Source organism: Eschrichtius robustus, chromosome 10 (assembly GCF_028021215.1).
Source record: "Eschrichtius robustus isolate mEscRob2 chromosome 10, mEscRob2.pri, whole genome shotgun sequence".
Classification (NCBI taxonomy): Eukaryota; Metazoa; Chordata; class Mammalia; order Artiodactyla; family Eschrichtiidae; genus Eschrichtius; species Eschrichtius robustus.
In genome coordinates, this window is record NC_090833.1 from 96,642,004 (window position 1) to 96,714,092 (window position 72,089).

The window sequence follows — 72,089 nt, forward strand, 5'->3', positions numbered from 1 at the left end:
GGATCATTAACTTACTGAGCTCACTGGGCAGGATGTCAGGTAGTCTCATGCCACCACTGTTTGATTGTTTCGGGGCGTGTCTCGTACTTCTGTTGAATGGTTTGGTTGCTAAGCAAGCCCGCTTGGTTTTGTGGTTAAGCAAACCTGCTTTCTTGAATAATCATTAACTTACAGGGGTCTCCCATCTTTCTTTCTACTTACAATCCCCTAGTGGGATTAGCTATTTAATCACCTACTTTGTCCCTTTACTCTGTCCCTATCATCATAAAAGAGTTTAAACCTAAGGGGTAACTTCCTGCAACTGCATGTCCTGATATTATCAGCCAGTTCTCAGGTGAAACAATCTGCCTTCCACAGTGGGGAAAGCAGCAGCTTTGCAGCCTTCCCCACATTTCTCCCTCCACCTGTTTCCTTTGTTAAAAACACTAGGTTTCTTTCTTTCTCCATCCTCATCCCTCAGTTGTCCTTGTTAATATCAAGTTCACAGATATTGTTTTCTCATTTTCCCTAGTCATCCCCAACAATAAGTATTTACTCTTTTGAGGCCAGAAAAGTCTTAGTTCTACATATTTTCTAGATTCCAAAATACCATCAAATAGAAGGGACAGCATAGAATAAATAAGTTTTCAGTAAAAATTTAAAAAAATGAACATTACCACTTTGAAATGTAAGTATTATTTGAAAGGTGAATCCTGTTTTCTGAAATACTAAGTGATGAATTTGTACTTTATCATCAAGAAAATACAGTATTTTCTTTTACCCACAAATAAGTAGACAAGAGTCTATGATATTAGGTATATTTTCTCTCCAGCACCTTCAAAGCGGAGAAGAGGCTATAAAAAGAATCTTAAATTATAAATCTTAGAAATCAAAGAGAGAAGATCATAGCCATATATTCTGAGGTTGAGACTTGCCTGTTTTCTTCTTCCCCTCTGTAGAATAAAAAATGTTACCTGCCATTTCAGTCAAGAATGAATGTTGTCCACCATCAAGCCACCAGCCACTGCAGCTCCCCTCTGACAATGCCCCCTGAGGGGAATTCAGATTAGAGAAAAACAAGATACTGGCCCTAGATAGCTAAGATGCATGTCAAAGGAATAATTTCAATGAGTCCAGACTCTTGCATCTTTGCACACATAGAAAAGCACTAAAATCATTAACTTGAGATGTCTGTTTTTCTCTGATTAGCTTTAATCTTTTGATGTTTGACTACATTTTTTTTTTCAGTAAAAACTCGTATATATCCTGGCTCCTTCCTTAACTCTGGGGAATATTTCCTCAGAGCTATCTGAGAGTCTGTCTCCTGGGCTATAGACCTCAGTAAGGTGCCCAAGTAAAACATAACTCAAAACTTTTAGGTTTTGTGTTTTTCTTCAATCGATACCTCTGAAGATGTGAGTGCAATTTTTTTCTTTGATTTCTAAGTCAACTAGAAAATTAGTGCATTTTTAAAAAAGTGCTAAAGAAAATTCAATGATCAGAGCATTAGGCTAAATATTTTTTACACAGGTTCCAGTGACTTCAAACCTCTGGTGTTGTATTCTTTACATTAGGTTCATACCTGCGCATGCTGTGATCACCTGTGGTGCACATTAAGGCCATTGTATAAACCACTGCTGCACTTTCTGTATTTAAATTGCACAGCCCTCCCCCACCCAAGGTGCTTAAGTTGGGCAGATGGGCACAGGAGAAGTAGGAGCTGTGCTTTTGATCTCTCTGTGCTTTTGGTCTCTTTGCCCTGTAAGCAGGTGCTGATGACCGCCTCCACCTCCCCCCCCCCCCCCCCCCCCGTCTACTGCTTCCCATCACTTTCCTTCCTTTTCTCCATCCCAGTCTCCTCCTATTTCTCTTTCAATATTCTCTTATCCTCCTTGACTAATTTCTCTTTTTTTTGCAAAATGTGCTAAACACTTCACCAACTACAAGAAGGAAAATACCTTTCCTTTGTCATTCAGTAATCCGAGCTCCATTCAAAATTCTTCTAAATATACATGTCTCATATTACTGATAAAATCATGATCCCACTTCATCTCTCTTATCTCCATTCTGTTTAATAAATTAGCTAATTTCATCTAAATCTATGTATGGGTTTTGATGAGTAAGATGCAGCAGAGACATGGGCAGGCTCCATGGTGTTCTTTAATACTGAGCATCATTTGTTTTATGAGGTCATTAATAATAACTGTGGAGCCCACATCATTCACTTAGCACCATCTTCTAGCTTTGTGGGTTCTCCAAGGAGGAAACTAGAAGAATCACAGTGAAGAAAGGGCCAATCTTCAGTTCTCTCGCTGATGAGAGGCAAAACTAAGCCATCCATGGTCGAGGGGGTCCAGGGCTGTGGGCTTGGCCATTTGCTTAGCTGAATTCAGAACATCTTTAGATGTTATGAGAGCCAGTGACCCAGACCAGATGAGAATATCCAACTTGTGTGTGTGTGTACACCAGTTGTCCCACCCTCAGTTCAGCACCTGTACCTCTCAACACTGCTGAGCAGCATAATTAGAATTCATCCCTAATGTAGCTTCATGGATGCCCAACACAAAACCATAGGATTAAGTAGTACATTTCTCTATGCTTCTCTCCCTGTCTATCTCTACCCAAACACATACACATGCACATACACGTGTGTATACACACACACAACGCTTTCTCCAAAAATTTTTTGCTAATTATTTTTGAGTGCTGGTTCGAAAAGGCAAATTCATATTTCCATATTTTAAAAAATTTGACTTCACTATTAATTATTTACTGGAGAAGAGACCCATTAAGATCTATTGATTCCAAGTATTGTATAGAAATATATATATAGAGAGAAAATTAAATCTTGTCATCTACCCATTTAACCAAAGCATCTTCATGAGGAACATTAAAATAAATAGTTATGCAGGTATATTACATAAAATATAGGCAAGAAATACACTTACTCCAGAAAATATTTAACATTAGTGTCTTACAGGCAAGGTACAGATTATCTGAAAAAATGTACATGTACTCAGAGTTTTATAATGGCCTTTTAAGATGTGGTCAGAATTGACAAAGACTGTATGATACAGCTGACTTTTCATCTAGTTTACTTTTTTTTTTCTCACGAAAGAAGTTGTTTCCTTAAAACAAAACTGCATAAAATTCTCACTGAATAAATTGATCAAGGTAAATAAATCAAAATCAAATTTACTTCTATTTGATGAAAACAGAAGCAACTGTGTTGAAGATAAAATAATTTTCTTCAATTATATATTTATCCCTAAAGCTATGACATTTTTTCTAGAGTCACAATCAGTGAAAAATTTTACCTAATGCTTAGGATCATAATGATTTTTTATTTTAAATAGTGGGTAATAATATTATAGCTTTTATAATTAACCAACACTTAACAAGCAAGGCTGTTAACTCATCAACTTCAGTACAATGATATTTGCTATTATAGGAGACTGACCAATGAAAACAATTAAATGATGTCAACATGTCAAGTGAATGTAAGGCTGGGCAGCATTTGTAAAATCTTGAACTTTTATTTATAACTCTTAAATAGCTGTTCAGGAGTCTGAGAGTCTGAAAGTCAGTCCATTGATCTGAGAGGAAGAACTCAGTCAGGTGAATAACAACTACCTATACTGCAAGGTTTTTGTAACATCTTGATTTTTTGCATGAATGCATTTTTCTATTATTTTCTCCAGTCTCCATCTCTGACAAAGTTCTGAAAACTACATTTAACATTTTTCATTTCCAAGGATGACTACACTTAATTCTTACCGAAGATGGTCTTTTCTTACATTGACTCTCTCTTTAGAATTTGATAGGAGAGGTGGGCAGCTTCTAGGACGGCCTCCCATGATTCTGCCTCCTGGTCTTCTGGCCCTGTGTAATCCCCTCCCCTTCCATGTAGGCTGTACAAAGAGAAAAATGGCAAAAGTGATGAAGTGGCATTTCTGAGTTTAGTTAACCCAAACCTGTGAGCAACATTTCCTGGAATGGGCATCCCTGCAGGGTGAATTAACCTGTACTCCTGGAGGCATGTGTTGTCACCAGTTCCTGAGGCTCTGGGAGTTCTGCAGTGCATATTGAGTTGTTCTCAGCTTTCCTCTCTGCCTGTGTATGATTGGTTTCTTTGAGTTTGCTTTCTAGCTTGTGTTGTTGTTTTCTTCTCTATTTTACTATAGTTTCACAAGTACATGTCTTTCTTAAAATCCACTTACCATCCTTCTAGAAAGATGTGGTGAGGGATTAGAGGTAAACATTACATTCCACTGAATAGAACTCGAAGCCCTTGATATTTTTTTCTCCTTTATTCCACCTGATGTATAGACTGAGGAACTCAGACCTATTCCTAGTAGAAACACAAGATCCAAAATACAAGCCTTACTCACTGGGACTCTACCAGGAAAGCAAAATGTCAAAGTAATATATTTCTATATTTCTCATAGAATGTTATAACATTTCTTATGTCTAAGTTATCTGCTAAGTTCTGCATTCAGAATATGCTACTTCTGACCTTATCCATACGTTTTTAGTGTCTCACATGATTCTTTATTCAGCTGAGTCCCTTTAAGACAATGTAGTCTCTTGAATTTGCAATTCAGGTAAAATATGAGTTTTACTTTTACTTCACAAAACTTTCATTTCTGCTACACAGTTTCAGTTTAAAGAAGAAATTCTGTAAGCTTCATAGTTTATTAAATATTAACTAAACAGAATAGTTTTTTATCTTATTTAAATCCATTAAGTCTCAAAAATGGGCATACTGATATTCATCGGAAATGTTTGCACAAATTTTGCTTTGGTATTAATTCTAGTATTTTGTAAATATATTTCAAATGTAGGAGAAGCAGGAAAAGTAAAAATAGTATGTTTTTTGTGCTCTGTGGGTACGAATGTGACACTGAGACATAGCAGGAAAAAGAGCGTCCACCTGTATATTTTACAAATATTTGACTACCTTCCATTCTACAGCATATATTACATCATTTAAAGCTATGGCATGTATAAGTGCATATTATCTCTCACAGTTATCATGTAACAGTAATCATGGTACATGTCTTCCCACTCGGGATCAAAAATCATTCTTTAGGCAGATTGTAAATTTTTAAGAAAGTTTTTATCTAAAGGAAGGAAGCTCATTTGCCTGGCCTCCTCTGACCGTATCTCTTTTCAATAGTTCCTTTTTCCTACCCATTTTTTCCCTCTCATCTGGGAATTTAGATAAGTTGATGTGGCATATTACTTTGGGGTACATACTGGCTGGTCAGCACAGCTGGACACATAAGGACACATGACTGCTCTGAAGCTCTCTTTGCCAGTAGACACAGGGATCCACAGTACTCCCCTGTGTACTTAATTACAATGAAGATGATGCATTCTCTGTACTTCTTCAAAGAGAATGAAACCCCAGCAAAGTTTCCAACATGGGAGATCTTATCCTTATGGGAACAACATCAAATTCCTGTACAGACCTATGAATGGCCTCCTTCTTCCCTAAAAGTGCCTCATCATAGCCCAGACCAGGCCTATTTTCAGCCCTGATTTTTTCTGGCTGTCTCTGAACACTTTGACACTTTCAGACACTCTCTTCCCCCTGGTGTTTGGAAACCCCTCTCCCTGGCTCCCTCTTTCGTTGACTCTCTTCAGTCAGGGAAAGTCTCCTGGATGTTCAGTCTCCAGGATGGCATGAATCAAATAAGAGCAAGATACAGTTGTAATATCACTCTTAATATTTGTATTTTTTTAAATGTGTTTTTAATTTTAAAGCTTTTCCCCCCCCATCTTATTTCTTTCTGGATTGAAGATCTGAGTATTCATTTTCATAAGAAAATGTACAATAGACATATTAGCCTGATTTTGCTTATATGTTTATTAATTTTTTATACCTGCTTAATTTCAAAAGAGATCTATGGTGACTTTACAATAAGAGGCACAAATATAACTGAGCCAATGAAAACTGTTTGAAATCATAAAAGTCCATTAATAAGAAAGGAGAAGATAGATGTATAATTGATATGCCTAGAAAGGAGAGAAATGGAATCATATTAAATGTTCAAGTAAAGCTACAAAAGGCAGAAAAAAAGTGTAAGAAAAAAAACAGGAGCAAAGAACAAGGGCAACAAATAGAAAACAGTAACAAATATGGTAGATATTTATCCAACGATTTTCATAGTCACTTTGAACATCAATGGTCTAAATATACCAATTAAAAGGCACAGACTGTCAGAGTGGATCAAAAAACCACACCCAACTATATGACGTCTACAAAAACCCCACTTTAAATATAAAGGTACATATAAATTAAAAGCAAAGAGTTAAAGAAGGATATACCATATTAACACTAATCAAAAAAAAGCAGGAGTAGCTATATTAATTGCAGAGTGGCTTCAGAACAAAAAAAATCATCAGGGATCTAGAAAGTCATTACATAATGGTAAAGTGTGCTTCATGGCATCAACATATGTGAAGCAAAATCTGATAGAACCACAAGGAGAAATAGATAAATCCACTATCACACATGGAAACTTTAACACTCACTATTAGAAATGGACATATTCAGCAAGCAAAAAATCAGTAAAGACATAGTTGAACTAATAACACCATCAAGCAACATGATATAATGGACATCTATAGACTACTTCATTCAATGACAGCAGAACACACATTCTTCTCAAGCTCATAGGTAACATTGACCAAGATAGACCACATTTTGGGCCATGAAACACACTTTAACATGTTTTAAAAAGTAGAAATCATACAATGACTGCTCTCAGACCACAGTGGATTTAAACTAAAAATCAATAACAGAAATATAGCCAGAATAGTCCCAAATTTGTGGAAATTAAACAACATACTTCTAAATAACACAGGCATTACATAAGAAATCTCAAGAGAAATTAAAAACTATCATGAACAAAATGAAAACATCAAAATCTGTGGGATGTAGCAAAAGCAGTGCTTCAATGGAAATTTATAGCATTGAATGTGTATATCATAAAAGAAGACAGATCTAAAATCAATAACTATGGTTCTACCTTAGGAAACCAGAAAAAGAAGAATAAGTTAAATCTAAAGTCAGTAGGAGAAAAGATAGTGAAAATTAGAGTAGAAATCAATGAAAATGAAAACTGGAAATTAATAGAGAAAGCCAACAAAACAAAAAGCTGGTTCTTTGAAAAGATGAATAAAATCTATAAGCTTTTACCTAGGTTAACTAAGAAAAAGTAATATAGTCAAAGTTCTAAAAAGAAGATGTAAATGATTATGTCTATATATTCAGAATCTCCACTATTAACTATCAAAATACTATAAGTTTTAAGAATTATGCATTTTCATTCCAGTTTATTTTAGTTTAATAAATGGTGGTTTATTATTGGGGACAAAAAAAGAGTGAAGTCCATTTTACCAGAAACTAAGATTAGGTTATAAATAGTATACTTAAGAATAAAATGTTGTTCAGAACATTTTTTCTAAAGTAAAAAAAGATTACTATGTGACACTATCTCTCTTTCTCTGATACAAAGTTATAGATATCTTTAAAAATTTTCAGAACACTTAAAGCATTTTGTGCTTAATCAATGGCATAGAATTGTGTTCATATATCTCATAATTGTCCAACTTCCTGTACGTAAGCCCGTTGTGTTGTCATCATTTATCATATTTGTTCTTCTGTGTTCTTTTTTCCGATATGCTCTCTCTAGATGAATTTCGAGGTTGTGAACATTTTATGAAGTAAAATGATCTTAGAAAGCATTGTATTTTACAGCATGATGATTTATTATGCATAAAAACTGGATTTACTTATAACTAAATATTCAACCAGAAAGAAATTAGTACTTTGTGAGGTTTTCCTTAAACTATATGTCACTAATTTCCTAATTTGGGTAATTCTTGAATGAATGATTTATGGTTCCTTCAGTGTGTCAAGTTAAAATGTTTTACTATTTTGTTTTTCTTTGAATGGCAGTCAAGTTTATTTATCACCCTCACACACGCAAACATATAGAGTTGTGTTTTCTCTTTTGCTTTCTGCATCTCTCTCTCTAGCTTTCATTTCCCAAAGCTTTGCTTTAACTTCTTTGCCTGAAAACATATAGTTGCTGATGCTGATATTATCATTATCTTCATCATATCTTGATTTAGCTTCTGAGCATTGGGAATTTTGTGTACTATGAATATCTGTTAAATTCATCATAATGACTAATAAGAAATCTGTTTTAATAAGTAACTCTGAGATTAACTTTTTAAGATAAAAAATTTATTCAAATAGTTATCTTTGTCTTCTAGATTCCAAATAAATCTTATGATTCTTTCAATACAGTGAGCATAAGTATCAAATAGACTCTCAGGCTCTCTCCCATTGGAGATTCTCATTCGGAAGGCTGGAGCTGAGACCCAGGAATCCTCACTTGAGTTGACAATTACAATAATGCAGGAGACCTTCAAGATGGTGGAGGAGTGAGATGCGGAGATCACCTTCCTCCCCACAAATACATCAAAATTACATCTACATGTGGAACAGCTCCTATAGAACACCTGCTGAATGCTGGCAGAAGACCTCAGACTTCCCAAAAGGCAAGAAAATCCGCACGTACCTGGGTAGGGCAAAAGAAAAAAGAAAAAACAGAGACAAAAGAATAGGCATGAGACCTGCACCTCTGGGAGGGAGCTGTGAAGGAAGAAAAGTTTCCACACACTAGGAAGCCCCTTCACTAGTGGGGTTGGGGTGGGGCAGGGGAAAGCTTCGGAGCCACAGAGGAGAGCACAGCAACAGTGGTGCAGAGGGCAAAGTGGAGAGCTTCCTGCACAGAGGATCAGACCCCAGGGAGAGGACTGGGGTTGGCTAAATGAAGACAGCCTGAAGGGGGCTAGTGTGCCACAGCTAGCCGGGAGGGAGTCTGGGAAAAAGTCTGGACCTGCCAGAGAGGCAAGAGACCATAGTTTCGGGGTGCACAGGGAGAAGGGCTTCCTGCTCCATGTGCCCACAGATGGGAGAGCACCACCTAAGCAAGCTCCAGAGATGAGCATGAGACGCAGCTATCATCTTGGACCCCAGAGGTGGGCATGGATCGATAAAACTGCCACCACTGCCACCAGGAGTCCAGTGTGCAAATGCGAGTCACTACTCACACACCCCCGGGTGTGCAGCAGCATGTGCAGCACGTCACTGCCAGGGTCCCATGATCCACGGACAACTTCCCCTGGAGAACACACAGCACACCTCAGGCTCTTACAACGTCATGCTGGCCTCTGCTGCTGCAGGCTGGCCCCACGTTCCAAGTACGACTACCGTACCCCTCCCTCTCCCAAGCCTGAGTGAGCAAGACAGCCATAATCAGCCGCTGCTTTAACCCTCTTCTGTCTGGGTGGGGAAGAGAAGCTTGAGGGTGGCCTACACGCAGAGGCAGGGCCAAAACCAAAGTTGAACCCCAGGAGCTGTGCGAACAAAGAAGAGAAAGGGAAATTTCTCTGCGCAGACGCAGGAGCAGCGGATTATATCCCCACGATCAACTTGATAAAGCCTGCATCAGGCTATTTATTCAGGAATACCTGAATAGACAACGAATGTTCCCAAAATTGAGGCAGTGGACTTTGGGAGTGACTGTAGACTTGGGGTTTGCTTTCTGTGTCTGATTTTTTTTTGAATTTTATTTTATTATTTTATAGAGCAGGTTCTTATTAGTCATCAGTTTTATACACATCAGTGTATACATGTCAATCCCAATCACCCAATTCATCACACCACCACCACCACCACCCTGCCGGTTTCCCCCCTTGGTGTCCATACGTTTGTTCTCTACATCTGTGTCTCAATTTCTGCCCTGCAAACTGGTTCATCTGTACCATTTTTCTAGGTTCCACATATATGCCTTAATATATGATATTTGTTTCTCTCTTTCTGACTTACTTCACTCTGTATGACAGTCTCTAGATCCATCCACGTCTCAACAAATGACCCAATTTCGTTCCTTTTTACGGCTGAGTAATATTCCATTGTATATATGTACGACATCTCCTTTATCCATTTGTCTGTCGACGGGCATTTAGGTTGCTTCCATGATCCGGATATTGTAAATAGTGCTGCAATGAACATTGGGGTGCATGTGTCTTTTTCAATTATGGTTTTCTCTGGGTATATGCTTAGTAGTGGAATTGCTGGGTCATATGGTAATTCTATTCTTAGTTCTTAAAGGAACCTCCATACTGTTCTCCATAGTGGCTGTATCAATTTACATTCCCAGCAACAGTACAAGAGGGTTCCCTTTTCTCCACACCCTCTCCAGCATTTGTTGCTTGTAGATTTTCTGATGATGCCCATTCTAACAGGAGTGAGGTGATACCTCATTGTAGTTTTGATTTGCATTTCTCTAAGGATTAGTGATGTTGAGCAACTTTTCATGTGCTTCTTGCTCATCTGTATGTCTTCTCTGGAGTAATGTCTATTTAGGTCTTCTGCCCATTTTTGGATTGGGTTGTTTGTTTTTTTACTATTGAGCTGCATGAGCTCTTTCTATATTTTGGAGATTAATCCTTTGTCCGTTGATTCATTTGCAAATATTTTCTCCAATTCTGAGGGCTGTCTTTTCGTCTTGTTTATGGTTTCCTTTGCTGTGCAAAAGCTTTGAAGCTTCATTAGGTCCCATTTGTTTATTTTTGTTTTTATTTCCATTACTCTAGGCGGTGGATCAAAAAAGATCTTGCTGTGATTTATGTCAAAGAGTGTTCTTCCTATGTTTTCCTCTAAGAGTTTTATAGTGTCCAGTCTTATATTTAGGTCTCTAATCCATTTTGAGTTTATTTTTGTGTATGGTGTTATGGAGTACTCTAATTTCATTCTTTTACATGTAGCTGTCCAGTTTTTCCAGCACCACTTATTGAAGAGACTGCTTTTCTCCATTGTATATTCTTGCCTCCTTTGTCATAGATTAGTTGACCATAGGTGCGTGGGTTAATCTCTGGGCTTTCTATCTTGTTCCATTGATCTATGTTTCTGTTTTTGTGCCAGTACAATATTGCCTTGATTACTGTAGCATTATAGTATAGTCTGAAGTCAGGGAGTCTGATTCCTCCAGCTCCATTTTTTTCCCTCAAGACTGCTTTGGCTATTTGTGGTCTTTTGTGTCTCCATACAAATTTTAAGATTTTTTGTTCTAGTTCCGTAAAAAATGCCATTGGTAATTTGATAGGGATTGCACTGAATCTGTAGATTGCTTTGGGTAGTATAGTCATTTTCACAATATTGATTCCTCCAATCCAAGAACATGGTATATCTCTCCATCTGTTGGTATCATCTTTAATTTCTTTCATCAGTGTCTTATAGTTTTTCAGGTCTTTTTCTCCTTAGGTAGGTTTATTCCTAGGTATTTTATTTGTTTTGTTGCAATGGTAAATGGGAGTGTTTCCTTAATTTCTCTTTCAGATTTTTCATCATTAGTGTATAGGAATGCAAGAGATTTCTGGGCATTAATTTTGTATCCTGCTACTTTACCAAATTCATTGATTAGCTCTAGTAGTTTTCTGGTAGCATCTTTAGGATTCTCTATGTATAGTATCATGACATCTGCAAACAGTGACAGCTTTACTTCTTCTTTTCCGATTTGGATTCCTTTTATTTCTTTTTTTTCTCGATTGCTGTGGCTAAAACTTCCAAAACTATGTTGAATAATAATGGTGAGAGTGGACAGCCTTGTTTTGTTCCTGATCTTAGAGGAAATGGTTTCAGTTTTTCACCATTGAGAATGATGTTTGCTGTGGGTTTGTCATATATGGCCTTTATTATGTTGAGGTAAGTTCCCTCTATGCCTACTTTTTGGAGGATTCTTATCATAAATGGGTGTTGAATTTTGTCAAAAGCTGTTTCTACATCTATTGAGAATATATGGTTTTTATCCTTCAATTTTTTAATATGGTGTATCACATTGATTGACTTGCGTGTGTTGAAGAATCCTTGCATTCCTGGGATAAACCCCACTTGATCATGGTGTATGATCCTTTTAATGTGCTGTTGGATTCTGTTTGCTAGTATTTTGCTGAGGATTTTTGCATCTATGTTCATCAGTAATATTGGCCTGTAGTTTTGTTTCTTTGTGACATCTTTTTCTGGTTTTGGCATCAGGTGATGGTGGCCTCGTAGAATGAGATTGGGAGTGTTCCTCCCTCTGCTATATTTTGGAAGGGTTTGAGAAGGATAAGTGTTAGCTCTTCTCTAAATGTTTAATAGAATTTGCCTGTGAAGCCATCTGATTCTGGTCTTTTGTTTGTTGGAAGATTTTTAATCTTACACCACGATCAACTGGACAGCTACATGTAAAAAATGAAATTAGAACACTCCCTAACACCATACACAAAAATAAACTCAAAATGGATTAGAGACCTAAATGTAAGACTAGACACTATAAAACTCTTAGAGGAAAAAATAGGAAGAACACTCTTTGACATAAATCACAGCAAGATATTTTTTGATCCACCTCCTAGAGTAATGGAAATAAAAACAAAAATAAACAAATGGGACCTAATGAAACTTAAAAGTTTTTGCACAGCAAAGGAAACCATAAACAAGATGAAAAGACAACCCTCAGAATGGGGAAAATATTTGCAAATGAAGCAACTGACAAAGGATTAATCTCCAAAATATACAAGCAGCTCATGCAGCTCAATATCAAAATAACAAACAACCCATTCCAAAAATGGGTGGAAGACCTAAACAGACATTTCTCCAAAGAAGATGTACATATTACCAACAAACACATGAAAGGATGCTCAAGATCACTAATCATTAGATAAATGCAAGTCAAAACTACAATGAGGTATCACCTTACACCAGTGAGAATGGCCATCACCAAAAAATCTACAAACAATAAATGCTGGAGAGGGTATGGAGAAAAGGGTACCCTCTTGTACTTTTCGTGGGAATGTGAATTGATACAGCCACTATGGAGAACAGTATGGCGATTCCTTAAAAAACTAAAAGTAGAACTACCATATGACCCAGCAATCCCACTACTGGGCATATACCCTGAGAAAACCATAATTCAAAAAGAGTCATGTACCCCAATGTTCATTACAGCACTATTTACAATAGCCGGGACATTGAAGCAACCTAGGTGTCCATCAACAGATGAATGGACAAAGAAGATGTGGCACATATATACAATGGAATATTACTCAGCCATAAAAAGAAACAAAATTGAGTTATTTGTAGTGAGGTGGATGGACCTAGAGCCTGTCATACAGAGTGAAGTAAGTCAGAAAGAGAAAAACAAATACCGTATGCTAACACATATATATATAGAATGTAAAAAAAACAAAAAAAAGTTCTGATGAACCTAGGAGCAGGACAGGAATAACGATGCAGACCTAGAGAATCGACCTGAAGACACAGCGTGGGGGGAATGGTAAGCTGGGACAATGTGAGAGAGTAGCACTGAAATATATACACTACCAAATGTAAAAGAGAAAAATAGATAGCTAGTGGGAAGCAGCTGCATAGCACAGGGAGATTAGCTCGGTGCTTTGTGACCACCCAGAGGGGTGGGATAGGGAGGGTGGGAGGGAGGCGCCAGAGGGAGGGGATATGGGGATATATGTATACATATAGCTGATTCACTTTGTTATACGGCAGAAACTAACACAATATTGTAAAGTAATTATACTCCAATAAAGATGTTAAAAAGAAAATCATGCAGATTCCACAGAAGGAAAACTCTGGAGGCACATGCAAGTTTGTCATCTCTTACAGAATAGGCTCACCCCTTCCTGTTAGATGACAGATGGAAGCAGACACTGTATCAGCAGGGTCCCTTTGAAGCTGGGCTGCAATTTGGGCAAGAAAGCTCCTCTGACCACTTCAAGATTGCTCTCCGCCACCCCTTCCTTGATTGAGGCCCTGGGGGTAAGGCTCAATTCACAGCCTGTGGTGCTCCCTGAGGCTCTGGCTGGCCCTGTGCCCTAAGCCTTATCTCATTAATGTGGCTGGACTGCCAAAAGCTTCCCCAAAGGCCTTTGCTTGGGTTTTAGCTCCTGTCCATACAGCTTCTAATTGAACTTTGGCTTGGATTTCCCTAGTTGATTTATTAGTCAAACATTTACTAAGTTCAGCTACTTTGGGGCCTTTTTTCATATTATTTATAAGCCCTTGGTTAACTCTAATTTTCTAAAACTTACATGAAAAGTTTGTCCATGTCTTGTCACCTCTGCATAAAGTTGTCATTCTACTTGAATCATGCAAGAGAGCTGTCTAATAACCATCTGGCTATTTACTGTCAGCCCTCATCCCTCAGCATCTGTTAAGTAGGAGATTCACTTGTACACATGTCATTCCAGAGCTCACTATCCTAAGGGAAGAGGCATTAGGAACGGGAGGAGTTTGGTTAAGTTGATGAAAGATGGACCCCATTACGCTGCCATCTGTGTCACAGGGCTTGTTGCAATTCTTCTGAGCTCATCTGTTGATTTACAGACATTAATATTGTTTGACAACTGCCTAGTGTCAGAAATAAATCACTGGCTCATTTTTTTACCTAAATGTCATTGATTCAACCATGCAAACATATTTGTACATCTCTCATGTGTTTAAAAAGTGACCATTTTAACTGAACATCTGCTTAGAAAATATTGGACAACATAGAATCAATGGCTATAAAAATAACTCTTGTATTGATAGCTTTAATAAACTTTTTCACTGAAACCACTTTGATGACTTATTCCCCATAGTTGGCCTTAGAGCCCTGCAGGTACACAGATGAGATGTGAGCTGCCAAAGTACACAGTAGCAGTCAACAGTAATCCAGGTTATCACAGGCACCTCTTTTCAAACCATGTGATTACCTAAATATTTGCAGCTGAGATCATACTGTTAGAAATGACTCACTGAACAGCTGTCACTTCACTTCTGAAAGGGCAGTTTCCAATAGAGGAATCTTTAAAAGGTCATTTGTGACAAGAGAAAAACTAGATAGAATATATTAAACTTTGATAGAGACCCAGATAACACCAATGTAGTTTTGCATTGTTCAAATTCCTTAAGCACCACTTAAAGTATCAAAGAATCATCTGCTAAATCAACCCAACACTTAGGTGCATATCTTGGTGGTTATCAGTTTCTTATCTGCTAGTATAGAAATTTAGGTAAATTGTCACATTCAGTGCTTAATGTGAACCATTAAGTCTCTTCTCAGTCACTTCTTAGATCTCATGTTCATTTATTGTGTTTCACCCACTGCTACCATTCCAGAGTAAACTGTAGTTACTTTATCTCTAATCCTACTAACTGGATTCCTCATACCAACTGAACTCTTTTATTTTCTTCAGACTGAAGCCAGAGTTCTCTTTTCATAACACAAATCTAATAATTTTATCTGCCTCTTATGTGTGCACACACACACATTATTAAATCTCATTACTTGTTTCTCATTGATCTTGGGATAAGCACCAACATCTTTCCACAGTCTCTAAGGTCCTGGATGACCAGGACCATACCTGGATCTCCAACCTCATCCGGTGCTTTCCCTCCATCCTTCCCTCCCACAGCCACAGCCTTTTCCCCAATTGTTCATGCCTTCTTCACCATGAAGCTTTGTGGATGGTGTTTCCCCTGAAGAATCTATCAACCCCACAGTTAATGCTCACTCCTCCGGACCATCTCAAGCATCATTTCCTTTGGTGTCACTTTGGCAGCACATATACTAAAATTGGAACCATATAGAGAAGATTAACATGGCCCCTGGGCAAGGATAACATGCAAATCCGTGAAGCGTTCCATATTTTTCTCACAGACTTAGAGACGAGTTTATGGTTACCAGGGGGGAAGGGTGAGAGGGAGGGATAGATTGGGAGTTTGGGATTGACACGTACACACTGCTATATTTACAATAGATAAACAACAGGGACCTATTTTATAGCACAGGGAACTAGGCTCAATACTCTGTAATAACCTAAATGAGAAAATAATTTGAAAAAGAATAGATACATGTATATGTATAACTGAGTCACTTTGCTGTACACCTGAAACTAACACAACATTGTTAAAAAATGATGCTCCAATATAAAATAAAAATTTAAAAAGTATCACTTTCTTTGGGAAGCCCTTCCTGCCTCTACTGTCTAGGTTTGAGTTCCTCTGTAAAATCTCAGAGAACTGAATTTCTTTCCTTCAGACCATTTACTTTAGAATAAAATAGCTTGTTTATTATTGTGTTTAATTATATCTTCTTCACTACACTTTGTCTTCATTAGAAAATAGGCTTATGTGTTTTCCTTCTCTGTAAGGTTTTCCATTTTTATTACAGGGACACTAATAGAGTGGGTGCTCAAAATATATTTGGAAAGAATGAATAAATGTGTCTTAATATAATGATGTGTCTTAATATAATGTTATATATTGTTACTAAAACATTACATTTTTAAATAACTTTCATATTTAGTATGAATCTAGAATTATACATCCAGTCTGATAGTTTTATTTATTTATTTAATTTTGAGCAAAGGTATGCATTTTATTTTTTATTCATTTTTAAACATCTTTATTGGTGTATAATTGCTTTACAATGGTGTGTTAGTTTCTGCTTTACAACAAAGTGAATCAGCTACACGTATACATATATCCCCATGTCTATATCTCCTCCCTCTTGTGTCTCCCTCCCATCCTCCCTATCTCACCCCTCTAGGTGGTCACAAAGCACCGAGTTGATCTCCCTGTGTTATGCAACTGCTTCCCACTAGCTATCTATTTTACGTTTGGTAGTGTATATATGTCCATGCCACTCTCTCACTTCATCCCAGCTTACCCTTCCCCCTCCCCGTGTCTCAAGTCCATTCTCTACGCCTGCGTCTTTATTCCTGTCCTGCCCCTAGGTTCTTCACAACCATTTTTTTTAGATTCCATATATATGTGTTAGCATACAGCATTTGTTTTTCTTTCTGACTTACTTCACTCTGTATGACAGACTCTAGGTCCATCCACCTCACTATAAAAAACTCAATTTCATTTCTTTTTATGGCTGAGTAATATTCCATTGTATATATGTGCCACATCTTCTTATCCATTCATCTGTCGATGGACACTTAGGTTGCTTCCATGTCCTGGCTATTGTAAATAGAGCTGCAATGAACATTGTGGTACATGACTCTTTTTGAATTATGGTTTTCTCAGGGTATATGCCCAGTAGAGGGATTGCTGGGTCATATGGTAGTTCTACTTTTAGTTTTTTAAGGAATCTCCATATTGTTCTCTATAGTGGCTGTATCAATTTACATTCCCACCAACAGTGCAAGAGGGTTCCTTTTCTCCACACCCTCTCCAGCATTTACTGTTTGTAGATTTTTTGATGATGGTCAGTCTGACTGGTGTGAGGTGATACCTCATTGTAGCTTTTGTTTGCATTTCTCTAATGATTAGTGATGCTGAGCATCCTTTCATGTGTCTGTTGGCAATCTGTATATCTTCTTTGGAGAAATGTCTATTTAGGTCTTCTGCCCAGTTTTGGATTGGGTTGTTTTTTTTCAGATTGAGCTGCATGAGCTGCTTGTAAATTTTGGAGATTATTCGTTTGTCAGTTGCTTCATTTGCAAGTATTTTCTCCCATTCTGAGGGTTGTCTTTTTGTCTTGTTTATGGTTTCCTTTGCTGTGCAAAAACTTTTAAGTTTCATTAGGTCCCATTTGTTTATTTTTGTTTTTATTTCCATTTCTCTAGGAGGTGGGTCAAAAAGTTTCTTGCTGTGATTTATGTCGTAGAGTGTTCTGCCTACGTTTTCCTCTAAGAGTTTTATAGTGTCTGGCCTTACATTTAGGTCTTTAATTCATTTTGAGTTTATTTTTGTGTATGGTGTTAGGGAGTTTTCTAATTTCATTCTTTTACATGTAGCTTTCCAGTTTTCCCAGAACCACTTACTGAAGAGGCTGTCTTTTCTCTATTGTATATTCTTTCCTCCTTTATCAAAAATACTAACTGATAGTTTTAAACATGCAAAAACTCAGGGGATATTTTTCCTGTGAATGTTACTTGAGACTCTTGGAGAATAGATGTCTTCTCATCAAGACTTGCCAGCAAAATAAGGCAGAAAGATTGGCAATGAACTTTGTATATATTAATTTTGAGACTAAAACAGATATGGCAACTGGAGCTTGGACATAATAAAAATGTTATATGTCCTGACAACGTAGGATTGATATATTAATGAAAAATCAAGGGGAGAGGTGAAAGAATGTGGAAGAAAGAACAGTTTAATTGATTGCCTCATCTGAACAAGATGACCTGGGTAAGGGCAGAGGCATGTAGTAATTACAAAATTAATTGATAGATTATAAATATTTTCAAATCAGGAAAATGAAATAAAATAATTCCCTTCTCTTCACTATTCTCTACTTCTGGAACCTCACTAACCTTTATTTGGTCTATCTCAATTGGGATTCTCAATCTCTCTTAACTTCTCTTTCATTTACTTTTCTATTTCATAATATTACAGTACCATGTTCAGAGGATAGTTCTCATTCTAGCCCAAATAAATACAATTTCATTTCAGAATAAATTATAAAATTATAAATTATATTGTAAATTGTTACTTCTGCTAATCTTCTGTTCACCTCATATTTTAAGGTTTATCTTTTTTAAAATGTAATTTGCACTTCCAAGATGTCCAATTGACTATTTTCATATTTTTTTCATATTTTCATGTATTAATATAACAGCATTATTTTTTCCTTATTTACTTATTAATTTTGTTTGTATGGTTATTGAAATTAAGGAAGGAAATTGGTTTCATTTATGAGTTAATATGTATGGATCATGGATATAAAGTAATCTATGAAATGAGGAAACAGAAATTCTCAGCCAGAAAGGCCATGCGATCTTATCTCATCTGGGAAATTTCACAACTTTTGAGGAATTCCACAGGATGTGGAGTTGAGTATTTCATTAGATTTTATCAAACTCTCAAGAGAAAAGAGGAGGCCGAAACTAAGAGTGGCATTGTATTACAATTTCCTTATTATTCCAGTTTTTGCTTTTCATGTGGACAGTAGTAACCATGGAGAATCAAATACATATTAAAAATTCACAAAAATGCCAGCCTTGTAGGAAAAATAGCTTATGCTAGGCCTAAAAATAAAAGCCATTCTATTGGTTTTGAACAACCTAAGAGCTACATGTAAGCTCTTCTTGCTCAAACTTGAGGCTCATGAGGTCTGCAAGTGAGGGACATGTATATCATCCACAATAATCTGATTTCTTGCCAGACAGATGAAGACCCTGCCTTGTCAAGCTGCTGTGCATTTAATGCAAGAAGGCTTAAAATTCACACAAGTGAGCTTTAATTCCACATCTCCTGCAAGACATACCTCTCAGATTCCAAATATGATAGTGTCTGAGCATATGACTTGGTGTCAGAAACTGCCAAGCCTATCTTGAATTCAGTAATAAACCTTTCTAAACCAACCAGCATGTCAATCTTTTGGCAGATATTATAATTTTTATCAATGTTGAGAAATGCATTCCCTTGAGGGTCCATTGTCAATGACACATATGGAAAAGATTAAAGCAGTCATCCCCTCCCCCACTGAAGAATAATGCCCAGGCAGATGCAGTCCCACATAGGCCAATGAAGTGAGAGCTCTGCCAAGATATTATATTTATTGTGAATAAGTGTTTTATTTTTTCAAATGAAATAAAGACATTAATTCTTCTGGAATTGTCCTTGAAAAGTAATTTTTAATGGATAAATTTCCAAGTTTATCTGTTGAGTTTCTTCATTACCCATTTAAGAAATAATGATATTGTCCATTAAGTTTCTGTTGACTTGTGGAAAGTGGAAAGGAGGAAACTTAAGCTCATTTGCTCATGTTTTAGGTTTCAGTTTGGTTGAGTGCAGATATTTACTGAAAAAAAAATCCAGAGATAAATGACTCCTGTTATTATATTTCTATTTTGAGCATGTGTGACAGGAAAGCTAAAAAATGAAAGCCATGTATTTTGTGAACCAGTAATGAACAATCGGAATTTGAAATTAAAAACGCAATACATTTATATTAGAACCTCAAAATTGAAATACGTAGATATGAATCTAACAAAATATGTGTACAAGATCTGTACTGGGGAAACTTTAAAGCACTGATGAATGAAAACAAACGACTAAGTAAATGGAGAGATATTCCATGGGTAGGAAAACTCAATACTGTCAAGATATCAGATTTTCCCAGCTTAATCTATGCACTCAACACAATTCTAGTCAAAATTCCAGCAAGTTGTTTTGTATGCATTGGTGTACAGATTCTAAAGTTTATTTGGAGGCCCAGAATAGCTAACACAATACTGAAGGAGGAGAACAGAGTAGGAGAACTGACAATTCCAGATTTAAGGACTTACTATAAAGCTACAGAAATGAAGACAGTGTGATATTGATTTAAACAAAAAAAGATAGATTGATCGATCAAACGATGAAAGAGAATACAGAGCCCAAGATAGATTCACATAAATATAGTCAACTATGTCAATGTAGGTTCATAGGTTGTAGCAAATGTACCACTTAGGGGTAGGCTGTTGATAGTGGGGAAGGCTGTGCATTTGTGAGGATGAGGGTATATAGGAATTCTCTGTACTTTCTGCTCAATTTTCTGCGACCTAAAACTGTTCTAAAAATAGCCTATTTTCAAAAAATGTATACATTTTAATTTCCTTTAATAAGAATGATCACAAAAGAAAATATTAGAAATAGTAATTAATGAACTATAACAATATATTACAATTAAGATGGTTTAAAGCTATGCAACAAAAAAGACAGAATTACAATCATGAATATTTATTTTTCAAATAAAATTATTAGATAAACAAGAAACATTAGGTGGTGCTTAAATAGAAACAAATCATTGAAAAAAATAAGGTATTAAGGTAAATGGTTGTGACTCACTTTACCTGTTGGGTTTTCTCTACCCTCAGATATGTCCTTCCACCACCCTGACTTACACATAATCCACACGTGGAGGGCAGTTGCCCATGGTTCAGCCTCCAGCACAATAACTTGCAGCTGTGAAATCGGTAGCCTGTAGACTCTAACTCTGGAGAAATCACAGGAATTGGTTTCATGGATTTAAGAGAACCTAAAATGGTTTTTCTAATGTATAACCTGAACATGAAAGTATTAATTGGCAAGAATAAAAATTGCCTGGGACACATGAAAAGATGCTCAACATCACTAATTATTAGAGAAATGAAAATCAAAACTTCGATGAGGCACCCCCTCACACCAGTCAGAATGGCCATCATTAAAAAGTCTACAAACAGCAAATTCTGGAGAGGGTGTGGAGAAAAGGGAACCCACCTACACTGTTGGTGGGAATGTAAACTGGTGTAGCCACTATGGAAAAGAGTATGGAGGTTCCTCAAAAAACTAAAAATAGAGTTGTCATATGATCCTGCAATCTCACTCCTGGGTATGTATCCAGGTAAAACTGTAGTTTGAAAAGATACATGCACCTCGATGTTCATTGCAGCACTATTTACAATAGCCAAGACATGGAAGCAACCAAAATGTCCATCGACTTTTGGATGGATGGATAAAGAAGATGTGGTACATATATACAATGGAATACTACTCATCTATTAAAAAGAACGAAATAACGCCATTTGCAGGTATGTGGATGGACCTAGAGATTATCATACTAAGTGAAGTAAGTCAGAACGAGAAAGACAAATACCATATGATATCAGCTATATGTGGAATCTAAAATATGACGCAAATGAACTTATCTATGAAACAGAAACAGATTCTCAGACATAAAGAACAGACTGGTGGCTGCCAAGGGGGAGAGGTGGTGGGGGGGAGATAGATTGGGAGTTTGGGATTGGCAGATGAAAACTATTATATAGAGAATGGTTAAACAACAAGGTCTTACTGTATAGCACAGGGAAGTATATTCAATATCTTGTGATAAACCATAATGGAAAAGAATATGAAAAAGAATGTGTGTGTGTGTATATCTATATCTATATATCTATGTATAACTGAATCACTTTGCTGTACAGCAGAAATTAACACAACATTGTAAATCAATTATACTTCAGTAAAATAAATTTAAAAAAAGAATACAGATGCACACATTTGGAGAGAGTTCCAAGCTAGAGATGTAGTTAAGGGAGTCAACATCATTTCAATAGGTGAAGTCCAAGGACAAATTAGGTTTCTCAGGAATAACCGTGCAATGAGAAGAGGACCAAGATCCAAATCCTTGAATTAAGGTGTATCCATTTAAAGACAGACCATGAAGGAGAAAAGGAGGGGAAGCAGAAAAATAGAGTGAATCTGAAAGAAAAAGGAAAAAGAAACTGACGGAAATGTTTTAAGTCACAATTCTGCAGAAAAAGCAATATTAGGACTAAAATAAGCTAGATGGCTGTGGATTATGAGGATAAAAATTAGATTGGAAAGGAGTGAAGAGTAAGTGAAAGGGAAGTAAGTGGGGACAAGTAGAGACCATTCTTTCATGGAGCAGAGGAGAGATATTTGTAAGAAAATATGGCCAAAAGAGTATTTGCTTATTTTCAGAAGAGTGATAATTAAATAAGTTTAAAATCTCATGGTGAGGAGCTGGTAGAAAGGGAAAAGTTAAAGGTTCCAAAGCAAAGTGGGCTAATTCAAAGGAGGTAAGAGTAGACAGATCTGATTTTTCTGAAGGGATGCCTCAACTGGATTGGAAGGAAAGGCAAACAAGAATGTCTGGGCTGCAGACACATTTTAGGGGCACGATGTATCTCAATCTGAAGGCAATTGTCTCTCAGGACTCCACAAAATTGAATATGCCTTTGTAGAATATCCCCTTGTAGAATATGTTTTCCCATCTTACATCAACCCCAACAAATTTCAATTCCAAGATTCAAAACAAAGAGGAATCTGTCCAGAGCTCTGGCAGATGTCTCCTTAATGCAAAGAGAGCAAATTCTATAATGTGGACAATTTCTGAAAACAAACAGCAGTCAGTCTTTATTACTTGGATAAACATTTGCAAGCAAATCTTTTCAACTAGGTCAATAATGTTACCAAGTGGGCTAATGTGGTATTTTGAGATAGGTCTATTATTTATCTGATTTTTTTCTTGTCTCACAAATGTATTTGCTTACGAACCAGCATTTGTTTCTTAAAGCATTTCTCTGATCCTGTTGAAGTGCAGTTTCCATTTGAAAACACAATATGCTGTACAAACAGCATAATTAGCCTCCCAGGGAAAGAATGAACCTACAAATGGATATGGACAGACCATATATGACAATAGAACTCTACCCATAACTTCTGCAACAATCAGCCAAGGGAAGTCAGAACTTGGTCAATGAATGCCAACTTCTTTATTTTGTGCTCCTGTTTCCAACTCAAGAGCAATCAAAGAAAGCCAAATATGGTCCCCAAACCAATAACATAAGGTGCTCCATTTCTGGCTTGCCCACCTTTAGCTTCCCCAAGCCAACAGCTTCTATGCTTAGCATCCCTGAAGCCTTTCCTTATTTTCACTTATAAAACTTTCCCACTTCCCTCTATGCCTTCGAATCTTTGCTAAACACAAATGACAGTGGTTTATCCCTATAAATAGCTTCTGTTTTTTTCATAACTTGAGTGGTCTTTGTTTATTTTCACACCAGTAACCAACTGTAAAAATGTTGCCACCCCAAGAGTTGGGAGATGAAGGCCAGCGATGGTAGCTCAGAGGTTCAAATTAAAACATAACCGCTCTGCTTCATTAGCAGAGAAAATGTCACCATTGTTCCATTAGGTCACATTTTGCGTCTTTAAATTTGCAAAGGGATTGCCAGAAAATTGCTTGCATTTCTCAAAACTGCTTTACATGGTAACAAACTAGCACTGCCTACATTTAACTGTTTCAAATTCTGACTTAGTGGAATTTATTCAATGTCATATAATATGTAAATAGTATGTTAGGATTTAAAACTTCCTTGTTTTATAATGTAAAGTGTCTAGGGCAATGTTTCTCAAATTTGAATGTGCCTATGAATCACCAGGGGATCTTGTTAGATGCAAATTCAAATAAGCTCCTGAGGTATTGCAGAGCTTTGAGTAGCAAGGATCTAGGGTGTTAAGGTTGCTCATACAGATATCTGCTTTCAAGTAGAAAGTGAATAGATAAGAATGAAAAAATACTAATTAGCACATTTAATTCAATAAATACCCTCACCTGAAACCCAAGAAGAAACTGTGTCCATTTAACATTGTGATGAGTTTGCAAAACTGTAAACTTTGAGAAGACAGTCCCCACAAGACTGCCTTCACTTTAACACCAGCCACAAGTTCAGAGGTAGAGGAAGAAAAGGGCAATACCCAGGGGACTGAAAGCAGAACTGCAGGTCCTAGGAGAAGTGGAGTCTCATACTCCATCCCAGGGAACACTTGGAAGAGCTGACAAGATCTATGAGGCGAATAGCCAGAATTTAGGAGAAACTTTATCAAAGATTCCTCATCCACTCTTGTGTTTCACTTATCTCCTTCTGTATAACAAACCACCCAACACCTAATGGCTTTAAACAACAACATTTATTCAGCAACAGACAACTAAAACAAGGGAGAGTATCTTGTGGTATGGCTTACTGGGGGCCATTAGAACAATAATTCACCCCATCTTGGAAAGAAAGCTCATTAAGTCTGAGGGAATATGCAAGATCTGGACACGGAAGTATCAGCTCTCTGTGGGGACAAGGTGTACAGAAGATCACATGGCCTTCTTTTCCTGAGCTTCCTGTATTCTCATGCTGCCCTGGAGAAAAGAGCCCCCACCTACCCACTCAGCCACTACAAACACATACACACACAAAAGGAAAGAGGAAGAAGAAGGAGGAGGTGGAGGAGGAGGAGGAGGAAGAGGAGAAGAAGGAGGGGGATGGGGAAGGAGAAGGGAAGGGAGTGGGGAGGGGAGGAGAAGGAGGAGAAAGGCTAAGATTGAATTTTTTGACAGACTGGTACCACAGTAGTAGTATAGCACAATGATATGACAGTAGTTGCTGAGATTTTAGATTACCCTGGAATGGGCCAAATAGGATTTCCCAACACTTGGCTTTGATTTCACATGTGTAGGAATATCATTTGCTCTTCTCAGTCATTTTAGTAATATTCTAGTACTGCAACTTTCTTAAATTACTTCAGGAAAAGTATAAGACAACCACCACCATAATGCGGTAGGGGGTGTGGGGGGGGCTAAAGTCTAATGCCTTTCCTGTTCTATGTTAAATCCTTGACCTGCCTTTGCTCATTTAATTCTCTCAGCATTCTGTACAGAATCCTATATTAGCTTTGTTTTTATAAAGATGAAACCAAAGCTTAAAGGGGGTTCTCATGGACATTCTCAGAGTCCATTCTCATGACCATTATATTTCATGGCTTACATAAGTGAATTACAGCAGCACTTTGTCATCACAATAATTTCACTTAGAGAAGCTTTAATGCGCCAATCACAAATCTTACTAGAAGATGAAATCTTGCTCAGAATAAAAACCCTATATAGAAAATTATTTTTAGTATTATACTTATGTCATATATTTCCCACTTGGGACATTTCCCAGTCCTGGTTTACTAATTAAACAATTAAATCATGGACTTCACTCTTCCACTAACTAATAGATTTGAGAGGGTTTGCTTTTGTTGCTGTTTTTGGTTTTGTTTTTATTGTCACTATTGTACCACATTGTGGTAATCTGGAAATTCAAGTGCTTGGTGTTAAAAATCATTATGGGTATAATTATCTTCTAACATGTTTTAATCTATAGAACATCTATATGATTTCTACATATTTGCCTCATTATTGGCTGTCCTGAAGCTAAACATAAGAATAGAAGCCATCAAATCAAGATTCACCTGTAGTACCTATAAATTTGGGTGAACTTTTCTTTTTTGGGGATACTCAAATATCCCTAGGGTTCTGACCTGTCAAGAGGGGATCCTCCTTACTCACTTGTAAGCTGGACCCTGTAAGTCAAGTACCAAGCCAGCTTTCCCAAGAGATCTTTGAAATCATTGGTTCCATAAGGTCAACTTTAGTTCCTTAAAAGTTGCTAGTCATACCTGATTAAGCAAGCATTATTCTCAAATATGACATTCCGGGCAAGGTCTTGATTGCATAATCAACTTTTCCAATTATATCCTGCTAAAAAGGAGGACAACTTCTTACTGAACTTATGCAAATCATTTTACTGCCATGCAAAGTAAGAAGTTTGAATAAAAGTTTATGAATTGTGGGGTGTCCATGTTTTGGGAAAAGAGTCAGTAAGAATAATATTACATCATTTAAAATGTTTCATTGCAGTTTACAGAAGCAGATTCTACTAAATTGTTATGAATTGTTATGAATCTGTAGAGGACAGAGACTTAAAATGACTGTGATTAATTTATTACCAGTAATTTTTAAGTGTGAGGGTTCTGATAAGAGTTCATAACAAGAATAATCAACTGACAAGGAAATTTGGCTTTTTCTGGGGCATACAAAACATGATATAGTCAGAAAGAAAAGTTTTAGACAAAATGTCTATAAGTACACCAATTTAGCATATTTTCAAAAAAGGTATAGAGTGATACATCTCATATATAAAAATGAATGAACATAATTTTTGTAAGGGAAAAATCTTGACAAGTATACAATTGTGAGATATAATATACATACTACACCACGAATAAACCAAGAGTATCAAATAAAGAGATGCAGTAAATTTGAAGTAGGTCCTAGACATCTGTATATTTACAAAATTCCATAGGTAAATCTGATGTACATACCCATCTGAGAACCACTGGCTTAGAACATGCTAGATTCAAAATGAAAAAGAAAGGTGTGGTCAAGTAAGCATTTTATATAATAATTTAAATTATGACTAATAATACTACACTGCCATTGCCTAATACAAGGCAAAGCACCACCAGGACTCCAAAAATACAGGAAAACTCAGCATAACTATTTCATAATATTTTAGTGTTTCTCCTAATGTTATAACATATGGAAAGTGAGGGCACTGTCAAATTTTTGGGGACATCTCATGAAGCGTATACTTTCTAAAATGGTTATGTTAAAGGACATTTGACTTAAATTTAACTTAGATATGACTGAGCATTTCTACCGATTTGATAACTCTTCCCACAAAACTCATCAATACTAATATGTCAAAAAAATTTTAAAAAACTAGGGACTTCCCTGATGGTCCAGTGGTTAAGACTCTGAGTTTCCACTGCAGGGAACATGGGTTTGATACCTGGTCAGGGAACTAAGATCCTGCATGCCATGTGGCGTGGCCAACAAAACAAAACAAAAAACTTATTACTTTTAGCGCTCCTTTCTTTATAAGGTGAAAGAACAAATCTTTGTAAATTATCAGGTATATTCTGGAGAATCTCTGAGTTTTAGGTGCAAAAGATATCTTGAAAATTTTCATTTATTTTTATTATATTTAGGATCTGATTTTATGAAAGTGAAAGTTTAAAAAAAAGATGTTGTCAAAGGTAATTTGGAAACTTAATCAGGATCATGGGTGCCTGAGGGAAAAAAGACTGGTTACATATTTAATCAAAGTAACAATAAATATCTATAAATAAACACAGAAGGTAATATGATTGTAAAAAAAAACCTCTTAGGTCTTTCATAGATGAGGAACCTTTGTTTTCTTAAATAATGAAAGGAATAATAATGACAATATAAAGCAGAAAAAACTATTTCAGTATATCACAGAATGCTCTCTAGGGAGCTTATACAGAAAAGTAAAATAATCCTTTGTAGTAGGTGGAATTCTAAAGACGTTCCCACAAGGTTCCTGTCCCCGGTGAGTCAATCAAACACCAATCTAGGTACTGTTAAAAGGAGACTTTTCAGATAGATGTAATTAAGGCTACTAATCAGCTGATTTTAAAATAGGAGACTTTCCTGGGTTATCTGGGTAACCTCAGTGTAGTCCCACAGGCCCTTAAAAGTGGAGGAGGAAAGAAGAGAAGGCTTTAGAGATGAGGTAAAAGTGGAGGTCAGAGACAATAAAAAATGGAAGACTTGATCGCCCATTGCTGGCTTTGAAGCTAGATGAGGGGTTCATGAGTTAAAGAATGTAGGTGGCATCTAGAAACTGAGAAAAACCTCTATTGACTTCCAGGAAGGAAACAGAACTCAGTTCTACAACTACGAGGAACTGATTTTTGCCAACAACCCATCAATAATAAACCTAAAAGCTGATTCTTTCCCAGGCTCTCTAGAAAGGAATGCAAGCCCTGCCAACATTTGATTTTGGCCTGTAAGAATCTAAGCCAACAACTGTATAAGGCACGCTGTGCCTGGACTTCTGATTTACAGAACTGTGAGGTAATAAATGGCTGTTTATTACTTTAAGCCCCAAGTTTGTGGTAATTTGCTATGGTTGCAATAGAAAACTAGTGCACCATTCATATTGTAGGCAAGGCAATAAACATTAAACCCGGAAACAAGTCTATCATAATCCAACAAACTTTGCTAAGATGTTAACACTTTTCATGGTTATTCAAACTACGGTAAATAAGTCAAGGCAAATAAATTCACTTTCTAAGTTTTGTCTTTCATTATGTTCTTTCCTGTTCCAAAAATAACTGATACTTTATGTCTGATATCAGGAGTCCTGTGAGGTCAGAATTAATTTTATGGCAATGCCAAGAAATTATTAACATAAAATATGTTCATTGTTGCTATTTTTAAATGAGTCAATAAATAAAATTTTATAATTTCTCAATTTCAGTTCCAAACCGCTTATGTTAATTATCAACTTTAACCAAAGTAACTAATTTCTATTTTACAGAAGAAACTGGAGAGTAGAAAATTGTGAACTTTGCATCATATACCAGCATCTTAACAGAATTGCAGGACTTTTCAGTATTCTTAACAACTGTGTAAAACCTCAGATATCCCTTTTACAGCTTCTCAAAGTGGCAAAAAATGCATACATTTGTTAACATGTCCCAAAGATATAGCTTCTCTGTGGCATATAAATTAAAAAGCAAAAGTGTGTTAACCTAAAGTTATGCTAAATAGTCAAACTACTTGGAAACGACCTAAATAGCCAACGATTACTCATTAAATATCGCAATTTAATATCAGTACAAGTTATTGATAAGTTACTCAAAGATATTAAAAATTACATTCAAGCCTTGTAGTAGGATTTAGCTATCATATCAAGCATCCATATGAAGAAGGGAGGAAAAGAAGGCTGCTGCCCATGGGTAAGAGAGAGACCTTGGAAGTGACTTCTTCAGCTTCCATCAAGTTTCCAGATTCTGGAGCCCTGGTCAACATCTCAACTGCAACCTCATGAGGGACCCTGAGCTAGAACCACCTGGTGAAACCACTCCCAGATTCTTAACCCTTAGAAACTATGTGAGCCATTATATATTTGTTGTTTTAAGCTTCTGTGTATGTTTAGGGGCAATTTATTTTGCAGCAATAACTAATTAATATGCACATGGGTGACAAGAGGCATCATGATCGTTGAATGGTCTCAATAATACACAATTCATGACGATGCTCAGCTTGGCTGGTGAACCTTTTGTCCTTTTTAATATTTTAATTTCTCGACAGCACTCAAAATCTATATTTTCATCCTTTTTTTCTTTATCTGTACAATCCTTAAGAATCATCAGTGCAAGTGCTGTTAAGCTAAAAATCATTTAAAACAATTTTCATGGTGTAGTTCCTTCCCGAAGAGACAAGTGTTTTTTTTTTATGGACAGTAGAAAAATGTGATTTCCGTTCAGTGGACACATCACTGAAATGTGCTCCTATCTTGTGATCTGACAAAATAGTTTATCTTTTTTATGGACCAAACCTACTACTTACAAAGAAAATCCATGCAGGCATTTGTCATTTCTAAATGCTTCAACAAGGAAAACAAATAAAAATAAAACTCTTCCTTTTTTGGTTTACTTTTAAAGAGATTTTGTTTGTAGCAACTTTTTACAGTGTAAAAAAATGTGAAAATGAAGATTTAAAAATGATCAAGTAATTCCATAATCTTGGCACACTGCACAAGACACAAAGTGAACATGACGCATACTGCAATAATCTACTTATTTCCTTATGTTGTTTACACCGTAAGTAATAATTTATTTTTTGAAAAGTATGACTTAAAAATGAGAATCCACACATGCTGGGCTCCAGCAGAATCATAGAATTAAAAAAAATTTTTGCCTTAATTTTTGGGGAGGCCCTGATTGTGAAATAAAACCCTAGTTATTTGTTTTCAGTTTAATTTTGGCAGTTTTACAACCAAATAAATAAGTGGCCTCTCCTTAATCCTCTATCACTGTTTTTAAGATAAATGCTGTCATCCACAATCACACTGGAAATTTCACTGGAAAAAGTAACATTCCTTTATTCAAGCAGGCATTACGTATGAATAGAATATTCGAGTTCTAAGACTTTTCAGTTACATGTATAGAAATATTTTATCATTTTTTTTTTGTTATAGAAACAAGTTGTACCAGGGTTTAATAGAAAGAGCTCTATATTAAACCTGAGAAATCCAAAAACACTAAATCTAAACAAACAAAAATTATGGAACAACTTCAGTCTTATTTTTCTGTCACTTATTAAATTTATCACCTTAAATAAGAACAATTTCTCTGTAAATTACTTTCTTTAAATATTCACCTCCTTAGTCGGTCCATCCATTTACTTTTCCTAATGTCCACCTCATCCGAGCTTCCTTTTCTGCTAGCTTTCTCTCCCTTCTCTCAAATTCCTCTCAGGATACAGTTAAGCCCTTGAAGCCAAATAAAGGGTGGTGGAGAATTTTTCCAAAGAGTTTCTCATATTAAAGGACAAGATTTAGGAACTGCTAATAATAAATTAAGGCAGCACTCTAGGGTCAGCCAGTGCTATTGGAGCAGCATATTCAAATACTTTTCATCCTTTAGAAACCCAGTTGGAACTCCAACACTGATTTCTTGTTTAATTTATTTCTCAGCTTCCAAGGCTGAACAGGACCAGTTACCTCTCTTGGTGCTGTTCTTGGTCCCTCAGTGAGACCTCACAAACTGACCAAGTCAGGGAAGATCAGCCTGTGATGGATGGGGATACAATTTAATTTTTTTGTCTTCTTGAGCACTTAAAAGAGGATTTCCCTTTAAGCACATTCAGCTTTTTGGTAGGAAGAGATGACTTCTTATGGGAGACCAGCATTCTCCTGGTAGAGAACCAAGCAGGTTAAGAAGCATAATCACACTTATTTGTTCAAGACATGCAGGCAGAATTAGCACATTCTGTAAATCAAAGATTTGAGACATTATGAAAACTATATTTTATTTGGCAACCTTGATTCTCTTTTCTGAGCTCTTGTTGAGTGTCTGGATATAACAAACACACACGCGCCACCTGCTAGGTTCTAACTTCTGACTCTTTTGCTATCTGCAATACACACATCTTATTTTACAAATGCTTCCAGACACTTAGTTGATTTTTTTTAATTTGAAAAATAAAACCTAAACCCAAGTTTCAGCCTTCTCTATCAATAATAAGAAAAGAGAATAAAAAATATACTTTTCAACTGAGCTATAAGTGGATTCTTTAGTATCTAACAATTTACTCCTTTATTTTTTATTGTTTTTTAGTACTTGGCACCATCTGTAAAATTGGAAAAACAATACTGAACTCAGGTCAGTTCAGTTAAAAAAATATTAACTGATGAACACCCTGGGATCCTGGGGTGAGGAGGACATGGTCATTGCCCTCCTAGAGCTGACAGTCTTCAGTGCCTTTGAATACCTCACAAGGACTGTTTTGAGGAGAAGATTCAGCACTTAGTGTGGAATAAATGCCACTACTCTTCCTTATTACAAACATTCCTACTCTCATCTTCTTTCTAAACAGGGGAGCAAGCACACATTAGAATCCTTTATCAGCTCAGATTAAGTTACTTCCTACTGATTTGGGGTCATTGGCAGAATTGGCACTGTCTGTACTCTCACAGCACTTTGCATAGACTTTTTTCTTAACAGCTTTATTGGGACATAATTCATCTATTATACCATTTGCATTTAAAGTGTTCAGTGGCTTTTTGTATATTTACAGAGTTGTTCAACCTCATCACAATCTAATTTTAGAGCCTCTTGGTCATCCCCCCAATTAAACCCTATACCCATTAGTAGTCAATCCCCCTTCTTCCTTTCATCCTTACCCTACTAATCTCCTTGTGTCTCTGGATTCGCATATTTTGGATATTTCATATGAAGTAAATCATACAGTTGTGCCCTTTTGTATGTGGCTTCTTTACTTGGCATGATATTTTCAAAGTTGACCCACGTTATAGCATGTATCAATACTTCATTGCTTTTTATGGCCAAAATGTACTCCATTCTATAGATATGCCACATTTTCTTTGTCCATTCATCAGTTGATAATTATTTGGAGTCTTTTGAATATTATGAATAATGCTGCTGTAAACATTTGTATACTAGTATTTGTGTGAACATACGTTTTCATTTCTTTGGGGAAGTCTATATCCAAGTTGGAAGAGGTGAAATGACTTATGTCCTGCTCCTGACAATAAAAAATGGTACAATACTTCAAGGATACAGCAGTACTTCATTAGTTTACAAAAATGTACTTATTTATTAAACCTTACTCCTAAGAATATATCCTAAGCATTAATTTAAAAACAATAAATATATTTTGGAAAATGTTAGTTGTAGTGTTAATGATTTGGTTGAAAAAAATGCAAAGATCCAAAATGTCTAATAATGAGATAATATAAATTAAAAAGACCCATGAAACATAAAGCAATAAACTTAGAAATCCATAAATTTGGTATCTATAATGATTTTTTAGAAGCATAAAAAATGACAAATATGTAAAAAGCATATAAATTATAGTTTTCCTATCTTTAGACTTGTACACATGGACCAATCAAAATTAAAAGCAGGGGTTTAATTAGGGTACTGAATTTGTCAATTATTTTTTTCAGCTTTTAAATGTGCTAATTTCTTGGTTTTATGAGTATGAAGTTTCAGTTATACAAGATAACTAAGTTCTAGAGACCTAATGTAAAACATAGTGCCTAGATTTAACAACACTGTTTTGTGCATTTAAAAATTTGTTAAGAGGGTAGACATCATGTTAAGTGTACTTACCACAATAAAAATGTAAAATGATGGAAAATAGGAAAAATGGAACCCTAAACTTTTTTCAGATGGTGTAATTTTATGTATATGTGTGTGTGTGTTTGTGTGTGTGTTTTTGTGAACTTCACCAGAGGGAGATTCTGATTCAGTAGGTGTTATGGATTGAACTGGGTCCCCAGAATGTATGTTGAAGTCCTAATCCACAGTACCTCAGAACGTATCCTTATTTGGAAATAGCGTTGTTGCAGATGTAATTAGCTGAGTTAAGGTGAGGTCATACTGGAGTAGGGTGGGCTCCTATCCCAATCTGATTAATATGATCGGTGTCCTTATACAAAGAGGAGAAAGACACACAGAGGAGTGATAGCAATGTGAAAATGGAGGCAGAGATTAGAGTTATGCTGCTACAAACCAAAGAATGCTTGGAGCTAACAAAAAAATAAATAAATAAAGGGGGGGCAGAGTCAAGATGGCATACTAGGAGGACGTGGAATTCACGTTCCCGCACAACTAGGGCACCTACTAGGCACCGGTGGGGGACCACGGACACCTAAGGGGACGGGAGGAAACCTCAGCAACCAGGTAGGACGTGGGGCATGGGGGGAGTGAAGGGGTGAGAAGTGGAGGCGGGATGGGACTGGCGCCCCTGAGGGGTGGCTGTGGGAGGGGAAGGGATCCCATGCTCGAAGGGGGAAACTGGGGAACCACTGGGAGGGCAGAGGATCAAAAGGGAGCATGGCCAAGTTTCCCCTGCCCACTTGGGCCCCCAGGAACCTGCTGAGATCCTGGGCCTGAACCTCTGCCCACCTAGGCCCCCTCCAGCAGCGCAGGTCCTGATGGAGTGGGAGGGAGGGAAGAGGGAGCAAAAGTAAAGGCTGGACCTCCCGGACTGGCACCCCTGAGTGGTGGCTGGGGGAGGGAAGGGGTTCCTACACCCAGTGGACCCACCCATGGTTAGGGGTCCAGCGCGATGGGGGAGACCCTGGGGGAGACGGTGGGGGCAGGGCACGAAGCAATGGAAGGGAACGCAGCCAGTGCTTTCCCTGTGCGCTTAGGCTGTGGAAGCCTGTTGGGCTCCAGAGCCTAATCTTCTGCCCTCAGACCCTCCCTCCTGCTGTGCAGAACCCAAGCCCCGCCCCTACACCCCCACACAGGGCCCTACCTCTACACTCTGAGACCCCCTCCAAAGCGCTCGGCCTAAACCCCACCTTCACTCAGGGCCTTACCTCCGAACTACGGAACCCCACACTCCAGAGGTCTTCCTTTCAAGGAGCTGCCTCTCCCTTTCTGCAAACGTCCTAAGCAGAGGCCCCACCCCACCCCACACTTGAATGTTGCCCCGCCTAGGCCCCACCCCACCCTAAACCCCGCCCTTGCCTAAGTTCCACCCCCCGTAAACTTTGTCCCATAGCCAAGGCTTTTTTTTTTCCTTTGTTTTTTCTTTTCTTTTTTCCTCTTTTAAATTGGGGTTCTGTTTTACCTTGTTGATTCATTGTTGTTGATTCATTTAAATTTTTAGTTTTCCTAATAAATCTTTTAATTTTTTAATTTTATTTTATTCTTTATACTTTGTTAGTGATCTCTCTTTTTGGCTCCTTGCCCCATGCCCCCTTTTTTTTTCTTTTTTCTGCTATGGTTTTATTTTACCTTGTTGCAGTTGTTTCAATTATAGTTTTATTTTTCCTAATATATTTTTTAATCTTTCTAAATTTATTTTGTTTTATATTCTTTGATATTGTACTGCTCCTTTTTTTCTTTCTTCCTTCCTTTTTTTTTAATCATCGTGCCACAAAGCTTGTGGGATCTTGGTTCCCAGACCGGAGGTAGGGCCTGAGCTCCTGTAGTGGGAGCTCAAAGTCCAAACTGCTAGACTTACAGAGAACCTCAGACCCAGGGAATATCAATCGGACTGAGGCCTCCTGGAGGTCCTCATCTCAGCACCAAGACCCAGCTCTATCTAACTGCCTGCAAACTCCAGTGCTGGACGTCTCAGGCCAAACAACCAGTAAGACAGGAATACAGCACCACCCATCAAAAAAAAGAGAAAAAAACACGAAACGACAAAAAAATATGTTACAGATGAAGGAGCAAGTAAAAACCTATAAGACCAAATAAATGAAGACGAAATAGGCAACCTACCTGAAAAAGAGTTCAGAGTAATTATAGTAAAGATGATCCAAAATCTCAGAAACAGAATGGAAAAAATATAAGAAACATTTAACAAGGATGTAGAAGAACAAAAGAGCAAACAAACAGTGATGAAAAACACAATTACTGAAATTAAAAATACTCTAGAAAGAATCAATAACAGAATAACTGAGGCAGAAGAACAGATAAATGAGCTGGAAGATAAAATGGTAGAAATAACTGCCATGGAGCAGAATAAAGAAAAAATCATGGAAAGAATTCAGGACAGTCTCAGAGACCTCTGGGACAACATTAAATGCACCAACATTCAAATTATAGGGGTCCCAGGAGAAGAAGAGAAAAAGAAAGGGTCTGAGAAAATATTTGAAGAGATTTTAGTTGAAAACTTCCCTAATATGGGAAAGGAAATAGTCAATCAAGTCCAGGAAGCACAGAGAGTACCATACAGGATAAACCCAAAGAGAAACATGCCGAGACACATATTAATCAAACTATCAAAAATTAAATACAAAGAAAAAATATTAAAAGCAGCAAGGGAAAAGCAACAAATAATATACAAGGGAATCCCGATAAGGTTAACAGCTGATGTTCAGCAGAAACTCTGCAAGCCAGAAGGGAGTGGCAGGACATATTTAAAGTTATGAAAGGGAAAAACCTACAACTTAAATTACTCTACCCAGTAATGATCTCATTCAGATTCGATGGAGAAATTAAAACCTTTACAGTGAAGCAAAAGTTAAGAGAATTCAGCACCACCAAACCAGCTTTACAACAAATACTAAAAGAACTTCTCTAGGCAGGAAACACAAGAGAAGGAAAAGACCTACAATAACAAATGCAAAACAATTAAGAAAATGGTAATAGGAACATACATATCAATAATTACCTTAAACGTAAATGGATTAAATGCTCCAGCCAAAAGACATGTATTGGCTGAATGGATACAAAAACAAGACCTGTACATATGCTGTGTACAAGAGACCCACTTCAGACCTAGGGACACATACAGACTGAAAGTGAGGGGATGGAAAAAGATATTCCATGCAAATGGAAATCAAAAGAAAGCTGGAGTAGCAATTCTCATATCAGAAAAAATAGACTTTAAAAAAAAGACTATTACAAGAGACAAAGGAAGACACTACATAATGATCAAGGGATCAATCCAGGAAGAAGATATAACAATGGTAAATATTTATGCACCCAACATAGGAGCACCTCAGTGCATAAGACAAATGCTAACTGCGATAAAAGGGGAAATCGACAGTAACACAATCATAGTAGGGGACTTTAAAAGCCCACTTTCACCAATTGACAGATCATCCAAAATGAAAATAAATAAGGAAACACAAGATTTAAATGACACAGAAACAAGATGGACTTAATTGATATTTATAGGACATTCCATCCAAAAAAACCAGAATACACTTTCTTTTCAAGTGTTCATGGAACATTCTCCAGGATAGATCATAAAAGCTACTAGAACTGGTTCTTTGAGAAGATAAACAACATTGATAAACCATTAGCCAGACTCATCAAGAAAAAAAGGGAGAAGACTCAAGTAACAGAATTAGAATTAAAAAAGAAGTAGCAACTGACACTGCAGAAATACAAAGGATCATGAGAAGTTACTACAAGCAAGCATATCCCAATAAAATGGACAACCTGGAAGAAATGGACAAGTTGTTTGAAAATCACAACCTTCCAAGACTGAACCAGGAAGAAATAGAAAATATAAACAGACCAATCACAAGCACTGAAATTGAGACTGTGATTAAAAATCTTCCAACAAACAAAAGCACAGAACCAGACGACTTCACAGGCAAATTCTATCAAACATTTAGAGAAGAGCTAACACCTATCCTTCTCAAACTCTTCCAAAATACAGCAGAGGGAGGAACACTCCCAAACTCATTCTATGAGGCCACCATCACCCTGATACCAAAACCAGACAAAGATGTCACAAAAAAAGAAAACTACAGGCCAATATCTCTGATGAACATAGATGCAAAAATCCTGAACAGAATACAAGCAAACAGAATCCAACAACACATTAAAAGGATCATACACCACGATCAAGTGGGGTTTCTCCCAGGAATGCAAGGATTCTTCAATATACACAAATCAATCAATGTGATACACCGTATTAACAAATTGAAGGATAAAAACCATATGATCATCTCAATAGATGCAGAGAAAGCTTACGACAAAATTCAACACCGAGTTATGACAAAAAACCCTCCAGAAAGTAGGCATAGAGGGAAACTACCTCAACATTGTAAAGACCATATATGATAAACCCACAGCCAACATCATTCTCAATGGTGAAAAACTCAAACCATTTCCTCTAAGATCAGGAACAAGACAAGGTTGTCCACTCTCACCACTATTATTCAGCATAGTTTTAGAAGTTTTAGCCACAGCAATCAGAGAAGAAAAAAAATAAAAGGAATCCAAATTGGAAAGAAGAAGTAAAACTGTCACCGTTTGCAGATGACATGATACTATACATAGAGAATCCTGAAGATGCTATCAGAAAACTACTAGTGCTAATCAACGAATTTGGTAGAGTAGCAGTATACAAAATTAATGCACAGGAATCTCTTGCATTCCTATACACTGATGATGAAAAATCTGAAAGAGAAATTAAGGAAACACTCCCATTTACCATTGTAACATAAAGAATAAAATACCTAGGAATAAACCTACCTAAGGAGACAAAAGACCTCTATGCAGAAAACTATAAGACACTTATGAAAGAAATTGAAGATGATACAAACAGATGGAGATATATACTATGTTCTTTGATTGGAAGAATCAACATTGTGAAAATGACTCTACTACCCAAAGCAATCTACAGATTAAATGCATCAAACTACCAATGGCATTTTTCACAGAATTAGAACAAAAAATTTCACAATTTGTACGGAAACACAAAAGACCCTGAATAGCTAAAGCAATCTTGAGAAAGAAAAACAGAACTGGAGTAATCAGGCTCCCTGACTTCAGACTATACTACAAAGCTACAGTAATCAAGACAGTATGGTACTGACACAAAAACAGAAATATAGATCAATGGAACAGGATAGAAAGCCCAGAGATAAACCTACTCACATATGGTCACCTTATCTTTGACAAAGGTGGCAAGAGTATACAATGGAGAAAAGACAGCCTCTTCAATAAGTGGTGCTGGGAAAAATGGACAGCTACATGTAAAAGAATGAAATTAGAACACTTCCTAACACCATACACAAAAATAAACTCAAAATGGATTAAAGACCTAAATGTAAGGCCAGACACTATCAAACTCTTAGAGGAAAACATAGGCAGAACACTATGACATAAATCACAGCAAGATCCTTTTTGACCCACCTCCTAGAGAAAGGGAAGTAAAAACAAAAATAAACAAATGGGACTTAATGAAACTTAAAAGCTTTTGCACAGCAAAGGAAGCCATAAACAAGACAAAAAGACAACCCTCAGAATGGGAGAAAATATTTGCCAATGAAGCTACCGACAAAGAATTAATATCCAAAATATACAAGCAGCTCATGCAGCTCAACATCAAAAAAAAAAAACCAAACAACCCAATCCAAAAATGGGCAGAAGGCCTAAATAGACATTTCTCCAAAGAAGATATACAGATTGCCCACAAACACATGAAAAGATGCTCAAGGTCACTAATCATTAGAGAAATGCAAATGAAAGCTACAATGAAGTATCACCTCACACCAGTCAGAATGGCCATCATCAAAAAATCTACAAACAATAAATGCAGGAGTGGGTGTGGAGAATAGGGTACCCTCTTGTACTCTTTGTGGGAATGTAAATTGATACAGCCACTATGGAGAACAGTATGGAGGTTCCTTAAAAGCTAAAAATAGAACTACCATACGACCCACCAATCCCTCTACTGGGCATATACCCTGAGAAAACCATAATTCAAAAAGGGTCATGTACCACAATGTTCATTGCAGCACTATTTACAATAGTCAGGACATGGAAGCAACCTAAATGTCCATCAACAGATGAATGTGTAAAGAAGATGTGGCACAAATATACAATGGACTATTACTTAGCCATAAAAAAGAATGAAATTGGGACATCTGTAGTGACGTGGATGGACCTAGAGTCTGTCATACAGAGTGAAGTAAGTCAGAAACAGAAAAACAAATACCGTATGCTAACACATATATATGGAATCTAAAAAAAAAAAAGGTTCTGATGAACCTAGAGGCAGAACAGGAATAAAGGCACACCGTAGAGAATGGACTTGAAGACACAGAGAGGGGGAATGGTAAGCTGGGAAGAAGTGAGAGGGTAGTACTGACATATATACACTATCAGATGTAAAAAAGATAACTAGTGAGAAGCAGCTGCATGGCACAGGGTGATCAGCTCAGTGCTTGCGACCACCTACAGTGGTGGTGTAAGGAGGGTGGGAGGAAGATTCAAGAGGGAGGGGATATAAGGTATACGTATGCATATAGCTGATTCACTTTCTTATACAGCAGAAACTATCACAACACTGTAAAGCAATTATACTCCAGTAAAGCTGTTAAAAAATATAAAATAAAGAGGAAAAGAAGGACCCTCTCTTAGAGGCTTCAAAGGGGTCATGGCCCTGCTGAAACCTTAATTTCAGACTTCTAGCCTCCAGAACTGTGAGACAAAAAATATCCGTTATTTTAAACTACTTAGTTTGGGGTACATTGTTACAGCAGCCTTAGGAAACTAATTTAGTAGCCTTAAGGGCTGTTGTAGCACTTATCTCACAGACAGCTGTTGCCTAGGTATGGCGTGCCATAGCTGTTAAGAGCACAAACATGACTGTATCATTGTTGCTACATGGTAAAGTTAGGGAGCCAGATTCTGGGGTTCAAATGGCAACTCTGCCACTTCCTACATGTCTGCTTTTATAGGGTAATGTAATTTATCTGTGATTTAGTTCCTCATCTATTAAATGCAAACAACAATAATAACAAAATAACAATACTTACCTTAGAAGGTTATTATGAAGACTCAGTGAACACTTACAACAGTACCTGGCTCTAAATTAGTGCAACACAACTATTATTACTAGCGTCTCCATAACCTAAAACCAGATTAAAAGAGTACTTGTTATATGTGAGAGCATACAGAGTGCGTAAGTATTCAAAAGATTAGTAAAAGCTCATATATTAGCTGTTATTTTTCTGTAAGTTGCTAATACATAGTAGATGCTCATAAAGTTTTTGTTAAATGAGTAAATAGATGAAGTAAGTGTAATGTGAAGTATGTTATCACTTTATTCCTTTCTTATTTCATGAATGACTTTCTATTTATTGTGCTAATAATTTGTGTATGTGCCATAGCCACTAGTGTATTGTATGCTGGAACTGTCATCTCACTTTATTTAGGACTGATGAATTTGAATTTCTCTGCAATTTCTCAGCTGTATAACTCTTAGATAAAGAAATTACTGGCCTTTATTTCCTGTCTTTATTTCCTTTTTTTTTAAATTTTAATTTTATATTGGGGTATAGTTGATTAACAATGTTGTGTTAGTTTCAGGTGTACAGCAGAGTGATTCAGTTATACATGTACATGGATCTATTCTTTTGCAAATTATTTTCCCATTTAGGTTATTACATAGTATTGAGCAGAGTTCCCTGTGCTATAAGAGTAGGTTCTTTTTGGTTATCCATTTTAATATAGCAGTGTGCACGTGTCAATGCCAAACTCCCAGTTTATCTCTCTCCTCCCACCCTTCCCCCCTGGTAACCATATATTTATTCTCTAAATCTGTGAGTCCTTATTTCTTTCATATGTAAAATGAGGATATTGCCCTAAATAATCTCTCAGATCCTTTTATTCTCTTAATATTCAATGACTCTGATATTCTGAAGATTAGAGTCTGAGGCTGATTCCTCTTTGCAGACCCATAGTTTCATGCAGTCTATTTGGAAAATACAATAACTTAAATCAAAATCATCTCTATAAGGACTCAACACAAGAGTTGAGCTGCCAGAGGAAACAATCATCAAGCTTTAAGATAAATCAATGAAGATTATTCAATCAAAAGAATGGAAAGAAAAAATAAAGAACAATGCACAGACCCTTAAAGAAGTGTGGGGAACCAGTGATATATCAGTATAAATGTAATGGGAGACCCAGAAGAAGAGGAGAGAGAGAAAGGGACAGAAAATTTATTTGAGGAGATAATGGCTGGAAACTTTCCAAATTTGATAGGAAACATTAATCTACAACTCCAAAAAGCTCAACATACTCCAAGTTCTCTCCAACACAAAGAAATCTACATCTAGACATATCATACTCAAATTATGGAAAGCCAAAGACAGAAAATTTTGAAAGAAGAAAAAATGACTTATAATGTACAAGAGAACCTCAGTAAGATTAACAACTGACTTTTTATTAGAAGGAATGAAGGTCAGAAGACTTTGCAATGACCTATTCAAAGTGCTCAAAGAAAAACCTGTCAGCCAAGAACCCTATATCTAGCAAAACTTTCGAAAATGAAGGGAAAATAAGACATTCCCAGATAATCAAGGATCTTTAATGAGGCTTCCCAGGTTCTTTCTTCCTGCATTGGACATGCCTCAGACCACATTAACATCTTAGGTCTTAGCAGAGGTGTGTGATCACGTCACTTACACAGAAAATGCCATTTAGGTTGTGAATCATCCCCATTTTATACTTAGAAAAGTACATAGCTTATATTACTTTTTCCAGGGATCTATGCCCAAGAAGTCCAGATTTTTCAGTTGTTTTATTTTAAACAGGGAGCAATTTGAAACAGCACTGCATATGCTGCTGAAAACATCTGATAGAAAAGGATTCTACTGTGTATCAGTAGCATGTTTATAAGATTATAAGATTGAGTCACCTGCCTTCTTTCCCCTGGGCTTTCCCCAACACAGGAGAAAGTAGCTCATAGACCTGCATCTCAGTCCCTTCCTCCTCAGATTGCTGGAATGTTGAAGTCAAATTATTCACAAAACACTCATCAGAGTCTTTTGGACAGAAAGTGGACATGCTGCAAATGTATGGAGAAAAAGAGCAGAACCATTAGTGCTGGTAATTGTCCATCTAAATTCTTCTCACATCAGTGGAAAAATAGATTTCTTAGCGCTTGCAGGGTATAAGCATATTATAGATTCATACTATAAGTGATTAAATTAAGACATTTTCATTTCATTGAAAACTCAAACAATGCAAGACCTTTGCAAAATTAAATAAAACTCTGGTTCTGTTGGTCACTGTAATTATCTTATTCTGGAACACTATGTGTAATTGAGTTTTGAATTAAAGTCAGTAGAGCAAGTCTATCAAAATCAATTCAATTGATTTTCGTTTATGCAGATGCATTGAGTTCTACAGTGGTTGAAGTTCTTTACTGAATGGATTAGATTCCTGATGCAGGCCCATTTTTCATATTCCAAACCTTGCATGCCTTCTCTAATACTTTCCATAGATATTTGAAAAACTTTCCTGAACAAATAATAAGGCAAGTATGCTCACACTATGTTAAGTAATTAATTCTCAAATTAAAAACACTAAGAGTTAACTTTTTAAAATGGAGTTACTAAAAATGTAAAATACAAATAACTCTAATAGGAATTTTCCAAAAATATAGATTTATGTTACATAATATATGGGATAGAACAAAATATTAACTACCAATGGCTGTGGTCTGAATTGCTAGGGACCATCCTGAGACCAAGTAAAGGCAACTAAAACTGAGAGATCAAAATTTAAAAAATTTTTTTAATAAATAGAAAAAAGAATAAAAGAAGGAGAAGGACACCTGATTACTAAGTTTATACCCTTGGATCTCAGTATTCCTGAAACCAAATGTATCCCTCTTGAACTTCTAAATTAAGTAAATATAAATTCCCTTTATTTCCATAAACTTAACTTGAGTTGTGTTTCTGCCGCTTTCAGTCAGAGTTCTGACATATGCATAGAATATTGGTGAATTTTATGGCATTGTATATGATGAAATTATTTATTTCAGTGGAATTTTCAGTGATATGCTTTTGCTATGTTTAAGGTGGAAAAGGACAGCTATATTAAATATTGAACATCATGCATTTTTATAAGATTTAAGAATATCAGATCATTTGCCAATATTATGATAATACTGATTTAATATAATAAAATGAGACAGGAAAAAAATAAGGTTTATAACAATTGGAAAGACTATAACATCTTCATTTACATAAGTAATTCATGTCTTAAAAAATTCAAGTCAATAAATAAATGTCTTTCGTGAAATTGAGATGCATATCAATATGTATATTTAGGGGATTATTTCTTATTCCCTCCCCTAGTCCTTTACAACTATTATTAACTTGGTAGTGTTCTTGTTATAAATGATGTCTTCAAAATCAAGTAAATTGATATTCCCTCTAGAAGTGGTATGACTTCTGAATATTAAAAAAAGTATGGTCTGAAAGACTGAAAGCAACTAATAAAATATTAATGTGAAAACTTGTGAAGATAATAAATGTAACTAAGGATAGTGATAAGCAGGGATATGCTGACCACTAACAATATGCTGGGCAATATGATCAATATTGTATCTGAAACATCTCATTCCCTCTCTTAGCAGCATTACTAGATGGGTGTTGCTGTTATCATTAACTCCATGTTACAAATAAGCTAAGTGAAGTTTGGGGCATCTAAGTGACTTGCCTGAGTTTACAGACCTCAGAGCAGAGCAAGTAGTCAAACTCAAGTGTATGTGACTCCAGGATGGGCAGGACTGCACTGTGGTTAGATCCTGGTCAGCCCTGGTTTGTGTGTAGGCTCTACTATGTGACCTTGGACAACTTGCTTAACCTCTCTCAGTTTTCTTATTTATGTGACGGTAATATAACATGAAGACCAAGTAAATGAATACATGGAAAGTGCTTAGAGTAATACTTGGAACAATCAACTTTCCAAGTATGGGCTCTGGTTACTGTTCTGAGTTATGTGTTTGGAATTTGGTGGGTTTTTGACAAATAGTTGAGATATTATTATTATTATTATTATTATTATTATTAAAATCTGATGAAATACAATTGACAGAAATTGCCAAATTTTATTTTTAGAAAAATAAAATTTTTTGGAAAAAAGGTTTTTGGAAAAAAAATCAATAGATATGCAGATGAAATTACTTAGGTTTACATTATTCCAAAGCATTGATTTAACATCTATTCAATTAAACACTAATGATCTAACATAAAATCTAAAATTATCTGAGACGGAATGAAGGGGCAATAGAAAGTAATTTTAAAAAATACCTTACATTGATTCAACTAGACACAATGATTTTCATGTACCATCTAATATAGAGTATTTGGAGCACAGTGTTACCTCATGTATTATCACTTACATGAATAAGGGGTTCCATATCCAATGAAGTACATAACCAGAATTTTATGATGCTATTTTGCAAACTTTATTGTTATTTTCTTCATAGCCTCAATATGATTACAATTTGTTAAAGCCCAATAATACTTTAAAATAATTGTCTCCAAATTTATTGCTAACTAGGATAATTAAGTTTTCATTAGAGTTGCAACTACTCATATTACACTTGATGTTGTAATATTTCATAGGCTGACTGCAATATTTTAATTTTGAAAAAAATTACCATCAGTACTTTCTTTGAGTATTTTCGTTGGGTGACCTATGCATAAACTCTAACGTAGGTGTCCTAAGGGAAAAAGCAACTTTCAGTTAGACAGCAATGGGGCACTCTGTGACACTGGCTAAAACATGGAGAGCTGCTATCAAGAATGTGTTGTTTCCACATAAGAAAGAAAGTGATTCCTTTGTTGGGATGTCAACAGTGATCTTTTTCACAAAACTATGCCACTTAGCTCTTTAAACAAGCCAGAATTATTTCAGTTAAGGTATCGGAGAAAAACCCTAGGATCATCTTACATTTTCATATACCAAATCCTGAATTACAAATTCAGATACAAATTGCCTCAACTGGAAGTGGTTTCACATGATTTCTTAAAGGCAGGTTGGAATCTCTAATTGTACCATTTGGGATAGCACCCCTAGAATCAACAGTGATCAAAATGACAGTTCTACAACACATATACAATTCTTCCAAAGTTCAAAATATGGAAAGAGTAAACATTTGTATTTTCAAATTACCACTCACAGTCATATGAAAGCATATTGAAATTGCTTCATATACAGGCAAACTAATCCTCTAATTTCACCGAGGCTTAAAGATAAATTGAAGAAACTTCAATTGTTCTTATTTTTGTAGGTAAGGAAAGTTGAGTGACTTGCTCAGAGTGATAGATGTAGTTCCTAGAATTCGGATTAATGGAGATTCTAAAAAAAACTCAACATATCTGAAGTAAAAACAAGATCAAGAGGGCAAAGGTGCAGGTCACTGGACCTAAAAGCCCTGCCTGGAATAGTTGCCATGGCTCAAAATAGCAGTCTTCCTAAGTAGGTTTTCTGAGTTTGGGGGACTGAGATCTACACTCAGACACACCATTCTCAATATGTTGAAAACCAGACACAAAGGGACTATCCTGAAAGCAGCAAAAGAAAAATGACTCATCACATAAAAGGGAAATGCAATAAGGTTAACAGTTAACTTTTAATCAAAAACAATGGAGAGCAGAAGGCAGTGGAATAGTGTATTTGAAGAACTAAAAGGAAAAAAAAACCTTCATCCAAGAATCTTATATCACATAAAATTATTTTTCAAAAATTAAAGGGAAATAAAGTCATTCCCTGATAAACAAAAACCAAAGGAACTTGTTACTAGCCAATATGTTTTATACAAAACCCCAAAGGAAATTCTTCAGGCTGACAGCAGGAGAAACCAGACAGTAATTTGAATCCACAGGGGAAAAAAAACACAAAGAGCATTGGTAGAGATAATTATGTACATAATTATAAAAGACAATACTATTGCATATTTCTTTTTCTTAACTGATTTTAAAAGTTTATGTAATATATCTATTTTTGGGGGGAGGGCCATGCTGTGCAGCTTGTGGGATATTAGTTCCCTGACCAGGGATCGAACCTGGCCCCCAGCCGTGAAAGCACTGAGTGCTAACCATTGTGGCACCAAGGAATTCCCAAAAAGGTTATGTAAACTTATATCTACTTATCTATCTAGAATTATTATCTAGTATTATTGGGCTTATAACACATAAACTGTAATATATTTGACAATAACAGTAAAAAGGAGGAAGGTGAGAACAAAGCTACATTGGAGTAAGAAAATAATACTAGATAATAACTCACATACATAGGAAGAAATGAAGAGAACCAGAAATGGTAAATAAGAAGGTTAATATAACAAACTCTAGAAATATATACTTGCTCTCTTTTCTTCTCTCAGCTTCATTAAATTATATAAAATTATAAGTAATAATTATAAAAATATGTTCCTAGATCATAACATATATAGACATAATATGCATAGCAGCAAGAGCTATATAAGAGTAAAATATCTATATCTAGAATTAATTTAGTATAAATCTGAAACAGATTATCATAAGTTAAATGTATATGGAAACCCTTAGAACAACAACTAAGAAATTAACTTAAAAACATATAGTCAAAAATTATTTTAAAAATTAATGCTTTAAAGCATAAAATATCAACCCAATGCAAAAGAAGCTAATAAATGAGGAACAGGAGAACAGAAAAGACATAATACATGTGGGTAAATAGAGCAATATGAGGAATATGTTATAATAATAAAAAAGTCAATCCTTCAGGGATATATGACAATTTAAATGTATATGCACCTAAAATGAGAAACTCAAAAAATATAAAGAAAAACCTGGCAGAACTTAAGGGAGAAATAGACAAGTCAATAATAATAATCAGGGACATCAATGCCCTACTTTCAGTAATGGATAGAAAAACTTAACAGAAGATCAACAAGGAAATAAAAAATTTGAACAGCACTACAAAGCAATTAGACCTAACAGACATCTGTAGAACACTGCACTAAACAACAGCAGGATACAAATTCCTCTGACTTGCATGTGAAACATTTTCCAAAATAGACTATATGGTTGACCATGAAACAAGTTTCAATAAATTAAAAAGGATTAAAATCATACATAGTATGCTTTCTGACAACAGTGGAACTAAATTAAAAATTAATAACAAAGGAAACTTGGAAAATTCACAAATAAATGGAAATTAAACAAGATATTCTTGAATAATAAAAAGGGTCAAATTAAAAATCCTGAGAAAAATTAGGAAATACTTTGAGATGCATGAAAACAAAAACACAACATATCCAAACACATAGGAGACAGATAAAGCAGTGTTTAGAAATTGATAATTATAAATACCTATGTTAAAAAATAAAAAAAGTAATTTATATCAGTAACCTAAATTTCCACCTTGATAAATGAGAAAAAGAAGAGTAAACTGAGTAAACTAAACACAAAACTAGAAGATGGAATAAAATAATGATGAATTGTGTGGGTTTATTCTGAGGTATCTTATTCTTCTTGATGCAATTGTAAATGAGATTGTTTTCTTAACTTCTTTTTCTGATGGTTTGTTATTAGTGTATAGAAACACAATAGATTTTTGTATATTAGTTTTGTATCCTGCAACTTTATTGAATTCACTGATGAGTTCTAATAGTTTTTTTGGTGGTGTCTTAGGATTTTCAATGTATAGTAGCATACCATCTGCAAACAGTGACAGGTTTACTTCTTTCTTCCCAATTTGGATTCCTTTTATTTCTTTTTCTTGTCACATTGCTATGGCTAGAACTTCCAACACTATGTTGAATGAAAGTGGCAAGAGTGGGCATCTTTGTCTTGTTCCTGATCTTCATCTTTTCCGCACTGAGTGTGATGTTAGCTGTCAGCTTGTCATATATGGCCTTTATTATGTTGAGGTATGTTCCCTCTATACCCACTGCCTGGAGAGTTCTATCATAAATGGTGTTGAATTTTTGTCACAAGCTCTTTCTTCATCTATTGAGATGATCATATCATTTTTATTCTTCAGTTTGTTAATATGGTGTATCACCTTGATTGATATGCAAATATTGAACCATCCTTGTATCGCTGGAATAAATCCCACTTGTTCATGGTGTATGATCCTTTTAATGTATTGTTGAAATCAGTTTGCTAATATTTTGTTGAGGATTTTTGCATCTATGTGCATCAGTGATATTGGCCTGTGATTTTCTTTTTTTGTGATATCTTTGTCTGGTTTTGTATCAAGGTGATGCTGGCCTCATAGAATAAGTTCAGAAGCATTTCTTCCTTGGTAATTTTTGGGATAGTTTAAGAGGCATAAGTATTAACTCTTCTGTAAATGTTTGGTAGAATTCACCTGTAAAGCCATCTGGCCCTGGAGTTTTGTTTGTTAGGAGTTTCTTTAGTACTGATTCAATTCAATACTGGTAATTGGTCTGTTAATAGTCTTTATTTCTTCCTGATTAATTCTTGGGAGATTGTACATTTCTAGGAATTTGTCCATTTCTTCTAGGTTATTTATTTGCATATATTTGTTTGTAGTAATCTTTTATGGTTCTTTGTATTTCTGTGATGTCAGTTATAAGTTCTCCTTTTTCATTTCTAATTTTATTGAGAATAAATAATAAATAATCTCTTTATCTTGATGAGTGTAGCTATAGGTTTATTAATTTTATCTTTTCAAAGAACCATCTCTTAGTTTCATTTGATCTTTGCTATTTTTTTAGTCTATTTTCTTTGATTCTGCCTTGATATTTATTATTTCTTTCTTCAACTATCATTGGAAGTAAAAGATCTATACTAACGAAACTATAAGGCACTAATGAAAGAAACTGAAGACAACCCAAACAAATGGAAAGATACATTGTGTTCATGGATTGGAAGAACTAATATTATTAACAAGACCATACTACACAAGGCAATCTAGAGATTTAATGCAATCTCAATCAAAATACCAGCAGTATTTTTTAAAGAACTAGACAAATAATTCTACAATTTGTATGGAAATGGAAAAGACCCCAGATAGCCAAAAATCTTGAGAAACAAGAACAAAGCTGGAGGTATCATGGCCTCTGATTTCAAACTTATATTACAAAGCTACAGTAATCAAAGAGTGTGGTACTGGCCCCAAAACAGACACATAGATGGATGGAACATAATAGAGAGCCCAGAAATGAACCCACACTTATATGTTCAATTTATATATGACAAAGGAAGCAAGAATACACAAGGGAAAAAAGACAGCTTCTTCAACAAATGGTGCTGGGAAAACTGGAAAGCTACAGGCAAAAGAATCAAACTGGACTACTTTCTCACACCCTATACAAAAATAACTAAAATGGATTGAAGACCAAAATGTAAGACCTGAAATCATAAAAATTCTAGAAGAAACATAGGCAGTACACTTTCTAACATCAGTCTTAGCAATATTTTTTTGGATATGTCTCCTTAGAAAAGGGAAACAAAAGAAAAAAATAAATAAGTGGCACTACATCAAAATAAAAAGCTTTTGAACAGAAAAGAAAACTATCAACAAAACAAAAAGACTGCCCCCTGAATGGGAGAAGATATTTGCAAACAATATATCTGATAAGGGGTTAATTTCCAAAATATACGAAGAACACATATAACTCAACATCAAAAAAAAAAAAATCCAATTAAAGAATGCATAGAGGACCTGAATAGACATTTTCCAAAGAAGACATGCAGATAGCTGACAGGCACATGAAAAAATGCTCAACATCACTAATCATTAGGGTAATGCAAATCAAAACCACAATGTGATATCACCTCACACCTGTCAGAATGACTATTACCAAAATAACAAGAAATAACAAGGGTTGACAAGGATGTGGAGAAAAGGGAACCTTCGTGAACTGTTGATGAGAATGTAAATTGGTTCTGTTATGGAAAACAGCATTTAGGATCCTCAAAATATGGGGTGTTTGCTCCTTCAGATTGGGATGTGCAGTGAGCCTCCAGTGCAAGGCTCTCTCCACTCTGATTGTTAGCAAGCCAGCATGCATGCATTCCTTGCAAGCAGAGTCTAGGTTTCTCCAGCCCCTCTATCTGTCTCAGCCCTTCTATCTGTCTCAGGAGCTCGTCGTCTCTGCTCAGGACCCCAGGACTGAGATGCCTAGATTGTGGCTCAACCTGCTCACTCCCCAGGGCAAGGGTTCACTGTATGGACTTTCTCCTCCTACAGACCCCTCTTGGGGTGCAGATCCTGATCCAATGCCTTTTTTTCTGGTCCTACCTGGTTACATGGAGACCTTTCTTTGGTTGCATAGGAATTCTTCCACCAGTTTCTAGTTCATTTTCTGTGAGAATTGTTCCACATGTAGGTTATTTTTGATGTGTTCATGGGAGGAGGTGAGCTCTATGCCCTCCTACTCCACCATCTTGATTCCTCTTTATCTACTCTCTTTATTGAGCCTTCAGTGGACTAAAATATCAAAAGGAATATCATTTTCAGTTGATATAAAGGATCTTTTTTTTTTTTTTCTATGGCTTTCTTTTATGGAAACTTCTCTATCTATAGGGCATCAATGATCTTCGGATTACTATCTGAAATCAAAGATAGAAGTAACTCATCCTGGAGAAAATAGTATTTGTTCCTGAGATGTACCCTGAGGGAGAAGTTGATTTGAACTGGCACATAGATATAAGAGTTTATCTTAAGAAAAACTAGTTCAATTTGTGGGGCAGCCTCAATTCATCAGGATGTTACCATAAACTAGCTTCATCTCATCTTATTCTCTTTATCTGCTTTCCCTGTGTTTCATCAAAACCATCTTCTCCATCTCTTACAGATATCCTAGCAGAAGCCGGAACTCTGCAGTCACTTCCGGGTTCTAAAAAGTCTAATACAGCCCAGTTGAAAACTCCAGGTTCATATTCAAATTCCACCCTATCTACTCATTTGGACCAGCGCAGGGCAGTCAGCTCAAGTCCCTTTAGTACACAGTTGGGTGATCTGCTCACTCATACCTCCTCCTACTCAAGCACTTTGGAGTGTGAGGGTAAGTTAGTCCACTTTTGATAAACCTCTCACTCCCTCCATTTTCAAGGCTAACGTTGCCGGGGTGGGAGCTGGATAGGAGGAATAGAGGAGAGAAGACCTCCTTGGAGAATTAGTAAACTCTTGGTTACCAGGAGCCACCCCTGACTGGTTCTAGATTTTGGTTTCTTCTATGATGAGGCCATGATGGTCTCCATGATTCCTTAGGGTGATACTCAGCTCTATTCTGGCTACATCTGTCCGTGCAGATGCTCTCAGAGAAAGGCAGTCTCCCTTCAGCACCATATGGCATCTTCTTCCATCTAACTTTGGGTAGGGCAACAGAAACTGTTGAGATCCTCTTCTTCATTCTAAGATGGAATAATCCTCTCAATCTCTTCTTCCCAGGAACACGACACCATAGTATGAACATCCTCTGCTAGAGCAGGATAAGCCAGCAAGCTTCAGTCTTCACAAATTTCTATGTGGGAAATAGATACCAGTCTACCAAACACCCAGGGACACAAGCCAAGCTCTCCCAAGAATGTCTTTCTCCTGGAGGAAGGAGAAGGTCATTTCAGCAGAGTTTACAGGTCACACAAATTCAGCAGGTATAGTGTCCCTGGGTTTATGGTTAGTCTGGTATCTTCATGGGGTCAGGTTTGGGCTGGGCAGGAAGTGACAGGGGGGGCTCTGGACAATGGTCTGTCATGATAGTCTGGTGACTGGACAGCACCTTTTTGGTAATGAAACGACAATGATGTTGTTAAATGTTGGTTTGTGAATTCTGTGGGAGAATAGATTGAAAGAGAGTAAGCATAAGATGTGAAGACCAGTCAAAAGACTTTTGCAATAGCACAGATTACTGATTACACAGCCCAACGTGGCAGCATAATAGTGATGGGATATAGGATCAGCTTCTGTGTCAGAGACCAAAATAGCACTAGCTTAAGCAAGGTTTCAGTTGCAGTCTGGGCCTTCCCAGGCCAAAGCTGGAATGGCATGCCTAGGTGTTGAGGGCCAGCTTTCCTCTACCATGCTTCTCTACTATCTCTAGGATGTTGCTCATCCTCATTTCCCAGGATGGCTCATTACCATGGACATGGGTGATCATGGAGAGGAGGCAAAGATACTACAGCACAAGAAGAACATGAAAAAATGCAGGAGGCGGATGAGGACTAAATTACCTGCAAGAAAGTCTGTGACCTTAAAAATACAAACCTTATAATCAGAGACTTTGGACCAGAAGAGAGAAAAAGAGAATAAACGATTAAAGAGAGAAATGGAAGAGAAAAATAGTCCGTATAGAAAGTCACATTATATGTAGCAGGAAGGCGATTAGATGCTGATGAAATAACAGTGGGGGACACACAGGACATGGATTAAACAAGAAAAGAATGTAAAAGAAAAATTCACAGAAGAATTAATATAACTGGTTAACAATGATGCAGCACATATGTGAGCCAGTAGAAATGAAAGAAATACAAACTAATACAGAAGAAATATATACCCTGCCTATTAAATTTTAAAAGGTTAAAAATTAATATTAATGCTAGGAAGAACAAATTTTATATTTTTGGGTGTGTGTTTTTGGCAACTTGCCAAGTTCTTAAAAATCAGCATATTATTCTAAAGAGTAATATCATTTTAAAAATACATCTTGGGGCTTCCCTGGTGGCACAGTGGTTGAGAATCTGCCTGCCAATGCAGGGGACACGGGTTCGAGCCCTGGTCTGGGAAGATCCCACATGCCGCGGAGCAACTAGGCCCGAGAGCCACAACTACTGAGCCTGCGTGTCTGGAGCCTGTGCTCCGCAACAAGAGAGGCCACGATTGTGAGAGGCCCGCGCACCGCGATGAAGAGTGGCCCCCGCTTGCCGCAACTAGGGAAAGCCCTCGCACAGAAACGAAGACCCAACACAGCCATAAATAAATAATTCCCATTTAAAAAAAAAAAACATCTTGAAGAAATTCGTTTAATGGGGAATAAGTAACTAAAATAGTATTTTTTCCTTCCATGACATTATAGCAATAAAAAATAGGGAGGAACCTAAGTGTCTAGCGATATGAGTCACTGAGTAATTATCTGTGTTGTGCACTTTGCCTGCTCAAAATAAAGACTTTGTTTTTCAGCCTTGGTGGTGTTCTCAGAGTGAGTGAGCAGTGCCAATTTATCCCTAGGGCATAGTAGACACAGGGCCTGAGGCACACGATATTTTAAGGGCCCATGAAATGTTTTAATTTCTTTTAAAATTAGAAGAAAAAAATGATTATTTCCTGAACTATAGTCCAGCAACTTTTTATACCAATGCAGTTGTGAAATATAAATTTTAATACAATTTTTGAAGGAAAGAACACATGAAAGCAAAAGTGCCTGGGATCCTCAAAGTCACCATAGGACCATGAGGGGGAGGAGTTGCAGACACGGGCCACAACTCCAAGGCCTCTGCACTGTTATCATCGCAGTGCCAGAGGAAGAGAAGGAAGGAGAACAGGGTCCAGCATCAGGCTTACGGGATGCCCTTGGAACAGAGCAGTAGAAATCCCAAAGAATTCACCAACTAGAGCTTTTCCAGGCAGCATTCTGAAGCCATTGAAAGGAAGGTTCACTGAAAGTCCACTGGATTTGTTTTCAGGTTAAAATTTTAAAAAATTATATGTATATGGAAACATTTCCATTATATATTATTAAATATAAGAAGCAAGATAAGGAACATCATGTACAATATGATCCCATGAATATGTGAGTGAGTGTGTCAGTTTGTGTACGGAATAGGAAATATACAGGAAATGGCTGAGTTACCTCCAAAGTGGGATGGATATAGGGAAACACGGAAAAGGGGGAGAGGGAGGGATCAATAGGCAGAGCATAGAAATTTTTAGTGCAGTAAAATTCTTCTGTTCGACATTAAAATAGTGGATATGTGTCATTATACATTTGTCCAAACTCATAGAGTATACAACACCAAAAGTAAACCCTAATGGAAACCATGGGCTTTGAGTGATTATGATGTGGCAATGTAGGTTCATCAACTGTAACACGTGTACCTCTCTGGTGCGTGGTACTGATGGTGGGGGAGGTTATGCACGTGTAGGGGCAGGGAGTATATAAGAAATCTCTGTACTTTCTGCTCAATTTTGCTGTGAACCTAAAATTACTCTAAAAAGTAAAGTTTACTAAGTTTTAAAGGCCTTCCTCTACTGTAATAGTTGGGAGAGAAGATGCTACTTTATGAATAACATTCATACCTTGCAAGCCAGAAAGGAGACTTAGAGGTACTGAAAACAACCTGAAAAACTCTAATCATGCACAGCCTATCCCTGTGTCCCCCAATCCAAAGGGACATTAATTCCATCAGGCTGTTGTTAAAACCACACATCAACTCTCTATAATTCAGGGCTTTCTTACTTTGACTCATGAATTTTTCTTAAACCAAAACCTTGTCAATAACCAAAAATAATGCCTGTAGTCAAACATTTTCATGTTGCAACTGCAAGATAGTTAATTCTGCCACAACCAATTGAAAGTGGACTGGATTCAATATCATCATGAGTAAAAATGCAACAATTACAGGTCAGTGAACATTCAAAAACATAAATAAATTATATATAAAAATAAAGGTTGTACATATATACACACCATGGTATTTCTAAATCTCTACATATACCTCTACACACACATACACACATAAATAATACATATATACATATACACATACAAATAAAGTTGATCACAGTCAATGACTTCCTCAAGCAAAGTTCAAGAGATCAAGTTCAATTATAAATTTTTTTGTCCACTTTATTAAGAATTGTCATGGCTGGGATTTTACCTTTGATTTCATATTCAAGAGACTTCTTATCCCAAGCCCCTTTATCACCATACATGACAGTATTTACCCTCCTTCACTACCACATGTGCTGTCACCATGTTCCAAGGAGCACTACTACATCTGCAAGAAATCTGCCCTCCTGTGCCCAGTTCCCTGGTTGCTCAGGACAGGCACATGTAAAGCGGTTGGTCCAGCTCAGTGATACATTGTTCATAAGTTCTATTCTCTCCATAAAAGTAACATATGGTAAGTATTGTATGTTGAATTATATCTCCCCCACCAACAAAAGATATGTTGAAGTCCTAACCCCTGGTACCCCAGAAAGTGACCTCATTTGGAAATAGGACATTGCACGCATAGTTAAGATGAGGTCATAAGGGAACAGGATGGGGCCCTAAATCAATATGACTGGTGTCCTAATAAAAAGGGAGAATTTGAACACAGAGACAGACATGCACAGAGGGAGAATGCCACGTGAACAAGAAGGCAGAGATATGGCTGATGTTTCAGCAAGCGAAGGGACACCAAAAATTGCTATCAAATCACCAGGAGCTAGGAGAGAGGCCTGGAACAAATTTCCCCTCACAGCAGCAGAAGGAACTAGCCCTGCCCACACCTTGATCTCACACTTCTAGCCTCTGGGGCTGTTGGAGAATTAATTTCTATTGTTTAAGCTAAATACACGCATACATACATACATAAATAAAGATAAGGGGTGGTTCAATATAATCCTGTTGATGTGTGAGTGGATGTGGTAGTTTATATGTGGGTATTTGGGTGGGAAATGGCTGAGTTACTGACTTACCTCCATGGTGAGGCTGGGTGTAGGGAAATATTGGAAAAGAGACACTTCAGATGTAGCTTCTTCTCTACAGTGTGTCCATATTCTCAATATTATATTTAGTATTCCATTATATTTTTATAATGTATAATTATCATATTTTTACAGTAAAACTAATAAAATCTCTTGAAAATGGCTGCATGAAAGTAAAATGAGGAAATATACCATTTACCATTTCTATTTCCTTATACTGATAAATATATTTGAAGAATATTATTTCATCTTATTGAAAGAAATTTTAGGTTATGAAATATTTAGGATCCTTTCTGCCTGGATACCAATCTATGCTAGATCTGGACCATTCATACTCCTTTCTAAACTCAAAAAAGTGTCTGATTTAATAAATATGTAATGGACTCATTATTATTAATGAATGTGGAAGGAGAGAATAAACCACCATGCCTCTGCTTCATAAATAGTGTGAAACAGGTAGAAAGAGTGATGGGCTCTTGGTCTTCAAGACAGGAGCAGGCAAAGTGCAGCGTCACCAGCAGGAGCAGCTGGGCCGTGGGTCAGGGAAGGCCCAACAACTGCCTGCCACTGGAAGTTCACTTGGTCAGCGTCCAGCCAAGACCCAGACATGAGACCAAGGGAGGGGAAGTCAGCAGACCGTAAAAGCCACTTAACTGGTGTCTCACTATCTGAAGAGGCTGTTTCACTCACTATTGGTGAGACAGAAATCCCTCACCATTGCATACTCCATGTTAACAGGGGTTGAGCACTGCCTTCATTTAGCTTTTATGCTCTGTGGACTTTGTAGATGGTGACTAAAGTCATATGAGTAAAGTCTGCCCGGAATGACCAGAGCACCCCTCTTGGGCTCTTTCCTGATAAACCACTACCTTCTTCTTTTGGAGGAACTCCTCCTCCTTTTAACAATTTTGCAAATTATCTAAAAGAGCAAGATGGAAATTGGTTTCCCAAATTACCCAGAGGGGTACACTTGGTCCCAAACCTAAGTGATTGGGGTAATTGTGGTTGTTGCATCCATCAGCCAACCAATGACTGTTGCTTTTGTCTCTATGCCTCAGGTGAGAAATCTCTCCAGTGTCCTTTCTATCCTGGGTGCTCAGGTTGCTGGGCTCTACTAGGCACCTCCTGTGTTCCAAGCTAGGTCTTGGTTCTGTGCTTCATCTCTCACTCAGAAAATTTGGGGGCAGGCCTGGTGGTAAAACATGTATCCACAGACACAGATTACACACACACATACATGTATTCCTTTTTTAAATTTATCGAAGTGTAGTTGATTTACAATGTTGTATTAGTTTCAGGTGTATAGCAAAGTGATTCAGTTATACATACATATATACATCTATATGTTTCAGATTCTTTTCCCTTATAGGTTATTATAAAATATTGAGTATAGTTCCCTGTGCTATACAGTAAGTCCTTTTTGGTTATCCATACATGTATTCCTGAACACTGTAAATTGAATCTGAACACAAATACTGTAAGTTGTACAGAATCATTTTAATTTATCAATTTAAAATTAGAATTCTTTGACCAACTAAAATGCATTTTCAAAAATTCATCCTTAGATTTTATATACTGAAAAAATATAGAAAAATCTCATGGGTTCCAAGCCACTCAATTCATATTCAGATTTGGGTATTGTTACAACTATGTAGATAATTGTACAATCCTTGGGAAAAAGTTTATACCAGAAACATAGGGAGAGTACTAACCCTAATCTTAAAAAGCTTCTTTTATTGGCCTTTTATTCTACAGTAAAATCTCAACAGTAAACACCTATTGTCACTGAAATAAAGAGAACGTGGAGTAGTTCTCCTGGATTTAATAATAAAGTAGAGAAAGAATATTTTTAAAAAAACTTTCCACTTGGGACTTCGCTGGTGGTGCAGTGGTTAAGAATCCGCCTGCCAATGCAGGGGACACAGGTTCGAGCCCTGGTCCAAGAAGATCCTACACGCCGTGGAGCAACTAAGCCCGTGCGCCACAACTACTGAGCCTGTGCTCTAGAGCCTGCGAACCACAACTACTGAACCCACGTGCCACAACTACTGAAGCCTGTGTGCCCTAGAGCCTGTGAGCTGCAACTACTGAGCCCACGAACAGCAACTGCTGAAGCCCGTGCTCCTAGAGCCTGTGCTCCACCACGAGAGAAGCCACTGCGATGAGAAGCCCACACACCACAATGAAGAGTAGCCCTGCTCGCCACAACTAGAGAAAGCCGGTGCGCAGCAATGAAGACCCAAAGCAGCCAAAAAAAAAAAAAAAACCAAACAAAAAAAACTCTCTACTTACCTAAGACAATTTGAATAATAATGGGATCACAAATGAAAATGAAAGTGAAAAGAAAAATCAGAATTGCTAATTAAAAACGGAAGTGTTTTAAGTGGAATATCACTTATCAGTTTGCATTCCAGTCAACAAATTCACATCAGGTTATTTGAAAATTGCCTAAGAAATGAATTTTTACTGGTTTAAAAAAGTTTACCATTACATAAATGAAAACGTCAATGTATATATTCTTTGTTAAGAGTGAGAAATTTAACTTTTAAGTTTAACTTTTAAAAACACAGATATATGTTTCTTGAGTAAAGATTCATTATCCTTGTAAGTTAAATAATATTAATTCCTCTAAGTTTACATTTTTTAAGTTATACATTCTGTTGGAAAATCCACTTTTTGATCTTTGTCATTGTATGACCATTACTACATAAAACTAAATAAAGTTTTATTATATTAACAAACAGAATATGTAAGTTGTACTCTAGAAACAGCAAGCAATATTTTGGAAATGACAAGTGAATGAACATTATACATCATTCAATGATAAACAACTTAGCCCAAATCACATCTACTCTATAAATTTTGTATTAAAGTTGAATGTCTGTTGTAAATTTATATTTTCCCAGAGTAAGGACATTTTCTTTTATCTTCATGATTAACTGAAAGTTACATTAATCATACATGGATTATCAATTTTCAAGTTCATATAATAATATTAAAACTGTGTCTAAAAATCTTATTAAAGCTAACATAACCTAACGCTCTTCTATTTTCTTGAAGTGGACATAAAATATCATCATCTGGTAATGGATATCTGTGTTGTACAATCGATTTGTTTCAAGGCTGAGTAAACAGAGGAAGAGGGATGTAACATGCATGTTATTTGGGAAAATGGATGGAACAAATTTTTAGAGTTGGCAGGAGGAAACAGGGTGAAGAGAACTGTGAAAAAGAGCAAGCATTATTGGGGATCGTCCTCAAGAAAAGGAGCTATGAAATAGAAAACATATAGCAATTCTGAAGTTGGGAGAATGGTACTTGAGGGAACTCTCATTTGCGTCTGTGCTTCATCTTAGGAGGTCTCCTGAGAGCCAGGAAAAGAGACCATGAATTGAAGGATATGAAGAAAATGGGATTGGAATTAAATGGAAAACGTGATAGAGAATTCAAAGAAACAGGTTGACTTTTATTTGCTCAGCAAAAGTGTGGAGACAAATGATACTAGCAATTATAAATTAGAGAACCTAATTTGCTACAGTTTGTTTATACATTTGGATTTTTTTGTTATTGTTTTTTGCCAGAACTGTAGAGAGGAGAGTAAATGGGGTCCACTGAGGATTGAGGACTGTGACGATAGAAATGGCTTGAAGTCAACATGTGAGTTATTCCAGGAGACAAGCCTTGACTGCCATGGTCCAGGCTGGCAATGATCTCAGTGAGTACAAGAGCCTGGGAGAACAGAGAGACCTCGAAGGGGCCAGGGTGCAAAGAGGTTGGAGGCTGGCTAGTGGAAAACAACTGAGAGGAACAGGAAGCTTCAGTCCACAGGAGGCCCTGCAAGTGGTTGATGAGATTAGGGTGGCTCAGCCTGAAGTAGAACTGAAGCAGAAATTGAGGCTATTGAATTAGACTGTAATAAGGAAGATGCTGTTTTAACTGACAGCTCTCCCCCAAAGGATTTGACTTAGCTGTATGGCTTAGACTTGAATTTTGAAATTCTTCATTAATCTTCTTGCTTACTTAATATGCTTCAAAGCTCATAGAAGACAGATGTTCCCTGTGATAATGTCCCTCTGTCAAGTGAAAGCTATTGTGATATTCTGGTTTCATCCTATTGCTAATATGACTCTTGAGGCTGGGCTTTTGGGGCTGGGTCTTCTCCTCTGGGGAGAGATTGACACACAGTGTCAGAGGCTTGGCCTGTGTCCAGAGAGCATAAAACCAGACACAAATTTCTCCAGTACAAGCTGCATTAATGTGATTGGGGCTCTATTTGTGAACTGCCAAGGCCATTTTTTCAAAAGGTTCTCTGATTGTTGATGATATCTGCCCCTCTGCTTTTCTCCAAACCCAGTTCTATTTATGAATTAACTGTAAGAGTTAATTGTGCCTACTGCAACAGATACCAGTTTTTCATATGTGATCCTCTGACACCTCATTCAACTGACATTTGTGAGCAGAGGGTATAAGCAGGCTATTCTGGGAGATGACTCGCTATTTGAATTCCGATCATTCTTTTTTGTTAGCAAAGTTTGACAAGTCACATTTCAATAAAGAAAATTATTAATCCTGGGTATTTATTACTAGGATGTCTATTGGTATTGGGTGCCAGCAATGGCAGCCTTGTTATTTTCAGGTGTCTGATCCTGGGTGCCCCTCAAAGCCGAGGTAAGTCGATGATAGCTAATCACAAAGGGCTCCTTCACTAGTAGTCATAACTCTTATACTCCCATTATCCATTGATACATTTACTTAAACTGTTTCTGGCTCCACTCCCTGCCCAAAGGTATAAAACAGTCCATCAGACCGTTTAATATATAAACCTTCATTGATATTCAAAACTACTTGAAGAATAGAACATGGAGTCCTGGCAGCCTCCCCAGCACTGGCATTCAGTTTAGTTCTATCTATATAAAAAATTAAGCAGCCTTTTAAAAAATGCAGCACGGTGCTGCAATGCCCTTCTGCAATGCCTTATCTCCTTTTTCTAGGGAGGTTTCAGGAAAACTTCCAATAGATGAGAAGTTTAACAAACCAAATGCATGTAGCATTAGCATTGTGTCATTTTAATGACCCCAGATATTCAAGATCTTCCTTTTCTCCAAGAAAACCCCTTAGACACAGAGGAATGCTTTGTTATCTGTCTCTAGCTTGAATGCCAAGGCTTTCCTTAGGTGAACTTGGGTTCTGTTACTAGAATAACTTTTTTTCAGCCAATCATATTATGTGAGGAGGGAGCTTAACCGTTTCAACTAGATTTTCAAATTCATTTTTGTAAAGATCTGCAAAGTACTCTCTGGTGATTTTTAAAAATGTTTTTCAATGGTGATGTCCTTATCATTTCTTATTTTGTATATTTGGGTTTTCTCCCTATGTTAATCAAGCTGGCTAGTAATTTGTCTACTTTTAAATATTTTCAAAACCCAGAATTCTTCTCTCTTAAGACGACTGTTTTATATTCTCCATGTCATTAATTTTTGTTTTTACTTTTATCTCCTTCCTCATGCTTTCTCTGATTTATTTTATTGTCTTTAACTAATTCTTTGAGCTGGGAATTTATTATTTTAATTATTTAAATTTTAATGCTAAAAGTGTTTTAGTGCTATTAATTTTGCCTTGATCATTGCTTTCTGGTATGTGATGTTCTCATTTTATTTTATTTTTTAGAAAATTCTGTAATTTCAGTTTGTATTTTTCCTTTCACCTAAGATTTGTTCAACATAAGGTGCATTAATTTCCAAGTGGAAGGACTTTTGTGTGTTCTGTTTTGTTCGTAATTCCTAGTTTTATTGAGTTGTTTTATTGCAGATCAGAATTTGCTGATGTTTTCTATATGACCTAATATATGTTTTTTTTTTAATGTTTCATGAGCATGTGAGATATAAGAGTATGCTTTATTTATATATGTAGAACTCTACATATATCCATAAGATTTACCATACTGAAGATGTTGTTTAAGCTTTCTATCTTCCTACATAATTGTTCACTTGATCTGTCTTGTACTGAGAGTGTAATAAAGTCTTATCTTATTACTGTTTCTATCCATGTTTTCTTTTATTTCCTAAAGTTTCTGCTTTATAATGATGTTTGCTATATTATTCGATACATAATATTCATTAGTATTATATTTTGCAAATTGTGGCCTTTAGTATGAAAATGTGGGCTTCTTTATTACATTTAGTGCTTTTTGGCTTGAATTCTACATTGTCTGATATTGAGTGAACTGCTTCCTCTAAGTTTCCTTTTATTTTGTAAAATTTTGTCCATTATTTTGTTTTTAGTCTCTTTGAATTATTTCTTTTAGTTGCATCTCTTTCACAGAGCATATAACTGGGTCTTACATTATAAGTCAAATTGAAAAGCTGGAGAGAAGATGGCGGAAGAGTAAGACGCGGAGATCACCTTCCTTCCCACAGATACAGTAGAAATACATCTACACGTGGAACTGCTCCTACAGAACACCCACTGAACGCTGGCAGAAAACGTCCGACCTCCAAAAAGGCAAGAAACTCCCCCCGTACTTGGGTAGGGCAAAAGAAAAAAGAAACAACAGAGACAAAAGAATAGGGACGGCACCTGCACCAGCGGGAGGGAGCTGTGAAGGAGGAAAGATTTCCACACACTAGGAAGCCCCTTCGTGGGCAGAGACTGCGGGTGGCAGAGGGGGGAAGCTTCGGAGCCACGGAGGAGAGCGCAGCCACAGGGGTGCGGAGGGCAAAGCGGAGAGGTTCCCGCACGGAGGAGCGGTGCCGACCAGCACTCTCCAGCCCGAGAGGCTTGTCTGCTCCCCCGCCGGGGCGGGCGGGGGCTGGGAGCTGAGGTTTGGGCTTCGGTCGGATCGCAGGGAGAGGACTGGGGTTGGCGGCGTGAACACAGCCTGAAGGGGTTAGTGCACCACAGCTAGCCGGGAGGGAGCCCGGGAAATAGTCTGCAGCTGCCGAAGAGGCAAGAGACTTTTTCTTCCCTCTTTGTTTCCTGGTGCGCGAGGAGAGGGGATTCAGAGCGCCGCCTAAACGAACTTCAGAGACGGGCGCGAGCCGCAGCTAACAGCGCGGATCCCACAGCAACAGGGGCGCAGAGGAAAAAGCGGAGAGACTCCCGCACAGAGGCTCAGCGCCGAGCAGTGCTCACCAGCCCGAGAGGCTTGTCTGCTCCCCCGCCGGGGCAGGCGGGGCTGGGAGCTGAGGCTCGGGCTTCGGTCGGATCGCAGGGAGAGGACTGGGGCTGGCGGCGTGAACACAGCCTGAAGGGGTTAGAGCACCACAGCTGGCTGGGAGGGAGACCGGGAAAAAGTCTGCAGCTGCCGAAGAGGCAAGAGACTTTTTCTGGCCTCTTTGTTTCGCTGCGCGCAAGGAGAGGGGATTCAGAGCGCCGCCTAAACGAACTCCAGAGAAGGGCGCGAGCCGCGGCAATCAGCGCAGACCCCAGAGACGGGCGTGAGACGCTGGGGCTGCTGCTGCCGCCTCCAAAAACCTGTGTGTGAGCACAGGTCACTCTCCACACCGCCCCTCCCGGGAGCCGGTGCAGCCCGCCACCGCCAGGGTCCCGTGATCCCCGGACAAATTCCCCGGGAGAACGCACTGCGCGCCTCAGGCTGCTGCAAGGTCACACCGGCCTCTGACGCCGCAGGCTCGCCCTGCCTCCTCCGTACCCCTCCCTCCCCGCGGCCTGAGTGAGCCAGAGCCCCCGAAGCAGCGGCTCCTTTAACCCCGTTCTGTCTGGGCGGGGAATAGATGCCCTCAGGCGACCTACACACAGAGGCGGGTCCAAATCCAAAGCTGAACCCCAGGAGCTGTGCGAACAGGGAAGAGAAGGGGAAATCTCTCCCAGCAGCCTCAGAAGCAGCGGATTAAAACTCCACCAACAACTTGATGTGCCTGCATCTGTTGAATACCTGAATAGACAACGAATCATCCCAAATTCAGGAGGTGGACTTTGGGAGCAGGATATATTAATTTTTCCCCTTTTCCTTTTTTTGGTGAGTGTATATGTATATGCTTCTGGGTGAGATTTTGTCTGTATAGCTTTGCTTTACAATAGCTTTATTTTACTTCACTATATTATAGCCTCTTTCTTTCTTTCTTTCTTTCTTTCTTTCATTCTTTCTATTTTTTCTCCCTTTTACTCTGAACCGTGTGGACGAAAGGCTGTTGGTGCTCCAGCCAGGCATCAGGGCCGTGCCTCTGAGGTGGGAGAGCCAACTTCAGGACACTGGTCCACAAGAGACCTCCCAGCTCCACGTAATACCAAACGGCAAAAATCTCTCAGAGATCTCCATCTCAACATCAAGACCCAGCATCACTCAATGACCAGCAAGCTACAGTGCTGAACACCCTATGCCAAACAACTAGCAAGACAGGAACACAGCCCCATCCATTAGCAGAGAGGCTGCCTAAAATCATAATAAGGCCACAGACACCCCAAAATACACCACCAGACGTGGATGTGCCCACCAGAAAGACAAGATCCAGCCTCATCCACCAGAGCTCAGGCACTAGTTCCCTACACCAGGAAGCCTACACAACCCACTGAACCAACCTTAGCCACTGGGGACAGATACCAAAAACAACGGGAACTACAAACCTGCAGTCTGTGAAAAGGAGACCCCAAACACAGTAAGATAAGCAAAATGAGATGACAGAAAAACACACAGCAGATGAAGGAGCAGGCTCAAAGCACACCAGACTTAACAAATGAAGAGGAAATAGGTAGTCTACCTGAAAAAGAATTCAGAATAATGATAGTAAAGATGATCCAAAATCTTGGAAATAGAATAGACAAAATGCAAGAAACATTTAACAAGGACGTAGAAGAACTAAAGAGGAACCAAGCAATGATGAAAAACACAATAAATGAAATTAAAAATACTCTAGATGGGACCAATAGCAGAATAACTGAGGCAGAAGAAAGGATAAGTGACCTGGAAGATAAAATGGTGGAAATAACTACTACAGAGCAGGATAAAGAAAAAAGAATGAAAAGAACTGAGGACAGTCTCAGAGACCTCTGGGACAACATTAAACGCACCAACATTCGAATTATAGGGGTCCCAGAAGAAGAAGAGAAAAAGAAAGGGACTGAGAAAATATTTGAAGAGATTATAGTTGAAAACTTCCCTAATATGGGAAAGGAAATAGTTAATCAAGTCCTGGAAGCACAGAGAGTCCCATACAGGATAAACCCAAGGAGAAACACGCCAAGACACATATTAATCAAACTGTCAAAAATTAAATATAAGGAAAACATATTAAAGGCAGCAAGGGAAAAAAAAACAAATAAAACACAAGGGAATCCCCATAAGGTTAACATCTGATCTTTCAGCAGAAACTCTGCAAGCCAGAAGGGAGTGGCAGGATATACTTAAAGTCATGAAGGAGAAAAACCTACAACCAAGATTACTCTACCCAGCAAGGATCTCATTCAGATGTGATGGAGAAATTAAAACCTTTACAGACAAGCAAAAGCTGAGAGAGTTCAGCACCACCAAACCAGCTTTACAACAAATGCTAAAGGAACTTCTCTAGGCAAGAAACACAAGAGAAGGAAAACACCTACAATAACAAACCCAAAACATTTAAGAAAATGGGAATAGGAACATACATATTGATAATTATCTTAAACGTGAATGGATTATAAATGCTCCAACCAAAAGACACAGGCTTGCTGAATGGATACAAAAACAAGACCCATATATATGCTGTCTACAAGAGACCCACTTTAGACCTAGGGACACATACAGACTGAAAGTGAGGGGATGGAAAAAGATATTCCATGCAAATGGAAATCAAAAGAAAGCTGGAGTAGCTATACTCATATCAGATAAAATAGACTTTAAAATAAAGAATGTTACAAGAGACAAGGAAGGACACTACATAATGATCAAGGGATCAATCCAAGAAGAAGATATAACAATTATAAATATATATGCACCCAACATAGGAGCACCTCAATACATAAGGCAACTGCTAACAGCTATAAAAGAGGAAATCGACAGTAACACAATAATAGTGGGGGACTTTAACACCTCACTTACACCAATGGACAGATCATCCAAAATGAAAATAAATAAGGAAACACAAGCTTTAAATGATACATTAAACAAGATGGACTTAATTGATATTTATAGGACATTCCACCCAAAAACAACAGAATACACCTTTTTCTCAAGTGCTCATGGAACATTCTCCAGGATAGATCATATCTTGGGTCACAAATCAAGCCTTGGTAAATTTAAGAAAATTGAAATCGTTTCAAGTATCTTTTCCGACCACAACGCTATGAGACTAGATATCAATTACAGGAAAAGATCTGTAAAAAATACAAACACATGGAGGCTACACAATACATTACTTAATAACGAAGTGATTACTGAAGAAATCAAAGGGGAAATCAAAAAATACCTAGAAACAAATGACAATGGAGATACGACAACCCAAAACCTATGGGACGCAGCAAAAGCAGTGCTAAGAGGGAAGTTTACAGCAATACAAGCCTACCTCAAGAAACAGGAAACATCTCGAATAAACAACCTAACCTTGCACCTGAAGCAATTAGAGAAAGAAGAACAAAAAAACCCCAAAGCCAGCAGAAGGAAAGAAATTATAAAGATCAGGTCAGAAATAAATGAAAAAGAAATGAAGGAAACAATAGCAAAAATCAATGAAACTAAAAGCTGGTTCTTTGAGAAGATAAACAAAATTGATAAACCATTAGCCAGACTCATCAAGAGAAAAAGGGAGAAGATTCAGATCAATAGAATTAGAAATGAAAAAGGAGAAGTAACCACTGACACTGCAGAAATACAAAAGATCATGAGAGATTACTACAAGCAACTCTATGCCAATAAAATGGACAACCTGGAAGAAATGGACAGATTCTTAGAAATGCACAAACTGCCGAGACTGAACCAGGAAGAAATAGAAAATACGAACAGACCAATCACAAGCACTGAAATTGAAACTGTGATTAAAAACCTTCCAACAAACAAAAGCCCAGGACCAGATGGCTTCACAGGTGAATTCTATCAAACATTTAGAGACGAGCTAACACCTATCCTTCTCAAACTCTTCCAAAATATTGCAGAGGGAGGAACACTCCCAAACTCATTCTACGAGGCCACCATCACCCTGATACCAAAACCAGACAAAGATGTCACAAAGAAAGAAAACTACACGCCAATATCACTGATGAACATAGATGCAAAAATCCTCAACAAAATACTAGCAAACAGAATCCAACAGCACATTAAAAGGATCATACACCATGATCAAGTGGGGTTTATCCCAGGAATGCAAGGATTCTTCAATATACGCAAATCAATCAATGTGATACACCATATTAACAAATTGAAGGAGAAAAACCATATGATCATCTCAATAGATGCAGAGAAAGCTTTCGACAAAATTCAACACCCATTTATGATAAAAGCCCTGCAGAAAGTAGGCATAGAGGGAACTTTCCTCAACATAATAAAGGCCATATATGACAAACCCATAGCCAACATTGTCCTCAATGGTGAAAAACTGAAACCATTTCCACTAAGATCAGGAACAAGACAAGGTTGCCCACTCTCACCACTATTATTCAACATAGTTTTGGAAGTGTTAGCCACAGCAATCAGAGAAGACAAAGAAATAAAAGGAATCCAAATTGGAAAAGAAGAAGTAAAGCTGTCACTATTTGCAGATGACATGATACTATACATAGAGAATCCTAAAGATGCTACCAGAAAACTCCTAGAGCTAATCAATGAATTTGGTAAAGTAGCAGGATACAAAATAAATGCACAGAAATCTCTTGCATTTCTATACACTAATGACGAAAAATCTGAAAGTGAAATTAAGAAAACACTCCCATTTACCATTGCAACAAAAAGAATAAAATATCTAGGAATAAACCTACCTAAGGAGACAAAAGACCTGTATGCAGAAAATTATAAGACACCGATGAAAGAAATTAAAGATGATACAAATAGATGGAGAGATATACCATGTTCCTGGATTGGAAGAATCAACATTGTGAAAATGACTCTACTACCCAAAGCAATCTACAGATTCAATGCAATCCCTATCAAACTACCACTGGCATTTTTCACAGAACTAGAACAAAAAATTTCACAATTTGTATGGAAACACAAAAGACCCCGAATAGCCAAAGCAATCTTGAGAACGAAAAATGGAGCTGGGGGAATCAGGCTCCCTGACTTCAGACTATATTACAAAGCTTCAGTAATCAAGACAGTTTGGTACTGGCACAAAAACAGAAATATAGATCAATGGAACAGGATAGAAAGCCCAGAGATAAACCCACACACATATGGTCACCTTATCTTTGATAAAGGAGGCAAGCATATACAGTGGAGAAAAGACAGTGTCTTCAATAAGTGGTGCTGGGAAAATTGGACAGGTACATGTAAAAGTATGAAATTAGAACACTCCCTGACACCATGCACAAAAATAAACTCAAAATGGATTAAAGACCTAAGTGTAAGGGCAGACACTATCAAACTCTTAGAGGAAAACATAGGCAGAACACTCTATGACATACATCACAGCAAGATTCTTTTTGACCCAGCTCCCAGAGAAATGGAAATAAGAACACAAATAAACAAATGGGACCTAATGAAACTTAAAAGCTTTTGCACAGCAAAGGAAACCATAAACAAGACAAAAAGACAACCCTCAGAATGGGAGAAAATATTTGCAAATGAAGCAAGTGACAAAGGATTAATCTCCAAGATTTACAAGCAGCTCATGCAGCTCAATAACCAAAAAACCAAGAACCCAATCCAAAAATGGGCAGAAGACCTAAATAGACATTTCTCCAAAGAAGATATACAGATGGCCTACAGACACATGAAAGAATGCTCAACATCATTAATCATTAGAGAAATGCAAATCAAAACTACAATGAGATATCATCTCACACCGGTCAGAATGGCCATCATCAAAAAATCTAGAAACAATAAATGCTGGAGAGGGTGTGGAGGAAAGGGAACACTCTTGCACTGTTGGTGGGAATGTAAATTGATACAGCCACTATGGAGAACAGTATGGAGGTTCCTTAAAAAACTACAAATAGAACTACCATACGACCCAGCAATCCCACTACTGGGCATATACCCTGAGAAAACCATAGGTCAAAAAGAGTCATGTACCAAAATGTTCATTGCAGCTCTATTTACAATAGCCAGGACATGGAAGCAACCTAAATGTCCATCGACAGATGAATGGATAAAGAAGATGTGGCACATATATACAATGGAATATTACTCAGCCATAAAAAGAAATGAAATGGAGGTATTTGTAATGAGGTGGATGGAGTTAGAGTCTGTCATACAGAGTGAAGTAAGTCAGAAAGAGAAAAACAAATACAGTATGCTAACACATATATACGGAATCTAAGGGGGAAAAAAAAAAAAGGCCATGAAGAACCTAGTGGCAAGACGGGAATAAAGACACAGACCTACTAGAGAATGGACTTGAGGATATGGGGAGGGGGTGGGGTGAGATGTGACAGGGTAAGAGAGTGTCATGGACATATATACACTACCAAATGTAAAATAGATAACTAGTGGGAAGCAGCCGCATAGCACAGGGAGATCAGCTCGGTGCTTTGTGACCACCTAGAGGGGTGGGATGGGGAGGGTGGGAGGGAGGGAGATGCAAGAGGGAAGAGAAATGGGAACATATTGTATATGTATAACTGATTCACTTTGTTATAAAGCAGAAGCTAACACACCATTGTAAGGCAATTATACTTCAATAAAGATGTTTAAAAAAAAAAATTGAAAATAATTTTTCCTTCTAATGGTAAAGTCCATTTGTATTTATTCTTAAGACATGTTTAACCTTAAGTTTGTCATAATATTTTATAATTTTATTTTGTTGTAATTTCTATTTCTTCCTCTACCAAATATAGTTAAATTTGTCTTTCACTTCATTTCTTTCTCTGATTTTTTTCCCACATCTTTATTAGAGTATAATTGCTTTACAATGGTGTGTCAGTTTCCGCTTTTATAACAAAGTGAATCAGTTATACATATACATATATCCCCATATCTCTTCCCTCTTTCATCTCCCTCCACCCCACCCTCCCTATCCCACCCCTCTAGGTGGTCACAAAGCACCGAGCTGATCTCCCTGTGCTATGCGGCTGCTTCCCACTAGCTGTCTATTTTATGTTTGGTAGTGTATATATGTCCATGCCACTCTCTCACTTTGTCCCAGCTTACCCTTCACCCTCCCCGTATCCTCAAGTCCATTCTCTAGTAGGTCTGCATATTTATTCCCGTCTTGCCCCTGGTTCTTCTGACAAATTTCTTTTTCTTTCTTTTTTTTTCTTTTAGATTCCATATATATGTGTTAGCATACGGTATTTGTTTTTCTCTTTCTGATTTACTTCACTCTGTATGACAGATTCTAGGTCCATCCACCTCACTACAAATAACTCAGTTTCATTCCTTTTTATGGCTGAGTAATATTCCATTTTATATATGTGCCACACCTTTATCCATTCATCTGTCAATGGACACTTAGGTTGCTTCCATGTCCTTGCTATTGTAAATAGAGCTGCAATGAACATTGTGGTACATGACTCTTTTTGAATTATGGTTTTCTCAGGGTATATGCCCAGTAGTGGGATTGCTGGGTCGTATGGTAGTTCTATTTGTAGTTTTTTAAGGAACCTCCATACTGTTCTCCATAGTGGCTGTATCAATTTACATTCCCACCAACAGTGCAAGAGGGTTCCCTTTTCTCCACACCCTCTCCAGCATTTATTGTTTGGAGATTTTTTGATGATGGCCATGCTGACTGGTGTGAGATGATATCTCATTGTAGTTTTGATTTGCATTTCTCTAATGATTAATGATGTTGAGCATTCTTTCATGTGTTTGTTGGCAATCTGTATATCTTCTTTGGAGAAATGTCTATTTAGGTCTTCTGTCCATTTTTGGATTGGGTTGTTTGTTTTTTTGATATTGAGCTGCATAAGTTGCTTGTATGTTTTGGAGATTAATCCTTTGTCAGTTGCTTCATTTGCAAATATTTTCTCCCATTCTGAGGGTTGTCTTTTTGTCTTGTTTATGGTTTCCTTTGCTGTGCAAAAGCTTTTAAGTTTCATTAGTTCCCCTTTGTTTATTTTTGTTTTTATTTCCATTTCTCTAGGAGGTGGGACAAAAAGGATCTTGTTCTGATTTATGTCATAGAGTGTTCTGCCTATGTTTTCCTCTAATAGTTAGACAGCGTCTGGCCTTACATTTAGGTCTTTAATCCATTTTCAGCTTATTTTTGTGTATGGTGTTAGGGAGCATTCTAATTTCATTCTGTTACATGTAGCTGTCCAGTTTTCCCAACACCACTTATTGAAGAGGCTGTCTTTTCTCCACTGTATATTCTTGCCTCCTTTACCAAAGATAAGGTGACCATATGTGCGTGGGGTAATCTCTGGGATTTCTATCCTGTTCCATTGATCTATATTTCTCTTTTTGTGTCAGTACCATATGGTCTTGATTACTGTAGCTTTGTAGTATAATCTGAAATCAGGGAGCCTGATTGCTCCAGCTCTGTTTTTCTTTTTCAAGATTGCTTTGGCTATTCAGGGTCTTTTGTGTTTCCATACAAACTGTGAAATTTTTTGTTCTAGTTCTGTGAAAAATGCTATTGGTACTTTGATAGGGATTGCATTGAATCTGTAGATTGCTTTGGGTAGTAGAGTCATTTTCAAAATGTTGATTCTTCCAATCCAAGAACATGGTATATCTCTCCATCTATCTGTTTCATCTTTAATTTCTTTCATCAGTGTCTTATAATTTTCTGCATATAGGTCTTTTGTTTCCTTCGATAGGTTTATTCCTAGATATTTTAGTCTTTTTGTTGCAATGGTAAATGGGAGTGTTTTCTTAATTTCACTCTCAGATTTTTCGTCATTAGTGTATAGGAATGCAAGAGATTTCTGTGCATTAATTTTCTATCCTGCTACATTACCAAATTCATTGATTAGCTCTAGTAGTTTTCTGGTAGCATCTTTAGGATTCACTATGTATAGTATCATGTCATCTGCAAACAGTGACAGTTTTACTTCTTCTTTTCCAATATGGATTACTTTTATTTCTTTTTCTTCTCTGATTGCTGTGGCTAAAACTTCCAAAACTATGTTGAATAATAGTGGTGAGGGCTTTTGTTTGTTGGAAGATTTTTAATCACAGTCTCAATTTCAGTGCTTGTGATTGGTCTGT

At 37.1% G+C, this 72,089-nt stretch overlaps 1 non-coding gene across 1 annotated transcript; it reads left to right on the forward strand.

Moving 5' to 3' along the window:
• Positions 1-15,642: 15,642 nt before the first annotated feature.
• Positions 15,643-15,748, forward strand: LOC137771110 (U6 spliceosomal RNA). Its single transcript, XR_011075323.1, has one exon. It is a non-coding gene; the product is annotated as a U6 spliceosomal RNA (small nuclear RNA).
• The last annotated feature ends 56,341 nt before the right edge of the window (positions 15,749-72,089 follow it).